This window comes from Musca autumnalis, unplaced genomic scaffold (assembly GCF_047663935.1).
Source record: "Musca autumnalis isolate F117 unplaced genomic scaffold, ASM4766393v1 scaffold_2, whole genome shotgun sequence".
Lineage (NCBI taxonomy): Eukaryota > Metazoa > Arthropoda > Insecta > Diptera > Muscidae > Musca > Musca autumnalis.
In genome coordinates this window covers 80,950,898-81,022,986 of record NW_027411755.1, presented here as the reverse complement: position 1 = coordinate 81,022,986, position 72,089 = coordinate 80,950,898, and the positions used below count along the sequence as shown (strand labels likewise).

At 34.5% G+C, this 72,089-nt stretch overlaps 2 protein-coding genes across 3 annotated transcripts; one reads left to right on the top strand and one right to left on the bottom strand.

Annotated features, from left to right (window-relative positions):
• The first annotated feature begins 38,099 nt into the window (after positions 1 to 38,099).
• On the top strand, positions 38,100 to 42,667 carry prg (piragua). Of its 2 annotated transcripts, none has more exons than XM_073968103.1 (2): positions 38,100 to 38,440; positions 40,697 to 42,667. In XM_073968103.1, the coding sequence occupies exons 1-2, from the start codon at positions 38,207 to 38,209 to the stop codon at positions 42,476 to 42,478; spliced, it is 2,016 nt and encodes a 671-aa protein (XP_073824204.1). In that variant the 5' UTR covers positions 38,100 to 38,206; the 3' UTR covers positions 42,479 to 42,667. The 2 variants fall into 2 exon arrangements, with proteins under 2 accessions (XP_073824204.1, XP_073824205.1); XM_073968104.1 differs by lacking the exon at positions 38,100 to 38,440 and adding an exon at positions 39,207 to 40,177.
• LOC141394160 (gustatory receptor 8a-like) lies at positions 42,606 to 69,195 on the bottom strand. The gene is made up of 5 exons (XM_073968105.1): positions 68,808 to 69,195; positions 55,479 to 55,561; positions 43,125 to 43,193; positions 42,804 to 42,893; positions 42,606 to 42,745 (listed from the first exon to the last, which is right to left on the bottom strand). Exons 1-5 carry the CDS (start codon positions 69,088 to 69,090, stop codon positions 42,677 to 42,679), a joined length of 594 nt encoding a protein of 197 aa, XP_073824206.1. The 5' UTR covers positions 69,091 to 69,195; the 3' UTR covers positions 42,606 to 42,676.
• Positions 69,196 to 72,089: the final 2,894 nt, after the last annotated feature.

The window sequence follows — 72,089 nt, the reverse complement described above, 5'->3', positions numbered from 1 at the left end:
TTTTGGTCTTCTATCACGGAGTGAGAATAGGGTTAATTTTTGTTCGTTTCGCACAGTGTATTTGACCATCAAGTGCAATACAAATAGTACTGATTTGAAGCTCAGACGGTCTTTTTTCATTATAAGGTTCTAATTGTTCCACAAACATCCCAGACGGGATGAGTGCACCCCTATTCGTATTAGCTCAGTGATATGGGACCTTCTGTTTGTCGCCGAGTCCGAACGGCTTGTCTTAAGACCCCACTTGTAGAGAAGTTGTACATGGGTGAAATACTCAGGAAACGTCGCCAACATTGCAGAGGGGTATTTTGCCACCGTGGAAAATTTGATGTTGTTTGGCCGGGTAATCGAACTCACGGCCTTCAGCGTGCAAGGGATCAGAATATTTTCATTAATAAAGTCACTTTTATTGAGGTGCATCCAACGAAAGCTGGGGTGTTCGACATTTCAAACTACAAATCAAATGGAAAAATGACATGTATTACCGATTATGGCGATATCTCCGTTGTTTGATCACCTACACGAGCCTACATTGCATCATTGAAAAGGTGATCTTTCCTTCATCAATAAACGCAGACACTGCTAGAAGTAAAAATATTCGTCTAAGAACAAAACGTTAAAATTTTCTTTTTTGTTTTGCCTTATTAAGGCGAAGTTGAGTCGAGTTGAGCTGTTAAGACCTAAGAGGTACATTGAAAAATTAGGAATCCACCGAAGTCCCACACACCGAAGTCATTACGTAGCATAATTCATGGGTGGTTAAGTTATTTTTTTTATTTTTCTCCACACAAGTAAGCGAAAGCCCATTCCGACCCCCAAACACCCAAAATTTCGTGACGATCCAATTGCAACCTGTAGCGTTTTTAAAAAATGAAAAAATGTGATGCATTCCCGGCTATTGCGATATCTCCTTGACCACCTACGCCAATCTACTTTTCTTTATAAATGTGATATTCTCTTCATTCATTGGCAGGCTTTTGGAATATTCCTACAAAAGACGATTTAGTCTAGACTCTAGAGAAGCTTCATATTATTAACATACCTACTGACAAAAGAATCAATTATAAAACAGATACAGACCAGTGTGCACATATCGCTCATTTACTCAAAGAGTGACATAACTCAAAAAATGCGTTTTCCGAGTTAGCAATTTCTATTTATACGACTTCTACTTTACCTGGTGGCTCTTTTACTACGAGTTTAGCATAATTCAACAAAAATATTTTTTTGAGTTTATGAAGCACTAAAACACTTCTAATCATGCTTGATCTTGCACAGAAAGTTAGAATAATATCTGGCTAGCTGGTTACAAAATATGGTCCAAGAAGTTATTTTAGTTTTTGTGTAATCATCTTTTTTAGTTGGGAAGTCAAATTTCAACCGCCAACTTAAATCGCGTTTTTCTCGAAACTGGATTTTTTGAGATGTGTCACTCTTTGAGTAAATGAGCGATATTTACAGAAACTTAGTTAATAAACGCCGACGAAAGCTTAATGTAAACTAAAATTAAATAGTCGCTCTTCTTCAACAAATACATAAATGTAAATAAACAAGTAAGAAAGTGTCAGTCGGCTTTGTCGACAGAGATATACCCTCAGCCAACGATAAGTGAAACTTTCATCTACGGACAGATCAAATGTATTTAGGGTCTATTCAGAATTTTGTGGCCCTTTCTGAACATTTGAACTTGCCGACAAAAATGTTGATTAGGAATTAACTGCACAATGACACAAATGTCGAACTTTTGGGGGGGGTGTACCCTTAGGGAGGACCGATATGGGCCATTTTAGAAGTTAAACTAAATTTTGACAAAATATTAGTAGATCCAAAGTTTAGACCATATTGGTTTCCCCATTCAAGTGATATCGTTCTAGCATTTTAGTGAAATTTTTTTAAGTATTGGGGAGAAGTACCGGAAGTTGTGGGCCGGTATTGCCCCATGAAACTAAGTTTGGATATAATATGACGAACACTAAATGTTTGACCAAATCGGTTGAACAGTTCGAGAGTTATCGTGGCCGCTACGTATGGTGACATAAGGGTTTTTACACTTTCCGGGCTGTTTTCCCAATAAATATGGACTTGCCCCTGAAACAACTGTTACCATCTTAATGGAGATAGCAAATCGCTTCAACAAAAATCAAAGTGATTCGAGGGCAGGTCTTAAAGTGAACTTATCCGAAATTTTGTGTGGGAGGTGAAGGAGTAGACAAAAATAGACCATATTCGAACCTGATCTATATCTGGTAGATATATTAGGATTTGCAGAGTATGGATTACATCGGTCACTCCCTTCAAGAGTTATCGAGCGCACAATTTTTCCGAACATTTTTGAACTTTTGTGAGGGAGGTACCTGAAGGAGTGGACCGATATGGTTTATCTTCGAATTTATATTATGTTTGGACAAAATATTACGAAGGCCAAATTTTGGACCGAATTGGCAAATCCGTTCGAGATTTATCTTGCGATCCAGCCAGACAGACAGACGGATGGTCATGGCTAAATCAACTACAAATTGTCGGAAAGGACTTTCGTCCAAACATACCATTATTTCGATGAGGCAGATTTTGCCCGCATGAAAGTGTATATACAATCGTTGCATAAATTCTGAGGGTATAAAGAACAAATTTTTTCAGAGTCTTTCTTAATTAAGATGATAACTTTTATACAACCTCGTTTCCATGTATCATATTTTGATACGTTTTTATTTAAGACTAGTTAAAATCTTACATATAAAGTATAACGATAAAAACCTCACGCACAAAATAATTTAAAACAAGTAAAGAAGTATCAGTCGGTTTTGCCGATACAGATATACCATCGGCCTATGTGAATTTAAAATTTCACAATTAAATCAATCAATCAAATTTTTCCCAGAAATTAAGCAAGAAATCAAGTAGTTCTTCTTGGCCTTGTTATTGAAAATAAGTTGGATTACTCTTAAAATAGCACACAAAAGTCCAATAGGTAAGATAAATGTCTTCTTATAGAAGACAATTTGCGAAAACCAGGGGCCTTCTATAAAAAGACCAGTCTTATAACAGATCATCGCCAAGAATATGTGAATCAGAAACCATTAGTCCAAAGTGCATTCAAAACAATCAATTGAACTAAACATGTTACCGATATGCGTTTTTTATCAAAACGAGTAAATAGTTTTCTAACTGAAACAGAGATGATAAAACTGTTCAACATTTTAAAGGTAATCTTGCGCAAACATTTTAACTGAGGATTTTTGAAAGTACACACCTAAACGACAAAAAGTCTAGTTGGGTTTTGTTGTGTCAGACTCAGCGTGTATTTTATGGTCCCATGGTTAAATAATGACTTTTTAAAACAATTCGGGGCTATATCTCCGAAACCAATGCGAATTATTTTCAAGCCAATTTGTAGATAGAGGCAAGAATATAATATTTGGAGAAATAATGACATCGAAAAACTACATTTATTGTCTCAAAATTCAAAAAATCCATATCTTGTACACATTTTGCACCATATCTCCAAACTGTCAATTTTTTCTAAAGGTTTTCTTTTGGAAAAATATTCGTAATACGCAACTCTTTGGAATATTCCATTATTACAAAATGGCTCTATCAATTGCTTTTAGCATATTTTTCAACGACAATTTAGTGAATATGTCAACAATGCAATTGTAAATATTGGTCCATTTTTTGGAGGGAACAACGATGGTGCCCCATATGAGCTCTTTTACCGGAAATATCATCAGTTATGATATTCTGCTTTTACAAGGAATACGACTTACACTTACAAAAACGAAAGAATAGTAATTGCTTCTATTCACTTCAATACAGTTCGTAGTGGAGGGTATAAAAAGTTCGGCCGGCCGAACTTAACGTCATCCTCACTTGTTGTAGAAATGTTTGTTTGATTGAAAACAAAAATTAATGAAATATTTATCAAAAAACAGAAGTTTGGTAGTAGTTCGAACAATATTCAAAAAAAAAATTAATATTCGTATCTCTATGTAGAATTTAGAACAAAATGTTGCCTGAAGTCGGAGTCGAGTTTTTTTTCATGACTCCGACTCCAGCAAAATTTGCTAAACTCCGACTCCGAAACCATGGTATGGACAAAATATTACGAGATAGAAAATTTGAACGAAATCCGTTGTTCCGTTTAAGGAATATCGCGCGTACCATTTTAGCGAATAATTTTTGAACTTTTGTAGGGGAGGAATAAGTAAGGGGAGGATAAACACCATCTACGAACTTCATCTAAGATTCGCAGAAATATTACGATATGCAAAGGTGGACCAATGCAGTATCCGGTTCAAAACTTGTGGTGCGCCTCAACCACTGGAAACATCAATCGACCCAGTTTTTTAACTGCACTTCTCCGAAATTATGTGTGGGAAATACACTAAGGATTGGACCGGTATAGTCCATTTGTCCATTTTTAAACTTTATCTAAGATTAGCAGAAATATTACTATATGTAAACTTAGGGCCAACGCTGTATCTAGTTCGATTTTGTCGTGTACACCAGCCAGTACACATGGTGGCCGTAGGGTTTTTACAGCTTTCGGTCGTTTTCTCAGGAAGTATTCACTTGCCCCCGAAAAAAGTTGGTACCGTCGTAATGGGGGCAGCGAAAACAAATTGCTGCAAAAAAATCAAAGCGGTTCGAGAGAAGGCCATAAAACTGCATTATTTTCGAAAGTTTGTGTTGGAAGTTGTTGACATGCAAAGACCGTATTCGAACCTGATCAATGTCTCGTAAAAATATTACATGAATGGACCAAATCAGTTACTGTTTTCGAGATTAATCGTGCGAACAATTTTAGCGAAAAGTTTTGAACTTTTGTCGGGGATGTTCCCGAAGGAGTGTACCGATATAACCCATCTACGAACTTTAACTAAGTTTAGACAAAATACTACGAAGGCCAACGCGATTGGGTTGATGCGCTCGAGAGTTATAGTGCGTTCCAGCCAGCCAGTAAACGTAGAGCACAAAATAGGCCTTTGCTAGCATAAAATGTGTTTGCCGTATTTTCTATTCCTAAACATTCCCACCCGGTTTAAATGTTTTAAATTTTTCTATGCGCTATAGATTTTTCTAAATAAAAGTTTTTGAAAATTCGTTTTAAATGTACACATTCTGATATTTGTTTGGCTTACAGTATATTGTAGTATGAATAAATTTAAATATCAATGAACGTCACCTATCAAAGAGATTGATGTAACACATTACTTGTGTTCCATCTTCCCAATCTTGTATTATAAAAAAAAAACAAATCGACACTGTTTTCATTGTGTCAGCTATTGTTATGTACAATGTAACATGTCTTATCAAGATATTACAAGGTGAATGTTCAATATTGGCCCTTTTAGATATTTTGTTACATGATTGTTGGTATGCATATGTTCGTGCAGATGTGGCCACTTCCTGTAAATCTACTAGTATATGCATAAACCACGAAATCTGTCAGACTGCTTCGACAATATGATATCCTACTGCACAGCCCTCATGATTACGTTATTATACCCTCAGCCTTATGGTCAAAGAAGATATATAATCGTTGGATGTCAATATGACCATGTTCGGCTTTTTTCTGGTTGGCATACAAGATAACTCTCAAAAGAAACCAGTAAGGAAAGGATTAAAGTCGGGAGGGCCCGACTATGTAATACCCTACACCACCCTTCACATTTATTTGTAGACCAAATCCCGTTACATAGTCCAATTTCGTGCATCAAATACCTCAAATCGGTCGAAAATATATATGGGAGCTATATCCAAATCTGAACCGATTTCGATATGATTTGCCACAGTTATTTCTAGACTAACCACCGTCACACATTCCAAATTTTATTGAAATCGGACAAATATAGCGTGTTTCGTGCATCAAATACCTCAAATATGCCTAAAATATATGTATATGAGAGCTATACCCAAATCTGAACCGATTTCTATATAATTTGGCACACTTATTTCTAGACTAAATTCCGTCGCACATTCCAAATTTCATTGAAATCGGAAATATATAGCTTGTTTCGTGCACCAAATGGCTTAAATCAGGCGAAGATATATATGGGGGCTATATCCAACTCTGAACCGATTTGTACCAAAATAAATAGCGTTCGTACTTTGGCCAAAAAAACTATCTTCCCCAATTTTATGCGAATCGGGCAATAAATGCGACCTGTACTTTGTTTACAAAAATACATGGACAGACGGACAGACATGCGTAAATCGGCTCAGAAAGTGATTCTATGTATATCCCTAAAAGGAACTATGGGTCTATCTCGTTTCCTTTTGCATGTTACAAACTAATGCACCATGACATAATACCCCTTACCACAAGGTGGTGTAGGGTATAAAAATCCATTTGTCCTAACTATGCCGATCTAATACTTCTACATTTAGGTCCATATTGGTTCCGACTTCAACAATACAACTTTTCCTAAAAATTTGTAGTTATTATTTATTAATTCATTAGGGAAGAAGCTTTTTTCGCATCGTCGGTTTTAGATTTGTTCATTGAATCCAAATCTTCTGGAATTCCCGTTTTAAATTATTTTTCAATGTCAATGACATTTTTCAATTAATATCATCTAATGGAAAACAATGTGGCTTCATCTTTTATACACTACATCGGGAGAGTAAATTTTCGGTCCATGTTTATACCCTACACCACTATGTGGGGAGGGTATTATAAGTTGGTTTTGCCCAAAAAGTTTGTAACGCATCGAAATAATGGTCGTAGACCCATACTTATATATACCAAACTGAATGTCTCGACGAGCTGAGTCGATCTGGCTATGTGTGTCCGTCCGTCAGTCCGTCCGTCCGTCCGTCTGTCCGTCTGTCCATCTAAACCTTGTAATCACGCTACAGGTCGCAATTTTGATCGGATCGTCACGAAATTTTGGATGTTGATGGGGGTCCCGGAGGGGAAGAAGCCTATTGATTTTGGTGATGGTCGGATAATATTTAGGGGTCGGAAAGGGCAAAAAACTTAGGTGGATAAAAAGGCAACGTTTTTTTCCAAAGCCAATATCTCAGCTTCTATATGGGGTATACCAAAAGCAAAACCTGACAATGAAAGCACAAAATATCACCTTTTTAATGATGTGAAGTAGGTGCTCGTAGGTGATCAAACAACGAAGATATCGCAATAGTAGCAAATAAAACCCCAATTTTCATTTTTGGGTTTTTAATTATATTGACAAATATCACAGCTTTGGTTGAAAATTTTCCAAAAGCAAAGCCTGACTATGAAAGTAGAAGATCCCGTCTTTACAATGATGCAAACTAGGTCGGCGTAGGTAACCAAATAACGGAGATATTGCAATAGTCGGTAATACATCCCATTTTTCTATTTTTTTGGAAATCACGCTACAGGTCGCAATTTTGATCGGATCGTCACGAAAATTTGAGGGTTAATGGGGGTATCACAGATGAAGAAGCATATTGATTTTGGTGATGGTCGGATAATATTTAGGGGTCGAAATGGGCAAACACTTATTTGGAGAAAAGTCAACATTTTATTTCAAAGCCAATATCTCTGTTTCTTTAAGAGGTATATCAAAAGCAAAACCTGGAAAGGAAAGTAGAAAATATCACCTTTACAACGATGTAAATTAGGTTGTCATAGGTGGTCAAATACCAGAGATATGGAAATAGTCGATAATGCATCCCATTTTCCGATTTTTTTGTAATCACGCTACAGGTCGCAATTTTGATCGGATGGTCACTAAATTTTGGAGGTTAATGGGGGTCCCGAAAAGAAAGAAGCCTATTGATTTTGATGATGGTCGGATAATATTCAGTGGTCGGAATGGGCAAACACTTATTTCGAGAAAGGTCAACGTTTTATTTCGAAGCCAATATCTCTGTTTCTTTAAGAGGTATAATAAAAGCAAAATCTGGCAAGGAAAGTAGAAAAATATCACCTTTACAGCGATGTAAATTAGGTTGTCATAGGTGGTCAAATAGCAGAGATATGGCAATAGTCGATAATGCATCCCATTTTCCGATTTTTTTTTTTTGTAATCACGCCAACGGTCGCAATTTTGATCGGATCGGCACGAAATTTTAGAGGTTAATGGGGGTCTTACAGTGGAAGAAGCCTAGTGATTTCAATGATGGTCGGATAATATTCAAGGGTCGGAATGGGCAAAAACTTATTTGGAGAAAAGGTCTACGTTTTATTTCAAAGCCAATATCTCTGATTTTTTAAGGGGTACATCTAAAGCAAAACCTGGCAAGGAAAGTAGAAAATATCACCTTTACAACGGTGTAAAGTAGGTTGTCGTAGCTGCTCAAAAAACAGAGATATCGCAATAGTCGGTAATGCATCCCATTTTCCGATTTGTTTGTAATCACGCTACAGGTCGCAATTTTAATCGGATCGTCACGAATTTTTTTGGAGTTGATGCGGGTCCCACTTAGGAAGAAGCCTATTGATTTTGGTGATAGCCGGATAATATTTAAGGGTCGGAATGGGGAAAAACTCATTTGGAGACAAATTCAAAGTTTTATTCTTTGTGAATATATTGGCTTCTAGTAAGGGTATTCCAACGACAAAGCCTGTCAATGGAAGAAGAAAATATTACCTTTACATTGGTGTAAAACAGGTTGGCGAAGGTGGTCAAACAAGGGAGATACCACAATAGTCGGTAATGCATCCAATGCTTCCATTTTTTTTTTGCAATCAAGCTACAGGTCGTAATTTTGATCGGATGGTCACGAAATTTTGGTTGCTTATGGGGGTCCCAGAGACAAAGAGGCATATTATTTTTGGTGTAGTCGGTTTATATTCCCCAAAAGAAATGTTTACCAGTGAAAAGCTTATGCACAGGGGTGGTGGTGTAGGGTATCACATGGTCGGCCCCGTCCCGACTATAGCCTTTGCTCACTTGTTTGGTTCATACTTGGTGCAACCTTAAAAATAATTTTGCAGATAAATTTTCTAGCTCTTCGCGTTCCTTGACCGCGATATGTAATACGTTGTTTTAAACTGAATTCTTTACACAAATCTCAATTTGTAAGAATTTGAAGTTAAAGAACAAATAATTCCCAACATACATACATACAAACATAAATACGACGAGGACAATATGTAAGCTCAAAAGGAAAATCGAATAGTATAATCTTAATATTTCCCTTAAATAATTCGTATGCTTCTTAAGATGTAAAGTGAATCTTCTCACGACTAAGCCATTCATAGGAGGATTTTAGCAATTTGGCAATGGCTGTTGTAGTAAGTGATATGACGGCAAACGTTGATGTAATTTTGTAAAATTACAAAAATTACATGATTGCCCATTGATTTTTTTATATCCTTAGGTATTAGTTAAACAAAAGGCAAAGTAAACGAATTGCTCTTTTCGTGGCTGTGGCTATACATACAGTGACACAGGAAAGTATACATACACCCTACAAAAATGCAGTTTAGGCTAAATCGTTGGGTTTTTTACAGCAACAACTGCACTGTGTGTCTCCTTGGTGACGAAATAACCATAATTACACAAATTTATTTTAATCTAATACGTATATTTAATACAATTAAAGAAATTCAATTCTCACAACACAGAAAAGTATACATACACCCCAAGGAAATACGAGTATTATCGCAAAATTTATGGAATTAGTAGCAAAATTTATAAATTTGTTTGTTTTGGCGAATGTCTCTGAGTATCTGAGATGTATTTTATATTAAAAAAAGTAATTTTTGGGGGTTAAATGACCTTATCTAAGGTCAGACTTCTTGTATAGCTCGTTAAAGCGGAGTCTTGCTTATTTCGTTGTGTTTTTTAGGTATTATACTTTATAAAAACCACAAAATTAGTGCCAGGTGGCAGATCTTGAGATCCTAAAATGCTTTGAAGTTATCCTTGTGTATAATATACTTTCCTGGGCCCTGATAAATGCGCGTTCTTCCTGGGATTTCTCAGGAAGTTAATATATTCCGCGGAATTACTGGCGCAAATTACATATAAAAGGCATTGAATTGCCTTGTAATATGGTCTGATATTGTGGTAAGGTATACCTTACCACGTATAATATAATATGATTGATTGTAAACGCTTATCACGGCGCGCCTTGACTAACTTTAAATAAAAGGTGCTTACATATGGGAAGTTTTGGCGAATCCTGAAGCTACAATGTCTATAGATGAGAATAATCGAAAAACAAAAAGATCGCCGGAGGGATTAGAGAAAATGTTGTAGCAGTGATAATTCCCTACCAGATTTACTTTAATGGTATTTTCGTAGGTTTTATCATTTTTGAGGTATAGAAGTTCAAAGTGAGACAATGTACTGACTGTATCGCCTACTTATAAAAGTTCGCATTTTTAGATTTAGCCAACTTTCAATAGCAGACATCCTAGAAGTAAACGAAACTTCTACCATATTAGTATATACCAAATGTTACATACTTATTTTTTTATTAATTTCTCGTTGGAGTTAAGCTTAATGAACGAAGATTTTTTACAAGTGAAAAAGGAAAGCCGAAGATTCGAATCCACTCAACCACCAAATTATGTGACTGATTTTGCTGTTAGTTAGACAGCTCATCAGACATTTCGGCTGAGGAGTATCTTCTCTGGCAATGCTTCGAAACTCACACTTATAGTGAAGTTGTTGTAATTCTGTAACTGCAATATTATAATTAAGACACTAAGCTTTTTGATCGAGCTTTGATTTCTCAAATGCAATGTGTTTTTACAGCTTTGAGCCTTGTTCCCATTCAACCTGCAAGGCCTCCACGACAAACGCTTTTTAGCGCAGCCTACCCGTCGTGATAACCTTTTTCAAATGTTTTCGAGGACGTGGGTTCGAACCCCAGCATGACTAAAGTTGATTTATTTTGTTGAAGATTTTGCCTGTTAGGGCGAAGATGTAGGGGTTTAGGTATCACATTGTCGTCCGTTTTAACCAGATATCTATTTTACAAAATATTTTATTTTAGTATTCAGTTACGATTACAATTTCCAATCAATGTTTTTTTTTTCATAAAATATTCTAGACGATAATGTCAATTGAAAATCAATTGTTGATTGTTCTACCTTCTAGATGTAAAAATATGCTGGCACAAAACAATGACATAGCAAACATCAATTGAAATCTCACTGTATTTTCCCATACATACCTAAAATAATGTGGAAAATCTTCCACACTATTGTTAAAGAAAACTACGTAGAATGCATTTGTCTGTTTGTTTGAAAGTCAACTACAGCAACTACATGCATTCCCAGTAGCACTTACATTTTGGTATACCGATTCTTTCAGACGTTTTAATTAATTACCTGTACCGTAAACAACTATTCTTCGCTTTGTTTTCTGTTCTTTTAGATGGCATAAGATTTCCGGAAATAAAGGATAGGATTATTCGTCACAAGTTGCTGTAATACCATTCATTTAATTTTAAACCGCAACATCTCTGGCCTTCTTCTATAGCTGTTTAACGTCATTTTACATTCAAGTAATGTAAAGCATACTAGTTATCTCAATGTAGATCATATTGATTAATACCAAAATACGTCAACATATATGTCAAATTAATTCAAATACTTTGTTAAAACGTGTTTCAGGTGAAGCCATTGTTGACAAATTGTTTTCTATACGGAAAAGAAACGGAGAAGGTGTACACTCAAAAAATGGATATTTGCTGTAGAGGATATACACGCTATATTAAAAGCCGACTAAATATATTAAAGAAACCTAATATATAAAATTTTATGGGGATCGTTAAACGTCAACCCGTGTCAAACTAGCGATCTTTGTTTCCATAGTAATTTGTATGGAGCCAAATGTGCATTTTCACAAAAATTCTTTAAAGGCAGCAATTATGGTCCAATCTATGAAAAAACTTTACCAGTTCATTGTTGTGGCTAAAAAACGACTTCTAAAGAAAACATAACGATTTGACCGATCTTTATTTCCAAAGTACTTTGTATGGGAACCATATACCATTTTTTTTTTTTATCAGTCTGGTGCGCAATAAGGTGGATTTAAGGGGTTATGGGTTATTATAAAAAAAAAGTTTTTCATGATTTTTTACAAGAAATCTACCAAACTTTTTGGACGATCGGTTCATCCACCCCATTCAAAAATGTCATTTTGAGAAATTCGCGTTTTAAACTTCGATATTACATACAAATCACAATGAATTTTTCCTTTCTAACACTAATTCTTGGCCGATCGACTCGAAATTTTTGACAACATATTTTTTTTTTTTGTACCTGTACTTTAAAATGTGTCAATAAAAAATTTTCTATTTTGTTAAATTTCCAAGTGGCCATAACCCCTTAACTCCAAGTGAAAAATTGATGTCGGACTTTTTTACATGGCTCGGAAGTTAATATTACCTACATATATAGGTCCCACGGAAACTTTGAGGGCCCAGTGGCACGTGTTAACATATTCCGATAGTTCTCAAACTATGGCAATCTTAAAATTTAACAAAACTAAAAACTTCAGGGGGTGCCGCCTAAAAAATTCGACATCGATTTTTTAAAACCACCCTAGTGTACAACCTTCAAAATGCGTACTAAAATCTGGAATATACCAAAATATGAACCTATATTGATCATTTTTTGAGCTTTTCTTCCCATTGGGAATCCTTAATACGTACCAAGTTATAATCAGTACAGTAAACTAATCCGTTAAAGACTTCACATCGAGCGGTATCGTACTACCTTCCAAACTGAGAACCCGCAATACTTTTTCTATGGGGGCTACATTATAGATCCACATGTTTTATACCCATATCGAATACTAAATACGAAATTTTAGTCATGCCTATAGGATAATGTAGCTAAAACTTTGAAAATAGGGCGATACCGTTCTATGGGGGCTACATCTAAATGTGGACCCTATACCGACGAATTTATGGCAGTAAGTTTTGTAGCCTAATTTCAGACATTTCGGTAAGATAATATGGCAAAAACCTTCAAAATACTGGAAATCGGGAGGTACCGTTCTATGGGGACCTATACTGACAAATTTTAGGGAAAAGTTTTGCAGCCGCAACCGAAGACTTAATACCAAATTTCAGCTATTTTGGAAATACGGAAAAATCGGGGATACTGTTATATCAACCCGTGGACCTATACTAACAAATTTCTGGGGGAAAGTTTTGTAAACATGTCTTCGAAACCATCTGCTTATTAGATCAAAGAATTCCACTAATAGGTTTGTTGATTTCAGATATTTAGAGCCAGAAGCTTTAATAAAAACACCCGTGGTTTGTTCTTTCACTGATTCGTTAGAACGAGTTGATTCCCCAGGACATACCTATACATTTCCTCAATTTTCTTCACATGGTTGAGCTTCAGACGAATTACCTCCTTTAGCGAGTGTAACATAACATTTTTGCGCATATGTCTTCATAAATTTGCATCATCTTAGTTGCCTTACGGGGTACTTCCATGGACTAGACTAATGAAAAATATCCTAATTTTTGCAACCTCATTTCATCTGAAACCACCTAATCCTCTATTATTTTACTTTTGTCAAAATCCTATTGAGTTTCGATAGGTACACGCAGTTTTCGACGTACAGTGACTGTCACTGAAAATGATGCAACCTGAAATAAAAAATGTAAACGTCGATAACTTGGAAACGAGTTGAGATTTTTTAACAATTCAAAAAAACAATTTTCTAAACTGAAAAGTGGTTTTTAAGATGGCATACAAAAATATTCCGTTTACAGTACAGTTATACAAATTTTTTACCGGAAAACAAAAAATGGACATTTTTAAATTGAGCATTGAAAATGATGCACCACAATAATCTATTAAAACTTTCCAAATTTGGCACTTTTTATGCCATTTTAGTAAACAGAATGGTGGAATAATTGGTTCCCTATCGTTTCAGTAGTTTTGTTATTGATTCCTATAGAAAAAAGTATGTTCCTGACGTAATTTTGGCATGATTGTAATTAATGTCCCTTTGTAGGCAATTTGTGTAGAAATTTCTAGTTTTTGAAGTTATTTTCCAAAAAATGACAATGAAAAATCATTAAGGGTTATGTCCACAGCTCGTACATGGAAAGTCCTGTATTAGCCAGGCTTGCCCTATACACAGAAAAAAAATCCGGCGTTAAAAAATTGTCATATTGACGAAATTCGATAAAATTATCTGATAACAAAGTAAAAATACAGCTGATAAAATATTTCACATATTGACTAAAATATTTATCGATTTTTTTATATTGAACTGATAAAATATTTCACATATTGACAAAAATATGTATCAAAATATTCCAAATTTTGTATCAGCATCCAGTGGTTGTTAGAATAGGTACCAATAAACATTAGGGTTATAACTTTTTTGCAATTTTTGTTTTTATATCAGGTTGCATAATTTTCAGCGACCATACAGTGACTGTCACTGAAAATGATGCAATTATACGCGTAAGAGTATGCCATATACATACGTCACACTTTCTGACAGGCCGATCATCTGTGATGTCTTTGCTATGCTTCAGTTTACAGAATATATACATATGTATATTTTATATTAATTGAGGATTTATTCCACATGGTATTTCCTCTGGCCGCTAACTTACCGAAAAAGTTATTGTGTAAAAATGATTACTAACATATGTATGTATATGTATGTACTCTTGTCACATACACTATTTAGACCTTTGTACATTTTGATATGATTTAAACCTTATCTCACATACATTTGACATATTATTTATGTACATAGGTATGTATTTCAAACTTATTTTTAAATGCCTTTTAAATTTTTTCATAGGCATATCTATTACTATTAATTAATGCAATTAATATTATTGTAATTAATAATTTTTAGTTACAGGTTATTTTATTCCTTTCACAATTTTAAACTTTATCTTAAAAAAGATAATAAATATTTGGACACTTTATTTACACCTTAATGATTTATAATTTGCGTTGTTTTCTTTTCACTTTCATAAAAAATTGTATGTCCGAAAAAAATTACGCAAGTTTGTACCTTTTATGTATGTAAGTATACTACGATTTTAAGGTACCATCCGTCCATCCGTAACCGTGGAAACAGTTCCCGATACAAAACACATCTGATTTGAAGTTAAAGCTTTGCAACATCATTCACAAACAGGGTTGTTGTGTGAAGAAGATTTGCAACAAGACGTATACAAAACACATGCTGCAATCAGAGAATAGACTGCAGCTAGAAGAGTATTTTTACAACGCAACAGGTTTGAAATTGTAGAATAACCTTCATGCTAGAACCGCGTAAGAACATACATACATACGAGCCCAAGTATTTGTATAAGATCAATATTATATGCAGTGCTGCTAACTTATTAGCAAACATAAGAATCTTTTATGAGTAATAATTGTCAACCGTAGTTATAATTTTCCGACTAGCGGTTGTCAAATCAGCATTGTCTCAAACAATTGTCCGTACCCCATTCAACTGAAAATATATTTAATTATAATTCAAAAAATATTTACCTAAATCAAATGTAGTGATTTGCTTTTTGTTAGGTCCAGCCACTTAATAGTAAAATAAAAAAGATACGCTTTTATTTTTAACGAAAAACTTAAAAATGGTTCAAAATATTGTTACGAAAGTAACTGGTGTATTTATGTTAATTTAGAATTTCTACTAATTTAAGAATTTTAATTGTAATGTAGATTTTCATTAAGCATTTAGTTTATTTATGTCACATTTTCAACAACAATTACAACAATTACAGTATAGAATTCCAATCACTACTTTTATTGTACGCTTTCAGTTCTTAATTTCTCTCTTTCATTTATTTCGTCGATTCAGTTTGGCAACAACAACTGTATGGAGTTTACTGCAGCTATGAAATTGTCGCTCAGTCTTTATTTACACTGTTTACTTAGGTATTGTTGTTGTACTCTTTCTCCCTATTTATTTTGTCTATTCAATTATGCTTATGCATTGTGACATTATAACCCCTCCTCCTTTCCCTTATTTACTACCACAGCCCCATTAGTTGTTAACACTCACCGGTCTGTTTGTATGTGCGTACATCACAGCCCTGCAAACCATTGGAAGATTGTTGGACGATTTTTCGACCAGAGTTTTCTTCAACGCTTCTTTCCGGCGATCTTTTAGCGAATTTTTATATAAAATGCACCCATGCGAGTAATTTGCCATTCGTAGACGATTCTCAAAAATTATTGTTGATAATCAATCGCTACGACAACTTGCCTGTTATGCTTCTCGGCGATCTTTCCGCGAAGTTGTGTTATGTTCCGCTATTGTTAGAGCAGGCGAATAATATATTATTCTTCCGAACCTTGATCACGGGATTGTTACTAAAATTTTTGATTTGGCTGCTTATAATTCTCATATACACATTCTGCATAACTTTGGTATAAATGGCACGTATTATATTATGAGTATTGACAAACATAGTTCATGTCTGGGTTTTGCCAAATGAAATTAAGAAAGTGCCCGAGAACCAGTACAAACCACTACAACATAAGGAATAATTAAAAATTATAAAATAACAGAAAAGAAAACAAAAAGTATAAAAATCAAAGACAACAAATGAAAGAAACAAAAAACAAAGAAGAATGAAAAATAAATTTCTTTTAATTTTTTGTTTATATTTTCTTCTTCTTATGATCTTCCAAATGATTCGTCAGCGAATCTTGGTCGCGATTCGCATTCCATAAACACTTACTTTAGGTTGGTGTAGCGCGGAAGATTTTTAGGCGATATCGCCAGCGAAAAATTATTCGCCTAGGAAAATCGCGTATTATTCTTAGACGATAGAAATGGTTTGCAGGGAGCCGACCAAGAAGAGGGCACACAAAATTCTCAATATTTGCAACTTTTGACCGTGTGTTAGTAACGTTGTATGCACGCATGCTGCAAAACAAAAACAAATCAAAACATTTGTGTGCTCTTTCGTTGCGTTCGGGTCGTGTGTGTGTGAATTTCCTAAAAACTTCGTAACTTAACAATACCAAAGCACGACATTGGCGTACATGTGTGTATTTGTCAATCGCCTCAACACTGTAGAAACTCCTAGATCAAGGGGACTAGAGCAGTCTATGTAGCAGCGGGCACATATAAATACGGAAAAGGAGCGGCTGGGAGTTTAGTTGTGAATTATAACACGATCTTAAACCGTAAGTATAAGTAAAGAAGTAAAGTGAAAACTAACTGAACGGAAGTCTTGTGCGAATAACTGAAGTAAAGTGAATAAAGCATTGTAGAATCGTAATCTAAAACGAACCTTCGTTTTATTTGGTACAAATCGTATCGGGAATAAAACAACGTACACACGGAATTAAGTTCAACCCTAATTCCGTAACAATAAACACTAATATCTCGATTTGCGTTAATAGTTGGTTCCGACGAACTTCAACACAATGCGGAACAACGCAAATCGAAACACATGTTTCCACATGTTTTTGATTGGTTCCAAAAAATGGTTTTTGGGTTTTTATACCCCCTCCCATGGCACAATTACCCAGGTAACCCAGGTAGTGGTGTCACACCAGCTGTTCGAATATGAAATGTCAAACCCATCGTAGTAAAATTATTAATGTCGTAACCAGGGTTTCGGAGTCGAGGTATTTTTGGTTCGACTCCGAGTCGACTAAGAGGGTAAATTCCTATACCACTAAAATTAATAAAATTTGCACAAAAGTTAGACAACTTTTCCAATATTTGACCCATATAGGCTAATTTGTTGGCTTTCCTAACGTATTCTTTAAAAAAGGTTATAAGTACTCAACTACGGAGCATAAATGTAAAGTAACATTCATATCTATTTTATTTCTACTGAATCTTACATTCAAAAAAGGCAACAAAATACAATTTAGAAAGTTTTTGTCGGTTTTGCCTTTTTTCTTCGCACGAGTAAATTTTGGACGGAACTCTTTAAGCTTTCATAATTTCACATATTTTATGAAAGGGCAATACAAACCAAAAAAACTGCATGCGGTAAAAAGTATAAGCAATTCATGAAAAGGTTTTAAAATGGATAAATGAAATAACATAACAAAATCTGCTTTCTGAATTTTAATTTGAAAAATACCACGAAGTTTTGTGGAAAATGGCCGTATACAATACCCTCTTTTTATAAAAGCGTTTTGCGGTGCCAACTCGAAAACGAAACCGGTTGCCATATATTTCTGTGGACTTATCAATAACATCAAAATCTAGTCCTTCACCGATGGATTTTGTAAAAAATATTAAATTTTACAGTAATGGTGGACAGAAATAGTCAAAATATTAATGTTTGCAATTTTGTTTTTTCAAAATAGTCTGGCTTAATCCCATTGTTGTTGTTTTAATATTTTAAAACAACTATTTTATTAGTGGAAAAGATTTGGCATTGTTCGCCAAGGGGTAAGGCAGGGAATACTATAGTTTCGATCCACGCCACTGAATCTCATCAGTTCCCTTGTTTCTTGTTTGTGGACGACGACACATACAAGGGGAAGAGGTTTGAATTGTTTTCGCAGACACTTTCGTCGGAGTTGTATGAGGTTGCCAAGGAAAAACTTCTCATTGAACTTTTTTCTTTGCTTACCTTTATACTTCGAGCTGACGATTGATGTATGGGTATAAAAAGTTTCTTGTTGAAGAAGTTATTGAAAAATAACTTCGGTGGAGAATATCCACAAACAAGAAACAAGGGAACTGATGAGATCCAGTGGCGTGGATCGAAACTATAGTATTCCCTGCCTTACCCCTTGGCGAACAATGCCAAATCTTTTCCACTAATAAAATAGTTGTTTTAAAATATTAAAACAACAACGATGGGATTAAGCTAGACTATTTTGAAAAAACAAAATTGCAAACGCTATCCCAATAAAAAAACGCCACAATGCTTCAAATTGAAGACACTGGCACGACGTGTGTTGTTTTTGCTGTAAAGCAGACCAACCAAATTTTGGTGTGTGCATTTGTCGAAATTCGACATACAAGTGGAAGAGGTTTGAATTGTTTTCGCAGACACTTTCGTCGGAGTTGTATGAGGTTGCCAAGGAAAAACTTCTCATTGAACTTTTTTCTTTGCTTACCTTTATACTTCGAGCTGACGATTGATGTTTGGGTATAAAAAGTTTCTTGTTGAAGAAGTTATTGAAAAATAACTTCGGTGGAGAATATCCACAAACAAGAAACAAGGGAACTGATGAGATCCAGTGGCGTGGATCGAAACTATAGTATTCCCTGCCTTACCCCTTGGCGAACAATGCCAAATCTTTTCCACTAATAAAATAGTTGTTTTAAAATATTAAAACAACAACAATGGGATTAAGCCAGACTATTTTGAAAAAACAAAATTGCAAACGCTATCCCAATAAAAAAACGCCACAATGCTTCAAATTGAAGACACTGGCACGACGTGTGTTGTTTTTGCTGTAAAGCAGACCAACCAAATTTTGGTGTGTGCATTTGTCGAAATTCGACATACAAGTGGAAGAGGTTTGAATTGTTTTCGCAGACACTTTCGTCGGAGTTGTATGAGGTTGCCAAGGAAAAACTTCTCATTGAACTTTTTTCTTTGCTTACCTTTATACTTCGAGCTGACGATTGATGTTTGGGTATAAAAAGTTTCTTGTTGAAGAAGTTATTGAAAAATAACTTCGGTGGAGAATATCACAAACAAGAAACAAGGGAACCGATGAGATCCAGTGGCGTGGATCGAAACTATAGTATTCCCTGCCTTACCCCTTGGCGAACAATGCCAAATCTTTTCCACTAATAAAATAGTTGTTTTAAAATATTAAAACAACAACAATGGGATTAAGCCAGACTATTTTGAAAAAACAAAATTGCAAACGCTATCCCAATAAAAAAAACGCCACAATGCTTCAAATTGAAGACACTGGCACGACGTGTGTTGTTTTTGCTGTAAAGCAGACCAACCAAATTTTGGTGTGTGCATTTGTCGAAATTCGACATACAAGTGGAAGAGGTTTGAATTGTTTTCGCAGACACTTTCGTCGGAGTTGTATGAGGTTGCCAAGGAAAAACTTCTCATTGAACTTTTTTCTTTGCTTACCTTTATACTTCGAGCTGACGATTGATGTTTGGGTATAAAAAGTTTCTTGTTGAAGAAGTTATTGAAAAATAACTTCGGTGGAGAATATCCACAAACAAGAAACAAGGGAACTGATGAGATCCAGTGGCGTGGATCGAAACTATAGTATTCCCTGCCTTACCCCTTGGCGAACAATGCCAAATCTTTTCCACTAATAAAATAGTTGTTTTAAAATATTAAAACAACAACAATGGGATTAAGCCAGACTATTTTGAAAAAAACAAAATTGAAAACGCTATCCCAATAAAAAAACGCCACAATGCTTCAAATATTAATGTTTGGCTTAAAAAATTGACGTTTTGTCATAAAACGGATCAACAAAATATGACAAATAAAATCGATCGATGAATTTCTAGATTCTGTAGTGGAATTCTGTAACTCATTTTTCGAGTTACCGACAAAAATCGGTTGACAACAATCTTGCTATCGGTAGAACTTTACGACTACTTCTTATTCGTCGCTAACTTACCGAAAAACATCGTTATTTACCGAAATTATAAACATTTAAATTTTATCGATTTTTGTCGGTAACTCATAAAATGTGTTAGGGAATCGTACCACTGCAGTGTGGCTTAGCTTGTATGGGAGAGAGCGACAAAAATATTTCTAATGAAGATATCTAATCAAGATATTTTACCGTAAACTCGCAGTGACTAGAAGATAGTTTTCCCCAAAAATTTAGGTATAGACCCCCATAACGTTACTTCCCGTTTTTTATTCCTTTCAAGATTTTGTCAATATTTTTCAAGCGAATTCGGTGTAATTTGACATTTTGTGTTCTTTGCTGGTATTAAACATCTTTAAAAAAATTGGTCGATAGGGGTCTATGTTTTGGTACATCCACCATATAGACGTACTTCCTTTTTTTATAATTTCACAATTTAAGCCATATTTTCCAACTGAATGTACTGCAATTTGATATTTAGAGCTCATGATCTGTATCGAACATTCTTGCAAAAATGTATCTTTCGTTGCTTATGAGAGACTGAAGTCATATCTGATAAAAGACTAAAGACCAAGTTCGACCTAATAAAAAGATTTCAAAATTACATTTGAATTAGGTGGAACTTGGTCTTTAGTCATTTACCAGATATGACTTAAGTCCGTGTTTAGACACACAAATTTCTCGGGAAAGTAAATTCAGTTTTTAGGCAATAAGGGGTAGGAAAGAGTATTGAGGAGCTATTTCCTCTCAGCTCTCTCCCAAAAACCTCAATTTACTTTCCCGAGAAATTTGTGTGTCTAAACACAGACTAAGCAAGAATGCCATGCTTCTTATGTGTCGAGGCCTTTAATATTCTTGTTTACACAAACAAACAATGCATTTTGCTTAATCTGAGAAATTTCGCAATGTCTTGCTTTTTAATGAATTATCATACTGATTAAAATCCAAAGCACTACATTAAAAGTCGTGATTTGGATTCAATGGACTACTCCCTAGCTGCGTGCTGGGAAGCAAAATTGAGTACTTTCTTCCTGCGCGCTCTTATGTGAAATTCATAGAAAAAATTTACTTCCGCGACATTTGTACTGCGCACTTGTGCTGATTCCGTGGAAGCATCCTATAGAAAAATTATGTTCCTGACGTAATTTTGGCATGATCGTAAATAATGTCCCTGTGTAGGCAACATGCTAGAAATTTCTAATTTTTGAAGGTTTTTTTGCAACATATGGCCCGTTCTTACATCTTCTCTTTAAAGTCCATTTTTGTTATACCTTACTTTAAGAAAAGTAAGGAATAAAGTTCGCATTACAAGAGATTTGTTATTACATCTTCCATTTAAACTAAATATTATAATTTGTAAAAATATGGCAATATCAAGCTAAAAAATCTGTATACCTCAAGTTTTCTCAAATCTGATTGGTTGATTTAAATATGCCGACAATTTTGTCTTGCTTTTGGTGCAGCATACTCTCGGGCGCTGTTTAAATTTTAAAAGGAACACAAAGTTCCTTTTAATTTATCTGTCACTTATTCTTAAAGCAAACATGTAAGAATAAAAAATGGGAAGGATGTAATAACGGGTCTATGACTATGAAAAATCATTAATGGTTATGTCTAGAGTACGTACAAACAATTTAATTATACAGTTTGACAAGTAATTGTTTTCAAACTGAGAAAACGAACACTTTTCATGCCTTAATTACTAAAAAATGACAAATAGTTGTGATAAAAATGTCGGGTTTTTTGCAAAAATTAGTTGGTCGACTTATTTAAGACCAAAATGAATGGATAAATAAAAAATTAATCCGCTTAGTTCAATAATAATAACCAAAAGAATAATTAACATGTAATGCAAGGTGCCAAGAAAATGTTTTCAAAATGTAATTGAGGTTCCAAAATACCCCATGTTTTCGGTAAATACTTAACAATCATGACATTTTATGAATTTTATTCTTAACAAGAATTAGTTGCTAACAAGTATCAACAATATTAGGCATGTAATATCCCCACTAAGAGGGTTACCATATGGACCAGTGGGTACCAGATCCTATTACACGTAAACGATGTCCTATAGGTCTCAAACCGGGAATATCTGAAAACTAAGACACTTTATGAGTATTTTTATTTCACCAGGAAGGACTTTCATCAATTACAATAAATATTGTCTACAGAATAGCTCGATCAGGAGGGTTGCCAGATCGACTAAAAAAGTACCAGGTCTTATTAACAGTAAAAGGGACCAACTAGGCCCACAACCACAGCCTACAAGTGGTTCATTCAACTCAAAATTTATTAAGAGATAAGAATATTTCATGAAACAGTCGAAAATAGCACATTTGGAGACTAATATTCCTTAGAAATTTGTGGGGTACAGATTTCTACAATTTTCGCAAGTGCTTACCTTGACCTACTGGAGACAATTCGTGTGCTGTGAAGTAATACTGTGACAAAAAATTCTAAGTGACGGGGAAATAATGCTACAGTGTTACCATGGTATACCATCAAAGCCAAAAAACTTACGGGAATTCCTCAATATGGCTGTTAATAGATAAAATTGGATGTCTATAGCAAGCTCAGTATAATTTAGCAGTATCTTCCATATGCATTTCTAACCGATTTTTGTACTTCTTGGTTATATTTTGGTTTGTTTTAGTGAATATCCTTATCCCTAAATTAAATTTCAGTTAAATAAACCACTTTTAAGATCTAATTGTGGGCCTAGAAGGTCCAGTTTGCTGTTTTTAAGACCTGGTGCATTTTTAGTCGATCTGGCAACCCTCCTGATCGAGTTCTGCTGTAGGTAATATTCATTGTAATTGATGTCATACCATCTTGGTAAACCAAAATACTCATAAAATGTCTTAGATTTCAGATATTCCCGGTTTGAGACCTATAGGACATCGTTTACGTGTAATACGATCTGGTACCCCCTTGGTCCATATGGTAACCCTCTTAGTGGGGATATCACATGCCTTATATTGCTGATACTTGTTAGCAACTAATCCTTGTTAAGAATGAAAGTCATAAAATGTCATGACTTTTAAGAATTTACGAATACATGGGGTATTTTGGAACCTTAATTACATTTTGAAAACATTTTCTTGGCACCTTGCATTACATGTTAATTATTCTTTTGGTTATTATTGTTGAACTAAGCGGGTTAATTTTTTATTTATCCATTCAATTTGGTCTTAAATAAGTCAACCAACTAATTTTTGCAAAAAACCCGACATTTTTATCACAACTATTTGTAATTTTTTAGTAATTAATGCATGAAAAGTGTTCGTTTTCTCAGTTTGAAAACAATTACTTGTCAAACTGTATATGGAAAGTCCTGTTTCAACCAGACTTGCCCCATATTAGACTAGCCTTTAACGGCATTGCCCTGGTAGAGGAAAAAATCAGGACATAGAACAAAAGTTTTTGCACTTTTTTTGAAAATAGTTTTTAGAAACATTGTTAACAATGTCTTGATCATGTTTGCTTTTATAAAAACAAAAAGTTCAACGGCCATTGTTGCCATACAAGCCAAACAATCACCCTTATTACGGTTGGCGTTGTCGTATCCAAAACGTGTCGTAACTTCTAATTGGTATTATGTACATATGTATTTGTACAAAAAAAGCAAAAATTTAAATTTTTAAAGAATTCTTTTGGTAACAAAAATTAATAGAATTATTAGTAGATCATTTTTAAACTATTAATTCAGAAGAACAACTAACCCCACAGTTTTTACAATCAAAATAAGTGTTCGGCGTAGACGTTTTTGTGGTCGTTGGCGTAGTCGTCGTAGGGATATTTTTTGGTACCACGTAACATTTACGACAACGGCAATTTTTTCCTGATATTAAATTAAACAAGTGACCAAAGGCTATAGTCGGGACGGAGCCGACCATGTGATACCCTACACCACTACCCCTGTGCATAAACTTTTCACTGGTAAACATTTCTTTTAGGGAATATAAACCGACTACCACCAAAAATAATATGCCTCTTTGTCTCTGGGACCCCCATAAGCAACCAAAATTTCGTGACCATCCGATCAAAATTACGACCTGTAGCTTGATTGCAAAAACATGGAAGAATTGGATGCATTACCGACTATTGTGGTATCTCCCTTGTTTGACCACCTTCGCCAACCTGCTTTACACTTATGTAAAGGTAATATTTTCTTCTTCCATTAACAGGCTTTGTCGTTGGAATACCCCTACTAGAAGCCAATATATTCACAAAGAATAAAACTTTGAATTTGTCTCCAAATGAGTTTTTCCCCATTCCGACCCCTAAATATTATCCGGCTATCACCAAAATCAATAGGCTTCTTCCTATGTGGGACCCGCATCGTTCGTGACGATCCGATTAAAATTGCGACCTGTAGCGTATTACAAACAAATCGGAAAATGGGATTCATTACCGACTATTGGGATATCTCAGTTGTTTGAGCAGCTACGACAACCTTCTTTACATCGTTGTAAAGGTGATATTTTCCACTTGCCTTGCCAGGTTTTGCTTTTGATATACATACCTCTTAAAGAAATAGAGATATTGGCTTTGAAATAAAACGTAGACCTTTTCTCCAAATAAGTTTTTGCCCATTCCGACCCTTGAATATTATCCGACCATCATTAAAATCAGTAGGCTTCTTCCTCTGTGGGACCCCCATTAACCCCTAAACTTTCGTGACGATCCGATCAAAATTGCGACCTGTGGCGTGATTACAAAAAAATCGGAAATGGGATGCATTATCGACTATTGCCATATCTCTGCTATTTGACTACCTATTACAACCAAATTTACATCGTTGTAAAGGTGATATTTTCTACTTTCCTTGCCAGATTTTGCTTTTGATATACCTCTTAAAGAAACAGAGATATTGGCTTTGAAATAAAACGTTGACCTTTCTACAAATAAGTGTTTGCCCATTCCGACCCCTGAATACTATCCGACCATCATCAAAATCAATAGGCTTCTTTCTTTTTGGGACCCCAATTAACCCCCAAAATTTCGTGAGCATCCGATCAAAACTGCGACCTGTAGCGTGATTACAAAAAAAATCGGAAAATGGGATGCATTATCGGCTATTGCCATATCTTTACTATTTGACCACCTACGACAACCTGCTTTACACCGTTGTAAAGGTGATATTTTCTGCTTTCCTTTCCAGGTTTTGCTTTTGATATACCTCTTAAAGAAACGGAGATATTGGCTTTGAAATAAATTGTTGACTTTTCTCCAAAAAAGTGTTTGCCCATGCCGACCCCTAAATATTATCCGACCATCACTAAAATCAATATGCTTCTTCATCTGTGAGACCCCCATTAACCCTGAAATTTTCGTGACGATCCGATCAATATTGCGACCTGTATCGTGATTTCCAAAAAAATAGAAAAATGGGATGTATTACCGACTATTGCGATATCTCCGTGATTATGTTACCTACGCCGACCTAGTTTGCATCATTGTAAAGACGGGATCTTCTACTTTCATATTCAGGCTTTGCTTTTGGAAAATTTTCAACCAAAGCTGTGATATTTGTCAATATAATTAAAATCGCAAAAATGAAAATTGGGGTTTTATTTGCTACTATTGCGATATCTTCGTTGTTTGATCACCTACGAGCACCAACTTTACATCATTAGAAAGGTGATATTTTCTGCTTTCATTGTCAGGTTTTGCTTTTGGTATACCCCATATAGAAGCTGAGATATTGGCTTTAGCAAAAAACGTTGTCTTTTTATCCACCTAAGTTTTTTGCCCTTTCCGACCCCTAAATATTATCCGACCATGACCAAAATCAATAGGCTTCTTCCCCTCCGGGTCCCCCATCAACATCCAAAATTTCGTGACGATCCGATCAAAATTGCGACCTGTAGCGTGATTACAAGGTTTAGATGGACAGACGGACGGACGGACGGACTGACGGACGGACACACATAGCCAGATCGACTCAGCTCGTCGAGACATTCATTTTGATATATATAAGTATGGGTCTACGACCATTATTTCGATGCGTTACAAACTTTTTGGGCAAAACCAACTTATAATACCCTCCCCACATAGTGGTGTAGGGTATAAAAATATATATTTTTTTAATTGTAAACAATTAGTTTGAAATCATCTCTTGAATAAAAACTAAGAAATTGCATGAATCGTTAAATGAGGACTTTAACAGATTTGCAATAGAAAGTTTTTCATCTGATAAAAAACACGAAATTTATTTTAAGTAAAGTTTGTATTTATTATAGTTATTTTCATAGCAAAAAAATCTTTTGAAATTTATTTGTTTCTATTTTAATATGCTGTCGTTTACAAAATCGGTCACGACTCTTTCTTCGTATTTCAACGCCATACGTAATACCCATTTATCGTATTACGCCACAAGTAATACCGATTTGTCGTACAAAAAAAAAATTATATTTAAAACGAGAAATCCGTTCTGGGAATTACAAATGTATTTCTTTTGATTTTTTAAGGATATGACATGCTATAAAAGTCAAAAATTGTCGTTGCATATAATTTTTCATTACATAAAAAATGTAACTTACGACTACGCCAACCGTAATAAGGGTGAATAAATGGGGCTCTGAACAGCATTCGGTTGGGTGGGTTATTAAGGGGGCCAGTATCTGGATCCCCGATAAAAGGTGGTTATTGACATGGGCGTAGGCAGCTATGAGCAGGGGAGGGCAGAAGCAACCCACCCCCCTAGATCCTTCAAAAATTTTTTGAAAAATTATACTGTTATACAAAAGTTTTATATTTATTTAAATTTATTTCTTATTTTATAATATTTAATTTATCTTTTCATACTTTTAGGCTTTTTTGGTATTTAATTTATTATTAGTAAGTAAGGTTTCGAAAATTGAAAAAAACCAATGAATTCGGTTAAAAAATCTATGAGATATGCAATTTTATACCCTCCACCATAGTATGGAGGGTATATTAAGTTGGTTTTCCCGTTTGTAACGCATTGAAATACTTATTTGCAACCCTATAAAGTATACATATTTTTGATCAGGCTAAAATTCTGAGTCGATGTAGTCATGGCAGTCAGTCTGTCGAAATCAAGATACAGCTTTAAATTTTTATAATTTTGTGTAGAAGTTTTTATTATATCGGTCCAAACTTAGTTTAAGTTCAAAGAGGGCCCTATCGGTCCACCTCTTAATTATTTGTGATGCCAAAATGTGTTGTGCCCGCTTTAAATAGATATTTTGGTTTACTCGGTTTTATTCAAAAACGCATAGATGAAATTCCTTAAAGAACATACATATGTTTGGACGATCTATGCCTCGTAGAAATATTAGGGGACCAGGGTTGTCGTGCGAGCCATTTTAGCGAAAAGTTTTGAATATTTATTGGGGAGGTTACTGAAGGAGTGGACCAATAAGTTTGGACAAAATATTACGAAGGCCAAAGTTTGGAACGGATCGGCTGATCCGTTCGAGAGTTATTGTGCGTCGAGCCAGCCAGAAGGAAGGAGATGGCTAAAACGACTCCAAATTGTCTGAAACAGATTTCTCCCAATCATAATTGGGTCTAAAATAATTATGTCGGTAAAGCACATTTTGATCGTATGGAAGTGTACATGACCTCGTTAGCCTAGAGGCTGAAGGTATAAAAATGCCATACCAAAACGTGGACATATGTTCGCAATTTTGAGGGGGCTATTGTCGTTTTTGTCGATAGATTTTTTGACCACCTTAAACTTAGAATGCAAATTTCAGCCAATTTAGGCCGAATATTCAGTTAATAACTTCCAAATGCCTAAACCCTAAGTTCAAAATTAAAGCAAATATAGATGTAGATAAAATCTTGAAAATAACTAAAATCGGGCGGCTATCAAGGCCTATAGAAGGTCGGCCATTCAGAGTTCTGTTAACAACTTTTGACAACAAACATAATAGATTTTATATTATTGTGATTTTGAGTTTCTTTGTATTTTAAATCACAATAATTTTTTTGACAACAAACATAACAATCAGGTGGGCTTAGTGTCCAACTGTATAAACTGTGGGGGCTATATTTACATATGTCCATAATTTTTGATGCAGATTTGGTCACCCTAAATGCCAAATTGTAGTTAATTCGTTCATTCCAAAACTTCAGTGTCCTTTCTCAATTTTTGTCGATGATCAATTTTACCATAGTATAGAGAGTGAAATCGAAATTTCAAACACTGGCGCGAACACTATATGTGTAGAAGTAAAAAAAAATGATTTATGTGCTTTTATTGATTTATTTTATCATCTTTGAACGAAAAAATGTTTAAAGAGTGGTATCGAGTCTTCTTTGGGCCTACAAAACTTTTCCCCGGAAATGTACCAGTACTGGTCCACGTTTTGGATTACCCCTCATAGAACGGTACCGCCCGATTTTCGGGGTTTTTCAGAGATTTAGCTCCATTATTCCATAGAAATGGTTGTAATTTAATACGTATTTAGTCTTTTTTGGGGCTACTAAACTTCCATTCAGAAATTTGTCAGCACTGGTCCATGTTTTATATAGCCCGAGTAGAACGGTACGGTAAGGGTTTTCAGGATTTTAGCCATCCTATTCTACAGAAATAGCTGAAATTTAGTATTTAGTCTTCTATGGGGCTATAATAATATTTCCTCCTAATTTATCATTACATTTCCACGATTTGATATAGCCACTGACATTTATGATAAGTACCCGTGTTTGAAATTTCGAACAGTCAACTTTGCACACATCAAAAGTCGTGCTTGCGCATCTAAATAATATTCTTTATATTTTGTGAAACGGTTACATATGTATATTGGCAATAATTTACCATGATTACTTTTTAATTTCATTTTTTAAAATTAATTTAAAAAGTATCCTAAATTATAGGAGGAGGAGGAGTTTTCAAGGGAAGATTTTTTTGTCCGACAGATGAGACTTATTATAAATACTAAAACTTGTTTAAAGTTTTAACTTTTTCATCCATACATTTTTTTACTGTTCGACAAATCGAACACCAAGTACGAAATTGGTGAAACAGATAAACAGAGACATAACGCATTCTTAGGGAATTCCGATTCAAATTATCTTTTGGATAACGACATTACCACAGTTTATACAGTTGGACACTAAGCCCACCTGATTGTTATGTTTGTTGTCAAAAAAATTATTGTGATTTAAAATACAAAGAAACTCAAAATCACAATAATATAAAATCTATTATGTTTGTTGTCAAAAGTTGTTAACAGAACTCTGAATGGCCGACCTTCTATAGGCCTTGGACATTACCTTATAAACCATGGTGGAATAATAAGGTGTAACACCAAAAATAGCTGATCTTCATACCAGTTGTCAAAATGCGTTATTGTGAATAAAATCACATACAAAATATAAACAAGTAATTCACAGTAATGCATTATTGTGAGCAAATTTGAAGTTTGACATGATTTGACGTAACACCTTCTTATTCCACCATGTTATATTATAAACCATGGCGTTACACCTTATTATTCCACCATGTTATAAACTATAGCTCTGTTCCAGAACTAAAAACTTTTTACAACTTTTACCACTTTTACACATTTTGCGTTCCCGTACACAACATTTATATGACAATCTTTTACGACTTTTACAACTTTTACCACTTTATAAAGTACGGGAACAGGCCATATGTATGTCGTTATTAGTTATTTCGTGTGTACCTCTTGTGCCAGACACTGAAAATAATACATGAAAATATGTTAGCTTTTAGGAGAGAGCGGAGGTGAAGAAGCTCCCTTTCTCCCTTCTTACCCATAAACTCAAAACATTTTCATGAAAATTTTCATAGTCTGGCCCAAGACTACGTTAAATTTCATAATAGGTCTGTCTGGTTACTTTCCCAGCAAGAACTTTCTCAGGGTATTGCTAAGTTTACATTTACGAAATCCACTCGATTTCAACTGTCAATTCCATAGCTCAAAATCCAGATGAGATTTCATTTGACGTTTAACCTATGGATTTGACAGTTGAAATCGAGTGGATTTCGTAAATGTAAACCAAGCATAAGGGGTTTTTATTCTCTTTTGCTAGAAAATTGTAAAAAGTAAACAGACACTTTCCCAGCAAAAAACCAGCAAGCAATCAGCTGACTTGCCAAAACAGAACAATTTGTCCGCCAATTAAGGAACCAGAGGAAGCAAAAATGTTGTATTTTATTAAAAATAATAAAGAAAATGAACCAAAGAAGGATTTTTCCGACTTTGCAACTTTGTTCTCCAAAAAAAGCAATACAATTAGGCTTGCTATTTCCACAATAAAATAGTTTTTAATTTTCACAAACATAAATCAAGGACAAAATAAAAACAGATGTTTGATAGTTTTTAAGAAGAAGAAGAAGAGTAGCTAGTGCTTGCTAGAAGAAATTTGTCCAGCAAGAATTTGCAAACTCTCAGTGAAAGAACTGTCAAAATGTCTCTCTCGAATCGCTCTCTTTTGCTGACTTTTTGTGTTAACAGACGACTTCTAGCAACAATTGGTACAAATTGTTACAAATTTTAGGGTAACCAGACAGACTTAATATTAACATATTCTAGGTATGCCATATGAATCTATTAAGAAATTACTATGCTCGAACCACAAGAGGATGTGCATCCAATGTCATTAGCTGATGTTTCGCTTGTTTCGGAATATATTCTGTAAAATGGTGTGAACGATAACTTTCGAAGGGAGTAATCGATTTTGTCCAAAATTTGAATATCGTATTATTTCATCCAATCATGTATCAAGTCGGATCCATAGTCCATTCAAAATTTTTATTTTTATTTACATTTTCTCTCTAAATTGGGTGCAATTCAGAATTAAGGAGTCGTAGTGATCAAAAGACTTTTCCGCCAATAGATGTGGACATAGGTCCACGTTTTGGTATAATCCCTAAACAACGATACCGCCCAATTTCAAGTATTGTACAAAATTTTAGCTGACCAGATAAAGTTAGGTGATAGGTAATTGCTATACGCAGTGGTCAAGAAAATTCACCTGAAATTGTGGGCGATGGTACTTTCATAACGGAAAGGGAACTAATTATTTCATATTAGTTCACAATATTTCATGTTGGGCGTTCTTTACTTGTTTTTCATTAGGTAAGTATCTAAATCAAAGTTTTAAAATTTTGTATGTAAAAACTAGCCGGGGCGGGCACAATTTGAAGGGGGAAACATAACACACTCTTCGCAAATGAATGGTTGTTCACCGCTGTGAATTTTCATATGTCGATGGTCAGACTAGCACGATTTCAACATGGCGACGTCAAGTTTATAGGCGAGGGGTATGAAGTAGTGAAACCCATGTACATGGTTTTCTGTGTTTGTTGTGTTGCCTCTTCTTGTTGTTCGTTGCAAGATTTTTTCTTCCATTTTCTTTCATTGTTATTTTCTCAAGCAAACGTTAAGACCAAAGCAAGCATAAAAAGATTTAATAAAAACATTAAATTAATGAAATAGTGAAAATTTAACTATTAATATTAATTTAATTATTAATGTTAATTATTTTATGTTGTTTTTTTGGTTTATTTATGTCTTTTTTTTTTGTTTTTATTGGTATGAGAAACACAACAAACGCGAATGGTAAAATAAAGAGGATTTACTCAAATAATATATGCATTTTATCCCAGCAAAAAGTTTGCATCCGCGAATGCAATTGAATCACTACAAGTGTACAGTACAAGTGCCGTTGGAGTACATTTTTTTCTATGAATTCACTTATGAATTTTACAAGGGAGCGCGCAGCTAGGATGCACTCCATTTTGCTTCCACAGCACACAGCTACACCATTTTCACATGTAATTCGAAGAATTTGAGTTGTAATTTGATTATTTCATTTGAAATTCGAACATTTCACTTGTAATTTGAGAATTCCAATTGAATTTCGAATTATTTAATTTGTAATTTAAGAATTCCAATTGAAATTCGAATTATTTCATTTGTAATTCGAATTTTTCCATTTGTAATTCGAATTATTCCATTTGTAATTTAAATTTTTTCATTTGAAATTCGTATTATTACATTTGAAATTCGAATTATTACATTTGTAATTTGAATTTTTCCATTTGAAAATCGAATTATTTTATTTGTAATAAAAACAAAAATACTCTCATTTCTTCTTTATACTAAGGTGAAGATAATCCAACCATAACGCTTAAATCAATAAAGGATCGTATTCATCTTAACTTAAAATTTTTTATGAAAATTATATTTTTGAGACTTTTTAAGCATTTTGTAATAATTAACTTTTTTCTCTAAAACGTATAGTTTTCCTGCAATCGGGTCTTCTTTTAAAAGTTCCAAAAACTTTGGAGGGTAATATAGGTGTATCCTTACATGCCAATCCCTTGGTTTTTGATTGGGAAAATACTCTTACTATATTCCTAACAAATTATTAAATTTTTATCGCATATTTAAATTATTATTATTTATAATACTTTTCCACATCATTGTGTCGACGTTTTAAGTGTACGCTTCCAACACCCTCTCAACCATCTGGGATGATCCACAACCTTAAAAAAAACTTAAAAATGGATCATCGTTGCCACCACCCTTAATTTAAAAATATTTCAGATGCTTTGATTTTCAAATGTAATAATTCGAATTTCAAATGAAAAACTTCAAATTACAAATGTAATAATTCGAATTTCAAATGTAATAATTCGAATTACAAATGGAAAATTTCGAATTACAAATGAAATAATTCGAATTACAAATGAAATAATTCGAATTTCAATTGGAATTCTCACATTACAAATGAAATAATTCGAATTTCAATTGGAATTCTCAAATTACAAATGAAATAATTCGAAATTCAATTGGAATTCTCAAATTACAAGTGAAATGTTTCGAATTTCAAATGAAATAATCAAATTACAACTGAAATTCTTCGAATTACAACTGAAATTATTCGAATTAAATGCGAAAATGGTGTAGAATGCCTCCATTTTCGATCCAAATCACAGCTTTTGATGTAGTGTTTTGGATTGAAATAAAGGCACTCTTCGGATTGCATTTTTAGTCAGTCTTAAGATGCAATAAAAATGCAAGCCATTGCGAAATATCCCAGAATAAATAAAATGCATTTATTATTTGTGTAAAACAAGAATACAAATAACTTTATTATATAAACACATATTAAAAAAAGTTTCCATTAAATTCAATCACATTAGAGTTTACTTTCTCCGTTCTCCAATTAACCAAAGCGCATCTGATTTTGCTTCCTAAAGGTTTTTTAAGTTGACTTCCCATCCCTACACCGACGTAGACAGGGGGGGGCCCGGGCCCGAAATGATTTTCGTTCCCATAGGATATTAGCTTATGCTACACATTTTTTTAATTTTTGAATAAAATTTTAAATTGTTTTAAATTTTTCAAGAAATATGTAAAGTATTTGGAGAAAGTATGACAGAGATCTTTTGTTTTTGAACATTTTGATAAGAGCAATTCAACAATAAAAGATAAAATCAAGATTATTGAGATTGAGGTCAAAGCTTATATTTTATTTATTGCATATTATTTCCAATATTTCGAAATTACATTTGATTTCATCTTCAGGGATTTTCTATCGATTACTCATTGAATTGTATTTTGGGAAGTACTTTCAATGGGTGCACATTAGGGCTATAACCAAAAAATACCACACCAGTACCGTGTGGGGAATTTTGTCCTGATAACGAAAACGCGTTTCTAAGATCGATTGGGTGAAAAAAGTTTCTACACCGACTGCGACTACTAAAACCCTTTTGATAGTTTTTCTACTTTGAATTTTAAATTTGCTTTGTTTGGATAAATATTTATAGAAAATAAATACAATTCTCACAGGCAAAGTCAAACTTTCGCGAATTTGTTGCAAATTACACCATATTCTCTTGTCCGATAGGTACAATAAATATAAACATAAAATTCGCGAGTTTATAAAAAAAAACAACAAAATTGCAATATTGTCAAAAGTTCCTAATATGCTCTGAAATGCCGTGATTTGATAACAAATGCAATGCATTTAGTGCGGAAACTTTTTTCGCGATAGAGAAAAAATTACACCTTATTTCATAATAGGTTTTTATGCTCTACACGGTGGTATTTTTGATATTTGCAAAAAAGTGCAAAAAGTTATATCCCTAGTGCATATTTCTAGAAAAGTTCCTTTTTCCTTCTTCGACTATGTGTGATCAAAAAAAAAAACTGGACGGAAACAGATTCTTCTTCGTCAAAATCTCAATAAGTATTAGTCGGCTTTGCGGACAGGAATATACCCTGAGCCTGTGTGAACTGAAACTTTTATCTATGGACAGATCGAACAACGGCTACACAACCAAAATCCCTTAACCCAAACAATGTATTAGGAGATTTTCAGAATTGTGTAACAATTTTCGGACGTATGAACTTGCCAACAAAATATGGATTTTATCATTGATCACAAGTGTTGCGGAGAAGGTACCTGAGGAAATGGACCGGACCAACATAGTTTATTTTGGAAGTAGATATTATTTTGGGAGTCATTCCTCTTAAAAGATATTGCGCCCACCCTCAGGAAATATGGACATGCCCACGAAAAACATAATACCGCTCTAAACACAAGAAATGCCTTCAGTAAAAATTTCTAAGGTTCATCGAACAGACTTTAAACTGCATTAAACAACTATTTTGAAGATTTTGTGAGGGATGTACCCAATGTGGTCCATTTTCGAGCTAAAACAAAGTTTGGACAAAATATTATTTTTCAAGAAAAATCGTACATACCGCTTTAGGTAAAATTCTTGAAATTTGGGGGGAAATACCAGAAGGAGTAGACCGAAAATCACCATCCTCTTAAGCCCCCGGCACATACGGTACGTTGTGCGACGCGTTGCGCGTTGAAAACAACAACCACATGAAAAATGTGTAAGTGATGCCAAGTTTGTTCTTGAAGTTTTCATGTGGTTGTTGTAACACAACGCTCAACGCGCCGTATGTGCCGAGGCCTTTACTTTAAATAACGCTCGCAGAAATATTGCGATAAACAAAGTTTGGACCAACGCAGTATCCGGATTCGATGAGGCACATACTGACTAAAGGCTGAGAGTATAAAAAATGTAGATTGGGACAAATTGTGTTTATGGATTTTTGCTAAAAAATGTATACATGTATAGATAGGCTCGGGCGCCAGAATTTCATTTTAAAAGAATTCAAGATTGGTCGCCAGAGTTTTCCTAGTTCCTGATCAATTTATGAGAAGATCCACGATAGGAAACCAAAATTTCTATAAGAGAAGTCCGATGATTGTACGCCAAAATTAGTCTGTTGACAGATGCCCGATTGGGCGACAGAATTTGTCATTCACATACCCGCTATTGGGTGCTAGAATTCCATCATGGATAGTCTCACTATTGTTCAGCATTAGTTCTCAATCAAAAAAAAACACTACCAGCCTTCAGAAATTCTTTGTGATAAGATCTACGATTGGACACCAAAATATATTTAGGGAAATAACTACAATTGGTTTCTTTATGACAATAAAACGATTGAATTTCCGAAATTGACCATATTCTGACACGGCAGCGTCCTTTATTTAAATAACTCCTAATTTTTACCTGTAAATACAAAAAAGTGGATAACTCCATGATATCCAAACGTTCCTTCTGCTTAAATCAATTCTCTACTAATCCCACTTTCCTTCTATAAATTACGCAATAAAATTGGAGTAGAAACTTGAAGCCGTGATTTTGAAATTTTGTGAAGTAGGTAACAAAGAAAAGGTCCTACCTAAACATTCCATGTAAACAAACAAATTAAATGTTAAGATATTTTTAAGCTTTCCAGATTGTATAATTTTTCTTTTGTTCTTACCGAAGTGACATCACTGAATTATATAACATTCACTGTAGTTGTGAGTTATTTGATAAATGATACACCCAAAAATATATGCGATTATTAATATATCCATTATTTTGAACATATATTAACTCTGATATATTGTCAAAAAAGTTCTGAAAACAAGGGGAAATTGGGCAACAAGTCTTACCTCATTTTAATTAAAACATAGTAATGAAAATTATTTCATCAGTAATAAAAGCCTAAAGTAAGGTTTACATCATTGCTAAATAAGAAATTTTCACTAACATGAACTTTCAACATTTTGGTCAGATGGGCCCCCCCCGAAATGAAATCCTGGCTACGTCCCTGCATCCCTAGTTTAGCTTTCAACATGGATTCCAACTGGACTCGACTCCATTAAAAATTTCCGCCTCGTGAATTAACGCAAAAATGTTCGCAACTTAAGTTTTTATTTCTTTATTTTATAACAAATTCACTATTTTATAACAAATGCACTCTCTCTTATTTTTAGAATAAATGATTTCGTCAGCGGTGGGTAGGGATCAACCAACTGTTTTTTTTTTTTTTTTTTTTGTAGGGATCTCTAAATCAACTGCTTTAGATTGATTAAAAACACAATCCGAAGAGTGCCTTTAAATTCAATCCAAAACACTACATCAAAAGCAGTGATTTGGATCGAAAATGGAGTGCATCCTGGCTGTGTGCTGTGGAAGCAAAATGGAGTGCATCTTAGCTAAGCGCTCTCTTGTAAAATTCATAAGTGAATTCATACCCAGCAAAAAATTGGAGTTATGATTTCACAACATCTTTCGATGTAGTCCAACAGAGTTATGAAAAATGCACTCAGTTCGATACATTTTATAAGCAGTTGCTGTAGAGATCCCTACAGAAAAAACAGTTGGTTGATCCCTACATATTTCTTCAAAAGATAAGAGTGTATACATTTCGAAGAATTATTCATAAAATAAAGAAATAACAACCTAAGTTGCGAACATTTATGCGGTAATTCACGAGAGGAAATTTTTAATGGAGTGGTGTTGGAGTCGAAAGCTGAACTAATGATGGGAAGGCAACATAAAAATACATTAGGATGTTGAAAGAAAATCAGATGCGCTTGGATTAAGTCGAGAGCGGAGGAAGTAAGCTCAAACTTGATTGAATTTAATGGGAACTTTTTTTACTTTGTGTTTATATAATAAAGTTCTTTGTGTTCTTGTTTTACACAAATAATAAATGCATTTATTTATTTTGGGATATTTTGCAATGGCTTGCATTCTAAGTGCATCTTTAGACTGATTAAAAATGCAATCCAAAGAGTGCCTTTAAATTCAATCCAAAACACTACATCAAAAGCTGTGATTTGGATCGAAAATGCAGTGCATCCTAGGTGTGTGCTGTGGAAGATATTTGAAGAAAATTCACTAGTGAATGTAAAATTCATTAGTGAATTCATAGGAAAAGATGTACTCCAACGGCAAATGTACTGTACAGTTGCAATGTTGCAACTTTATTTAAAATTTTTTTATTTTTAACTAATACGTAGAATTTTAGACACCCTTTTATGTATTTGGAAAAAAACTGCGACAACTTTTCTAGGGATCCACAAATTGGCTTGCTTATAGGGATCTTTAAGCGAGTGCTTCTATAATATATCGAACAGAGTGTATTTTTTATAAATCCGTGTGGACAGCATTGGAGGATGTAGTGAAATCATAACTCTGCATTGCACTACTTCCAAACTTTTTTGCTGGGATATGTCATAAGTACACATTAATTATAGTTGGCAACGTAGTAGCTACCAACGTATGCAACTCTGCTTCAATGTTTGTATACCTATTTATACAACTGTGGTGCAAAAATTTTCAAGCCAACAAAAACACACACATTTCCTCAATTTATTGTGGTTAAACATAGATTTTGTAATATTGTAAAAATGGTTGATCTGGATTGTATAGAGTCAGCAAAGCCACCACCGGCAAATGACGTGGATAATGAAATACCCGTGGAACAATTGTCATCTAATGAGGAAGAGAAAAAGCAATTATGTCGCCTTTGTATTGATACCTCCGAAAAAGTATTTAATATTTTTGAAGAAGTACAAATCGATGAACAAGGTAACAAAAACAAAGGACTGGAGCATGTTCTCTACGATCTATTTCAGATAAAGGTAATTTCTTGAATATTACATATTCTGTTTTTCAATAATACATACCATTACCATTGCGTCACTCGTTCTGGTTAAACAAGTTAGGGTAGATAACTAATGCCGGAAGCGGCATAAGGGGTTTGTATACATATGAGCATGAAATGGAAACGTCTTTGTAAATTGAAATACTCCTTGTCAATTGTGTTGCTAATAAAACTAAATACTAGTTCCTTCAGGATGTTTGTGGAACAATTATTATAGAGCATACAGGACATAACTTATCTATTTTAAATTTTTTGACCTTACCCTTGTACAATTAGCAGTCTGATGCGCCAAAAACACTATCGGCATAAGATAAGCTGAGGAACTAGGCTCGGGATCGGGATGCCTATTTTCTCTGGTAGGTTTCGTCATCTTGGTCAGAAATATGTATAACATTTGTTGTTGTTTGTTTCACATTGCGAATAGGTAAAGGCCGGCTATTTAGAGAAAAAATTTACAATTTAAAAGATATTTTGTTCTCTTGTCCGAAATAAAATTACCACCTGTCCATAAGATCCCCGGCGGAAATTTTCATGCTCCTCAGATGAAAAAAATGTACTACGTCAGCCATGTGGATGTATAACTTGCGACAGAAAGAAAATTGGCTTCTACAATTCTCCTCTGCTGGCTTCAGTAGCGGGACCATCCTGCTTCTGGAACAATATGTGTAACTTACGCTAAGTTAAAGACAGTTGTTAAATGCTGAAATCCGAATTCATTTAGTTCCTTAAGCATTACCATTCACATACAGTGTGGACCCAAAGTTTTATACGATTTCGCGTTTCGGATGACATCACTTGTTATTTAGCCGTTAACCACAATTTACTGAATCCCGTAGCAAAGTTGCTTTGCTTCAGGTGTGGTCTAGCTACCTTTTCCCATGTGATCACCGACTGGCTTGTTGATTTCAAAAGTATGTTCCCTAACTCTTGAACATTCAGCGGTCGTACGACGAAGCTTTGCTATTGCCGTCACATCTGCTGGGAATTTTGGTAAAATTTGAATTATTCGATCAGCAGGTACGTAGCGAGCGGGTGCAGCTATTATGATATACCTTAAAATTCTTTCAGGTACCCGAGAATCCGATTGGACTGCTCTTTGAAGCGGTGATTGATAAATTCTCGAATACCTTGCAAATAACCTTATCCATTCTACAGAAAACGACGGCTAGAGTTTATAAAGTTCTTCAGTCCGTTTACGGAGACAATGATAAGAAGGTGGTCTGAGAAAGTGAAATGACGGGCTGCAGGGCACGTCATTTATCGTAACGGATGCTACAATGGCGATGTCTGGAGAGCTGTGGGAATATCATCCTCGTAGGAGCGTCATTGTTAACCGTGCAAAATAAAGAGATCAATTTGCTCGGTCGGCGCTGTACCCCTCCAGTCAGTGCTTAGGACAAAATGCCAAAGCTCATGATGAGCAAGACGGTTATGGCCCTCCATATAACCATATTCATCGGCGGTATGTACACTTTACTGCTACCCCCATACACTCCATGTATTGGTCACTAGGGTCAAGCAAAATAGGTCTGTAATACACTGTTGTGTAAGGATGGCAAGTCCTCCTCCCCTTCTTGTACGACCCTTTCGCAAAACGTAACCATCGTTGCAAGCTACAGATGAGGGTGAATTTTGTTTCCTGGACCGCGGCACCATGATGTTCCTCTTTTCTTTCTACTGAACTTTCAAGAAATTTATCTATTATTTTGAGCAGGTGTGTATATAAAATATAATTAGACTTAATGTCGCGCCAATTTAGAAATATTAATTTTAACTTCTTTTGTTTTTGCAAACACTTAATAAAACTTTTATATATAAAGATGGGATCCTTCGTTAGATGACTTAGAAATTTAAAATTCGCTGATATAACAATTTAATACGTGTTTGCACAGTTTTAACGATACAGTGTACACGGTATTACTCGGGAATAGATCCATGAATCCATATATCTCATTCAAGATACGTTTACATGTAGTTTCACAATATAGTGATTTTAATAAGAAAGCGACTGCAATATTTCTGTTGTTCTATTGTCTCCTGTTGCTTAATAGTAAATAAAACTGCATCCAATCTAAACCAAATCAAATATTTGCAATGTTACGTATTTGATTTAATTCTAAACAAGGTGTAATATAAGCATTATGTGCTCTCAAATTTACTCTTCTACTATTCTAAAATTTCCATTAACTTTGCAATTTTTCTTCTAATGTTATGTTCTTATGCTCCATTTCAGTATGATCGTTCCTGTAACATACTACCGCAGGTTATTTGTCAACGTTGTTGGGAAATGGTAAACGCTTTCGACAATTTCCGTAAAATTGTAATAAAAAGTGAAGAGTATTTGCAAAAGAGGTTGGAGCTAATGAAATCAAATGCATTTCTGGAAGATTTTGAAGACAAAAGACCCGGTTTAAATGGTAACCCTGGTGTTTTTGTGCCAGATGATGATTGTGAAATTCAAGAAGTCAATCCAGATGAAGAATTTGAATCATCTGATGATGATTTTTCCATGGAGTCAGATTCGGAGAATGATGAGGTTCAATTGCCAGCAAAAGATGTGGAATCTTTAACCCCGAAGCCACTTCAGATTAGTGTAAATAAAACACCTGTCGTCTCCAAAACCCCCATTGTAAACGAATCTATCCAACACAAAGATGTATCATCAGTACTTAATGAACATAAGGGACTTGAATTTACTATCACGAACACATACTTGTGCCAATATTGTGATATGGCCTTTACAACACATTCAGAATCACTGGAACACGAAGCGTTGCATGATAAAGTAATGCCTTACATCTGTAATTTCTGCCCTAAAGCGTACAACAATCGTCAGGCTATGATAATGCACATTAAAGAATTACATGATCCCGAAAAACCATACATATGTGCCCTATGTCGCAAGGGTTTCTGTAGAAGATCCGATCTTAAAAAACATACGATCGTTCACACTGGTGTGCGACCATTTGCTTGTCCGCTTTGTTCGAAAAGCTTTTCACGCAACACAAATCTACATAAACACATGCGCATCCACAGCAGTATTAAACCGTATGTCTGTCAGCAATGCCCACGTTCTTTTACCACAGGTACTGAGCTGCTAAAACATGCACGTGCCCATTCCGAAATAAAGACATTTAAATGCACAAAATGTCCGGCGACATATGCTCGGAAAGATAAACTACTAATACATGAGCAGTCTCATCAACGAAAAGAGCTAGATGCTTTACAGAATCCAAGTAGATCTCTGGGTTCTCTGCCAATTGTACAAAACCAAGACACGTTTGATGTGGCACCAACTTTAAATCCCTACTTAAATCAAGATTTAAATCAATTGAATTCAATTGATGAACAACAACGTTTGATGATGCAAAATATGAATTTTGCTCAAAGGCCAGTTTTTCCTCAATTACCCGTAACAATACCATCAGTAATTACAACTCCACAACCACCACCTCCTGCTCCAAAACCTCAGAAATCTTCTCATCCCCGTATACATCCCTGTGATATTTGTGGCAAGTCATTTACCCGAGAAAGAGATCTTCACCGACACCAAGCATTACATTTAGATACATTATTTACTTGCAAACAGTGTGGTCTTGGATTTAGTCGTCGTGAAAAGTTAGCCAGACATGAGTTGGAACAACATGGACCCCAGTTTCCATGTGACATATGTCGCATAACATTTCATAAAAAGGAGGAGTTGGATATGCATTTAAAAATGCATGAACTACAACAAAGCGCTGCCATATCAGCCCAACAAGCGATTCTCAATGCAGCTGGTGTGGGACATACACCAGCGATGGATATAGTCCCCCATATACATCAAGTCGTATCACAGCAAACAATATCCAGTTCGGCGACTGCAGTTCCTGCGCCACCTATGCCTCCTGTAGTATCTATACCCCCACCCCAGCGTCCTTCAATGGCTGATATGTCTTTTTATAGTCAAATGGTACCAACTATGAATCTCGGTTTTTATAGTGAAACACGACCAGAAGATCGTAATGGCATTTGAACAGAAGAACATTTCTAATACATACTACATTATTATATACTGTCACATTCAGAGAAAGAAAAATATCCCAAGATTATTGCTAATCTCAAATTTAAGATTTTACTGTCAAAGTATTTAATTATAGATGATCTCTTTGAGTAAAATTTATTATTGAAATGAATAAATATATTGTAATTATTATTTGAACAATATAATGCATTACAAATAATTGAACTTGGGCATAAATTGAATGTAGAACATCATATACGTTGCGATAGAGCCTAATATCTGAAAGATGAAAGAATACAAACATTATGTACAATCATGTAGTCAGTATTTAACTTACTCCACTAGCTATGTGACAATCAATTGTAAAGCATCCAAACGCATTGAAAGTAATTTGTTGATGACTTATTTGCAATGAGAAGTTTTGTATCTGTAAAATGTAAAAAATGAAAAAGTGTTGAAATTATTTCACAATTACATAAACTATGTACATGAAATCAATGATTTAGAATGGCGTCTAGTGCATTTTTGGTTGTTAAATAGACTTTCCTTCAATTGTGGCTAATATAAATAATTTCACATATTTTTACTGCAAATACAGTTGATCGAATTCCGCTTCAATTTCTAAACCATTTTCAGAGACTCATAAATTATAAATTACCTTACGCGATAAACGCAAATTTCCAACCCTATGTCGTATGCTATGTAATGACTTGGGGATTAACTTTGCCTGTAATAATAATAAAATTACAATTAATCATTTATTTTATGAAAATTTTCCCTCCAAAATCTCGCAAAATAAAGTACTTCTAATTGCAAAGGATTGTGTACAAATACCGACAGTTGACCACTTTAAAGAAGCAAATAAGCATGATGAGCTTCGTCGTACGAACCCTGTATACCCATGAGTTAGAGAACTTACTCTTAGAGGTAGTTTACACCATCTATCAATGTCATATGACACGAAATAAAGACATTCCATATATACCCACGCACAAAGTAAATGGCGTAAGGAAAATCCCCAATATTGCACATATTAGAGACTACATAATGATGGAAAATTTCATGTCATATGACATTTACATATAGTGTAAACCAGGTATCGGCACCAATACAAATGCATTGTTTGCGGCCTCACGCATACGACTCTCTCTCGCTCTCTCCACAAACAGCGTGTGCGTTAATGCATTGCTAAAATTAAAAATCATTGAAACAACCGACAGCAGAACCTTCTTCATTGACTTCTTAACGAAGACTGAGTGGTGGTTGTTCTGTTGTTATTCTCATCAAGGGCACGTGTGCCCCTTTTTGCCGGACATTGGTGTAAACTACCCCTTAAAGTCAACAGATTAGAAGGCGAGCATAAGCGGAAAAAGCGGCTTGACACCTGAATCAATGCAACATACAACATTAACCCAAATACATACAGTATCGGCCAAAACTAAAGCACCCCCTCAGTAAATTTTTTTGAAAAGATAATTTTTTTATGAAAACTAAATTATAAATTTATTTTTTATTTTTCTTTTTATTTATTTATATCTTTATAATTGAAAAATACAAAAAGAAGGAGATCAGAATTTAATAAACAAAAGTTAAAATTCAAAAAACATTTTAGGTCGCAAATATAAGCGGACAAAACTAAAGCACCCCCCCCATTTGAGGTACAGCAAAAACTATTGAAATCAATATTTCGTTGCTTATCCTCTATTCTGGATGACACAATCACATCTTTTAGGCATAAAGGATACTAAATTATTAATTATTGCAGGCGAAATATTCGGTTTTCGGAAAATTTAGCTTAAATTCTCAAAATACTGAAAATCGGAAGTTACCGTTATATGGGGGCTACACCCAAACGTGAACCCAGGTCTACGATTTTTGGTGAATATGTTTTGTGACCACTAGGAACCCTAAGTACCAAATTACAGCTAATTTAGTAGGAAAATGTGGCTTAAATATTCGAAATACCGAAGATCGGAAGGTACCGCTATAAGGGGGCTATACCAAAACATTAGCCGATATTGTTCATATTCATCCAAAAATGATGCTACAGCATCCACTAGTCAAATACAATACGCTAACGTTTAAAAATTAGCAAAAGAACGAATTGCAGAAGAACGATAGACGCCGGCTTATTCAGTCGACGACCAGCAAAAAAATAAAACCTTTCATATCGACTAAAAATGAAGGAGCCAGACTGGCATTCGCCAAGACCCATTTGAACTGTTTTCCGATGAATCTATGTTTAATTCAAAGTATTCAGATGGTAAAAGGCTTGGACCAAATGGGCAACCGTTAAATCCTAAATATTGCAAAGACGCTGTAAAACATGGAGGCGGAAGGTTTTTGCTGGTCGTCGACTGAATAAGCCGGCGTCTACCGTTCTTTTGCAATTCGTTCTTTTGCTAATTTTTAAACCTAAGGGATTTAGTATTTGACCAGAGAATGCTTTAGCATCATTTTTGGATGAATATGAACAATATCGGCTAATGTTTTGGTATAGCCCCCTTATAGCGGTACCTTCCGATCTTCGGTATTTCGGATATTTAAGCCACATTTTCCTACTAAATTAGCTGTAATTTGGTACTTAGGGTTCTTAGTGGTCACAAAACATATCCAATAAAAATGGTGGACCTGGGTCCACGTTTGGGTATAGCCTCCATATAACGGTACCTTCCGATTTTCAGTATTTTGAGGATTTAAGCTAAATTTTCTGAAAATCAATTATTTCGCCTGCAGTAATTAATAATTTAGTATCTTCTATACCAAAAAGATGTGATTGTGTCATTCAGAATAGAGGATACGCAACGAAATATTGATTTCAATAGTTTTTGTTGTACCTCAAATTGGGGGGTGCTTTAGTTTTGTCCGCTTATATTTGCGACCTAAAATATTTTTTGAAATTTAACTTTTGTTTATTAAATTCTGAATTCCTTATTTTTGTATTTTCCAATTATAAAGATATAAATAAATAAAAAGAAAAATAAAATATAAATTTATAATTTAGTTTTCATAAAAAAATTATCATTTCAAAAAAAATTACTGAGGGGGTGCTTTAGTTTTGGCCGATACTGTATGTCCAATGTCCTAAATATAGGACACACAAAATTCTTGCTAATTTTATATGTCACGTTTATCAAAGTACCGTTTATTTTATTGATATACCTACTTAGTTTTTTGATATACTGATTATTTTGTGCTACTATTTTTGAGTTTTGAGATGTAGTTCTTCGAAGGTGCCATCTATCGCTTAGTTTTAACAATCGGGCATGTTCTGGAATTCGCCGAATAATTTGCGTTATAACCGATTGATGCAGGATGATAGTACAAGTTAAAACACGTCGTATGATACAAAGAAAATGGTAGTATGTCGCGTTTTTCTATATGTTTTGCCCTTGTCGGAAAAGGTCGTAAGTCCACAAAACGTACAAATTTGAGTACGAAAAGGTCGTAAGTCCACAGGAAAATGTATACTTTGAAAGAATACTACAGCTAATGTAGTTCAGATATAATGTTTAACGTCATCCATGGTTGGGGTACAATGTAAAGAACTAGCCTACACCTTTGGATGATATTTGGCGGAGTCTGTGGACCAAACTTTTGAACCAAAATTTGATATTGCAACGAAAATTTCCATTTGAAATCTATTTTCCCCTATAAGCGAACTGATTATGAAAGAAGGACCTCTGGCCTTTTCATTGATACAAATTGGGATGCTGTATGAGTTCAAAAACCTCATATATTGAAAAATTTGTAAAAAAAAATCAAAATTTTTACTGTTTTTACTGTCGTATATCTTACTTAACTTTATCAACTGGTAATTTGTGGTTTCTCTAGGGACATTTATGGGCCGATTCCGTACAAATAACTTGTTATCGACGATTATTTTCTATCGCTGTACGTAGTGCAATTTTAAATTTTGTCGCAGAGACGATAGACGACGCGACATGACTCGCCTCGCTGTACGGAATCGGCCCATTATTCACATAACGAGATTAGTTTGTGTTTTGAATTTAATAAAGTAATATCTTTTAAATGACGGTTAAGTGCAATGTTTATATTATTAAATGATTCTAAATAATAATTGATTGAAATGGTATTAAACTAAGAAGTCATTATGGTTTTTGCTAACAAAGAGCAGTATGAATTTGGAATGGAATTAGACGATGTTGCCATGGGTCAAGTTCCCTATGATTTTCACGGTGATTCTGAAAGCTCTGATGATAAACTTCCTAAACGCAGGAAGACATTACATGCTGAAGATTCTACATGGTTTGCAGACAAAAACAAAAGATGCGGGGAGTTGGTGCAGAAATACTTGGGAAGACAAAGAAGAACACTATTTGGGATGTAGCTAAGAAACCACGTACATTAACGGAATTAATCATGAAATTTAATTGAAGGAAAAGGTCGTAAGGCAAAAACACAACGGCGTAAGTACAACGTGTCATGTTTTATATTAAATATTAGCCGAACCGGTCCACGTAGCTGGCCCTTGAAACAGTTTATGTTACCTTTCCGTATGTCAACTACATATATATTTTTTTTTTTGCATCGCAAATTAGTTGGGATATGCAAGTGACTATCAATAACAAGTAAGAACGTCGTTAAATTCGGCCAGGCCGAACTTGTTATACCCTCCTCCATGAGTTGTATTAAATTTTACTTCAATTAGTTTCCTTTCTTTTATGAAATTTTAGCAATTTCGGTAAAACAATGTGGCTAACCTTCAAAATGCCAAAATTCGGGAGGCACCGTTCTATGGGGCTATATGAAGGCGCGGACCTATATAGAGAAATTTATGGGAGAAAGTTTTATACCCCAAACGAAGAATAAATACCAAATTTCAGCCATTTCGGAGGAATATTGAGGTCATACCTTTAAAATACAGGAAATCGGGAGGTACCGTTCTATAGGGCTATATAAAGGCGTCAATACTAAACATCCTAGAAGTAATAGAAACTTCTATACCAAATCACGAAGATCTATCTTAAAAATTGCGAGCTGTATCTTAATTTCAAAAGATGGACAGACGGTCATGGTTATATCGACTTAGAATTTTACTCTGATCAAGAATATATGTATATAATTTATAGGGTCTCCGCTGAATATATCGATATGCTACAAACTGAATGACAAATTTAATTATACCCTCCATATTATGGTGGAGGGTATAAAAATCTTCACAAATGTTGGTGTCGATATGCCATTTTAAAGTACAATACACATTGTCAGTTTTGAATGACGATTTTTTGCAATTATCGATAACTGTCCAACCGTAAAGCAACCACAAAATATTTTGTGGTTGCACGATGAATGACAAAAATGAACGGCCACACTAGCAAGCAACAACAAAGCTGTCATTCAAAAATGGCAATGTGTACCTACCTTTATATACCTAATGAAACTATAGCTATCGAAATGTTGCCTTCTAATCTAAAAACTTGCTTTCCAATTAGACCAAAGCATCGTTACGCATAACATCTGGTATTTCCATTGATTTGTAGCTTATTTAAGAAAGTGGGAGTGGTCGGGTCTTATTGCTAAAATATGTACCCAAGATTGTGGAAACGGAATAGTTCGTAAGTTTTATATATAGCGCATTTAAAAAATAGGGCACAGGTGTAACCCACCCCCTCCGAAATTCAAAAAAAAAAAATAAAAAGCCTATTTTCACCTCGGTTGTTCCTTGTAAATTCTCTGAAATTTTCAAAAAAAAAAAATAGATTCAGCCGTTTTTGAGTCTATGCGGAATATACAAACATTCACACATTGTTTTTATATATAAGATTTCCCCCAAAATTATGGTCCATTAAACCCGCTAATAATTATCTTATCACCATGTTAAATTGCAAGCTTACTCTTTGTCTTAAACTCAAATCATTCTTAAAATGTCGTTCCGATCAGAATATCACTGCGATTTACATGATAGCTACAAAGTCGGGAAAAAAATGTGGATTTGATCTATTTCACACCTTTCGATCATAACCAACATCTAATGGGGTCACTTCTGCTCGGAACCCGACCTCTCCACAAAATTTCGTGACGATCGGTCCAAAATTGAGGCCTGGAGTTTTATTACAATTGTTAATGCATGGACGGACGCACTTAGGTAGATCGCTTTATCTCGTCAAGATATGAAAAAATGGCAAGGGGAGGGGGTCTACGACGAATACTTCGCGATGTTACACGAATATTGGACAAAACAAACGTATAATACCCTTTCCACATTGTTTTGTAAAGTATAAATATTTTATTTTAAAAACGTCCGTAAATTGTAGGAAAATGTCGTAAGTCCCTACAAAAATACAAAACTGTACAAGGAAAAGGTCGTAAGTCCAAAGACATCCAATTATCTCCCAAACGCGACGGAATTTTATTAATGGGTACTTTACACGATATGTTTTTTGCATATGAGTTGTCACTTCTCCCATACAAAATGTATATGCAAAGTGACAACTCATATGTAAAAAACATATCGTGTAAAGTACCCATAAACAAAGTACAGGTATTGAAGCGGAATAAATAAACGAAGAATTCTGCCTTTACCACCATAATAAAATCTTTAATACAGAAAGCGCTGGAATGTTTTTTCTTCCTCCTGAAAAATTTATTGAGAGGTACTTACGACCTTTTCCGACGGAGCAGACGATATCTGAGTTTAGTAAATTGTAGGCATCTTTTAAATAACTTTCGAATCCGGGAAGAAGGATGATAAAACGGCTGTTGTCCCCTGTCAGAGGTAACAATCTTCACGCGATACAGGGGCTTAGGTCGCAATCTCTCGGTACTCGACATGGCATCTTAAACGGACTAATAGAGCTCCGTTTTACTTGATTTTTTTGAGCGTGAGAGAGTGCGGCTGACCAAAGGTTATCCAGGTAGCGATCTCCTACCCATCAGAGATCCCCCAACACCGGGGTGTTATGCGTAAAACTCGTGCCTATCGGTGTTTTAAGGTTTGCAGTGGGGTACCTAAAACTGTATTCGAACGGAGCCTCGTTGACACCTGGGCGAATCAACGAGTAACGAACTTGGTCTTCTGTCAATGCCCTTACCGTGGTAAGGAGGCAATGACACGGTTGACCTCCCATCCTTCCTTTAAACCAAATAGCCTATGGATAACAGAACTTTTAAAAAACCCCCCAAAAAACAAAAACCTTCAAAAAAACAAAAAACCCCGACTGATGTTGGTGTGGATGCCTTGGCACCCTCAGTCTTCACTTCCACAAGCGCAAGTACCTCTCTCTCGTTGACGATTAGGAATATGGACACGGACAACTCTCATTTAATCTCCCCCTCCACTTCGCGTGGTACCCCAACCAGGGGTAAGGTCGACAGCCCTACGTTAGACATAATTAACGACAGTCTAAACACACATGGCTGGCAAACAATACTAATTAATCATTGTTTTTTCTCTCTCCTTCACACAGGGGGATAGAAATCGGCTCAACACTGAACAACACCCTCAGCGGCAATACACTCACATCATATTCACTACATCAACAACTTTACCACAATCACAGCAGTCGCGCAACCATATCCATTACTCACCACACCCATCACACCAAGCCACTTTACATCAACAAAGCGACAATAGCCCAACCACCTCATATTACTTCAGAATAAACCAGTCACCACTTTCAACACCCACCTTATAAATCAGCATCCATCATCATCACATCCAACCCATCTAAACTTACATCCACCATCACAACCTCAGCAACAACCCTGTAGGAAGTGTGGGGTCATGTGTTGACATGTCGCCAGTTTGTCTACTAATATGGTGACAAAGTCAACACTTTGTCACCAGGTTGTCAACTATTGATACCTTTACCTTAATAAGAAGAAGCATTGTGTATATTGACAGATTATAGCCCAAAGAAGCATATTTTTTAATTTTCTTAATTGTTTGGCGTAAAATAATTTTTGCGGTTGGTGAAAAAAGTGTTATTGTAAAAATCAATAAAATTTCGTGAAAACTTAAAGCATATAATTTCAATAACAAGTATAAGCAAAAGAAAATATAAAATACATGTGAAAAATAAACAATTCTATAGCAAAGTACGAATTCTGAGGCGACTAACAACATTTGTGGTGAAATTTCGACAATTAGACATTATGTGGAACCTTTAGAGAAGATTGTGGAGCCTGATGTATATATTGTCCCGTCTCGCTGGAAATGCTGAATGCAACTAAACATAATAATGAATTACAATGTTGAAGAATTATTTGGCAAAAATCGATTGTGAGATTTTTCCAATGTTATACAGCTGTAATAGGCAAGCAAATTTAAGGACATATTTTTTATTTATGTTTATTTATACATGTTTATTCTTTTCAATTCCTAGATGTTATATCAACATTCAGCGAATCGCCTGATAAAACGTTAAGTGCAACAGAAGAATAACTATTTTAAGCAGACAAGTCATTGGTGCGACTTGGCCAAGAAAATAAAACGAAAACCTTTTTTATTATTTATATGTTAAAATGTTTAAGCAGCCTTGAAAACATTGTCTTTTTTACTAATTTTTACTTATGTGGAATCTTTGGCTTAGCCATTTAAAAAGATAAAAATACTGTAATACACAATTTGTATATTTTTAGCATTTTCAATATTATTTGTTTTATTCTTTAATGAAATATAGTATTTAAACAAATGTGTAGCTTCATCTTCTTATTAAACGTACTATATAGCTGTTTTATCTAGGAATAGTTCCAAATAAGCTAAAAAATTTAGTATTGAAAATCTGGTACTATTGACTCACTACCTCCATTGTCTATACTGACTCACTACCTCCAATGTCTATACTGACTTACTACCTCCAATGTCTATACTGACTCACTACCTCCAATGTCAACACATGGTTCCTCAGGAACTACTGACTTACTACTGACATACTAGTTCCAATGTCAGTACTGACTTTCGAATGACACGTTCATACAAAATGTCTATAGGATATTACATTAGTTGTCTACAGTTTGTCAGTAGTACTGTTGACAATGTCAGTAGTGAGTCAGTATAGATTCACTATTGACATTTCCTACAGGGAACCTATAAACTCACATCCATCATCACAGCATCACCTACACACTCAACTTCACAACAAATCCGCAATAATCCAGCATCTATCATCATTACATATAGTCCAACCACAACACACAGTTTCTTTAAGGATGATCACAATGGACCTCAAGGTCTCCGAGTGAAGTAGCTGCCAACAACGGTAGCTGCGCGTCCTAAAACCAAACCAAACCAAAACTTTCGTTCGAAACGCGTAATCATCCAAAGCGTCGGGTCCACATGGAATCTCAATGGTAATTCTTAAGCAACTGGATGAAAGTTGGCAAGGTGGTCCCGCTACTGATGCCAGCAGAGGCGAATCATCCCTTTTTTCCCAGTAGCGATAAGAAGCACTTTCCCAATGTACTCAACATTATAATGGATTCCGGAAAATTCACAGCATGACTGGCTTCCGTATCGTCATTTGATTTGTGTTGTTTATCGTCATTTGATTTGTGTTGTTCCTCGAAAATGCACAAAATGTATCAGAAAGTCCCGGGCCACACTACAGTAATTTCATTGAAATTTTGATATGAAATTATGCGTCTCTAGATCGACGTCCATAGTAGAGTAAAATCATAAAATTGCTGTAGTGGGGAATTCGATTTAAGAACACCTAATTTCATGAAATTTTTAATGAAATTCACGCTAGTGTGGACCGGGACAAATAAAAATGATACATGTTTGCTTTTTACCTGAATTGAAAATGTGTACATTTGACGTTTTGAAACACGTATGTAGCTTCGCAGTTGTTAACTACAACGGCGTTAAGAAACATAATACATCGCAGATGACATTTGCTTTATTGTATGCTGTTTATCGGCAAATGTTTATAATAACCTTATTTTATAAGGAACTCGAAATATGTTTTGACGAACAGCATTTATCATTTGAAATGATTCGCTCTTATTACGGTTAGCGTAGTTTACATTTTCTATATTATGAAAAATTATGGCTGACTTCATAAATGCAGTATGATTCATCAATTGACATCGTCGTGACTTCATAAATGTCACGCGAAACGTCACATTGCGCAGTAATTTATAAATTTGTGCAGTGTTTCCACTTCTGCTGCACAACAATTGACATTTCTTTAGTACTGTTATGTCAACTGACATTTGCGAAGAAAATAAGAAAAATACATAAAAAACAATTGGAAATGGCGGATTTGTGGTAATTATTTAATATAATAAATTTATTAAAAAAAAGCGAATTTTACAAAAAGTAAACAAAGTAAAGCAATGTATGCGTTCTTAAATGCAGCAAAATGACTCGGCTCTTTTTTGACAATGTCAGTGTTGCCAATCATATTTACTTCATCCGTTTATGATCCTGCCAATATCTGCAATGTAATTACTGCAAATTTCTTAGTTCTTGCTCAAAAGATGATTTCGAACGAATTATTTTACAATTTAAACATATACATACATATATATTTTTTTTAATTTGGTATGAGAAAAAAATTGTCGTTGCCGTAAATTTTTCGTGATACCATAAAACAGGGTTGCTCAGAATAGTTCGTGTATTAGTAGTGGTAAGACACTCTCCCCATTACTATGTCGATGGTCAGACTAGCAAGGTTTCTTGAAACCAATTTCGGTAAAGTTTCTTTTCAAGTTTCGTTAGTGTCCACACACGTTAACGTGAAATTTAAGATTTTTGCGTGTCCTCTTTATTTTACCATTCGCGTTTGTTGTGTTTCTCATACCAATAAAAACAAAAAAGACATAAATAAACCAAAAAAACAACATAAAATAATTAACATTAATAATTAAATTAATATTAATAGTTAAATTGTCACTATTTCATTAATTAAATGTTTTTATTAAATCTTTTTATGTTTGTTTTGTTGTTAACGTTTGCTTGAGAAAATAAAAATGAAAGAAAATGGAAGAAATAATCTTGCAACGAAAAACAAGAAGAGGCAACATAACAAACACAGAAAACCAGGTACATGGGTTTCACTACTTCATACCCCTCGCCTATAAACTTGACGTCGCCATGTTGAAATCGTGCTAGTCTGACCATCGACTAAGCAATGGCAAATGAGAAATAAAGAGTGAATACGTGTGGTTTGTTTTTATGCTACCGTAAGGAAGTGATCACCAATGCCATAAAATAACCGTACGACAACGACTACACCAATGACTACAAAAACGTCTACGCCAAAAAATTATTTTGATTGTAAAAACTGTAGGGTTGGGTTTTCTTCTGGATTAAAAGTTTAAACATGATTTACTGACAATTCTATTAATTTTTTTACCAAAAGAATTCTTTAAAATTTGATATTAGCTTTTAAGAACGAATATATTCATAATACCAATCAGTCGTTTCGACACGCCAACTTGCAATTTTGGATACGACTACGCTAACCATAATAAGGCTGATTATTATATTGCGACATAATCATATCTCGGTAATTACAGTAATTACATTCATCAAGAAAGTAAATGTATAACAAGGTTATTGAAATCGTTCAATAAAAAGCCGAACTACTCGTAACATGACAAGATTCAAAATTTGCCGAATTTAATTCATTAATATACTAGAGTTGTGCGAAGGAACTATATGGAACTATCTCGTTCACTTCGCAGTTCCAATGGTCCACATTTTTTCTTAGAACAAACTGCGTATACTTAACAGCACACGTTATATTTCATGATGTTACTCATACGTTTTGGAACTAGTACAAGGAACTAGAAATTAGATTACCCAACTCTATAATATCACTTTGCAACATTTTTAAGGTGATCTTGTGCAAACAATTCGAACTGAGGATTTTTTGAAAGTACAGACCCAAACGACAAGAAATCCTAGTTGGGTTTTGTTGTGTCAGATCCAGCTCAGATTTTATGGTCCCATCTAAACCTGGTTAAATATTGAGTTTTGAAAGAAATTCAGGGCTATATCTCTGAAACCAATGCGAATCTTCTTCTGACCTCTGAAGCAAATGTGTAGATAAGAACAAGAATAAAATATCTGGAGAAAAAAATGAACTCGAAAAACTACATTTATTGCCTCAAATTTCAAAATATATGCAAAAATTCCACAATTTTTATACATATCACACCGTATCTCCAAAACCGTTACTTTTTTCTGAATAATTTCTTTTGCAAAAATATTCCCTGGAATGTAATACACAACTCTTCAGAACATGTCATTGTTGTAAAATGCCTCTATGCCTCTATTTTCAGTACATTTTTCAACGACCATTTAATAAAAATGTCAATAATGTAGTGAAATCCGAAATGCGAGAATAAACTGTTGGTGTGAACTGTGTTTGAAATACGTGTTGTAAAAGATATGATACAAAATACCGCTGAAACAACATAAAGTAAGCATTTGAGAGTTTCAGAATGTTCTAAAGAATTGTTGAGAACATTATTTGGAAGATTTTTGCAAAAGGTTACTTGGTTCAACTCCCAATAGTTTAGCCGATACTGACCAGAATATCAGCAATTATGTAAAATTTTCTATATTTTATAGATTTTGATGCCCTAGATGGAGTTTTTCCTATATGGTCTGTTCAAAGGATAAATTCTACTAGTTCAGGGCTACAATATTGCCTAAAACAGCATGGCCAAATTCCTAATCGTTTCTGAGATAAAGGCCCGATAAATGCAAAAAAGTGTAATTTTAGCCCGGTTTAGATGCGGTCATAAAATACGAACTGGATCTGACAGGACAAAACCCTACTAGGGTTTTTTTGTCTAAATATGTACTATCAAAAAATGTACACTAGAAGTTGTTTGCATTTTCAGTGTTGCATAGTGTATACATACAGAGTACGAGTATATTAGCCCATTTAGACTATGCTGGATTTGGCAAATCCAGTCGATTTAAATTGTCATTTTCATACAATATATGTCAAATAAATCGAGATAAGATGCGTTTATGACAGTATCTCCTGAAAGTAATATAGGCTGTATTATTTTTAGAAAATCAACTTACCGTCTGCATGCAATTTTTTGAAACAACTAGAACCAGTAGTATAATCCAGACTGATGGTAAAAGCAGGGAACATTCGAAAATTTCTGCAAATGTTCAATAAAACTTAAAATGATTATTTTGAAACGATTTTCATTATTTAATTATATCTAAGATATCTACCCACTTATGTATGTAACTAAGCCACTCGGTCGATGTCACATAAGGAATTATCCTGATTTAAAGTATTTTACTGTTACCAGAACATTGTTCAGCAGAATTCGATATGATTTATTTCTCAGTTTAAGGAATTTTGCAGATATGAATTAAATTTTCAAACCCTATTAAAGGGAACACAGCGTATAGAACATATCTTTCCAAAGAATTGTAATATGGGTTCATTTTTGGATACAACCTACATACGTATATTTTACCATCCATTTTTCTGTACACTAGCCTACATTTGTATCCGTGGGAAATTGGTGATTTTTACAATCATGGATAAACTTATGGGTTTATTCCGTATTGCGACAAGCGTCAGGTCGCGTTGCCAGTTGCAATTTTTACATTACGGATGGCAACAGTCGCCTGACTCAGTCAAATTCTAAAGTTCATTTTCGAGCGACAACAAATTAGCTATCGCCGTGCATATTTACAAGTGAATAAAAACGATAAATTGAAACATAAGTAATATTTTAATTTATTTTAAGTACATTTGTTTAATATTAAATACGTTTTTAGGTGTTTGGGTACTTATAATGGCAAATATAGCAATTTTAAATGTTGGTTGAAAAAATGGAAGCTCACCCAAACGTAGCTCATGGAGTCAGACTTTTTGGCGAAATTAATCTACTTTCAAAGAGGTATGCAAGGATAGTTGTGGTCCACCAACCCGTACACCAGATGAATGGCAGAGAGTGTGGATTCATTTTAAAGCAGCGTTAGGCTTCTCAGTGAACGCTTCTCTCCGCACACACACACAATTGAACCAATTGAAAAAGCATACACTTACACAATGACACCCCGTAAAGCAGGTATCGGCACCAATACAAACACATTGTTTGCGGCCTCACGCATACGTCGCTCTCTCCACAAACAGCGTGTGCGTAATGCATTGCTAAAATTAAAAATCATTGAAACAAACAACAACAGAATCTCATTGACTTCTGAACGAAGACTGAGAGGTGGTTGTTATGTTGTTATTCTCATCAAGGGCACGTGTGCCCCTTTTTGCCGAATGCTGCCGTAAAGTATGCAAAAGAAAAAGATGTTCAAGTTTGAAGATAAGCCATATCGGTCCACTCCTTCAGGTACCTCCCCCAGTTCAAAAAGTTCAAAAATGTTCGGAAAAATTGTTCGTACGGTAACTCTTGAAGGGAGTGGCCGCAATGGTCTATACTTTACATATCCTAATATACCTACCAGATATAGATCAGGTTCAAATATGGACTATATTTGCCCACTCCATTTGGTACCTCCCACACAAAATTTCGGATAAGTTCACTTTAAGACCTGATATCGAATCACTTTGATTTTTGTTGAAACAACTTGCATTCGCTGTCTCAATTACGATGGTAAAAGTTTTTTTAGGGGCAAGTCCATACTTCTTGAGCAAACAGCCCGAAGAGTTTTAAAACACACTATGACACCATATGTTGTGGCTGGAGATCCGCTTCCATAACGGTCAATGTCGATCAATTCTTTTTAGGAGTTCCTCCGCAAAACGTTTGATCTTTAATCCTAATCAACATTTTTGTTGGTTCAAACGCCCAACATTTTTAAAACCCCCTAAATACATACGTATTTTGGAAAAAAAAATTGTTTCAATATACACGGGCTGAGGGTATATCTCTGCCGGCAAAGCCGACTGATACTTTTTTACTTGTTAAACTAAATATTAATTCAACATTAATGAAAATTTTTAGGAATAAGACAAACTAACACAAAATGAAGCGAAAAATCCAAAGGTGAGAAAACGGAATATATGAAAAGTAAAATAAAAAATAAAATGAATTCAAAACATAATCTAAATTTATCTTAATATACACTTGCATTATATGCTGCGTTTACAATTGCACTTTAACTTTTCTTAGCCTATGCAAAATAGAAGTATGAAAAATAGCAGTTTCTATGATTTTTGGAGAATTTCATAAAGTTTGTTCAAATATCTCGTCCATGTTTAACTCGTAAGGATATCATGTTATGCGAAGTAGATCTTCAGTGTGTACATCCGTAATTTTATTTCTGTACTTGTTTTTTTTTTAATTACCTTTAAAAAAGAAAATGACTATTCACATAAATATGTTGACCCAAACATGGCATATAATTTGAAAATACTGTTTTTTATGTTCGGATATTTTTCGTATGGCACATTTGTCCAGAAATCAATTCCACTGCAAATGGGTAAAGATGCATCCAGTCTCATGTTCATTAATTCTTCACGAATTGGGGGTTTTTGTAATAATATTTCGCATGAGTATGGATTATTGTAAAGATTAATTAAGTCTTCAATTTCCGAAAAATCTTTAAACCTCACATGGTATTCAGATATTAAGAATTTTATTAAATTTGCTTAATATGACAGTTTTTGTTTCATATTGTTTTGGAAGACTTGTTTAGTTCTTACAAAACTACTTACATTTTCATTTTTCAATTGATTTAAGAGGAGTTGTAATTTCCTAAAGAAATTTTTAACTACTGCAACTAAATTAAAAATAAATTTGTTTTTCCCTTGCAGCTGTGGGTTTAATTGGTTCATATATATCGGGATGCCCGTTAAAAATGCCAAATCCATTATAAATATTGGATCTTTTAAGCTATTTACGTCCAAAGATTCGGCGTCAAGTATTGTTGTTTCTAGATATTGTAACACGGGTTGCGTAAGCAGAAAAGTTTTGCAAGGTACCTTCCTTTACTTAACCACCTCATATCAGTGTGCATCAATATATCACCGAATTCAGCATTTATTTCGTCTAGGAATGCTTTGAATTTTCGGTGATTTAGAACATAGTGGCCCCGCGTATTTTATTTATAATCTTCACTGCAACTTCCTTCCATATTTACATTTTTAGTAAATAATGCCTGTTGATGGATGATACAGTGAAAACTATAAAATACAAATTGATTTCTCAATATAGGTATGACCAACGAGTCCCTCGGTCTTTCCGATCATAGCATTTGCCCCATCTGTGCACATCGAAACAAGCTTATTTTTGTCAGCGAATATTAATAACTCTTCATAAAAACATTAATTTCAGAAACTCTTCGTGACATTGCAAATCTTCATCCACAGTTCTAATTTTCAGATAATAAAAAATCATCTTCATACTGTCCAGTCATTTCGATAAGTGTACACTGTACAGCGACACACAAGCTTCTTCAATGACTGCTCAGCTCATGGTGGAATAAGAAGGTGTTACACTAAAAACAGCTGATCTTCATACCAGTTGTCAAAATGCGTTATTGTGAATAAAATCACATACAAAATGTAAACAAGCAATTCACAGTAATGCATTATTGTGAGCAAAACTGTCGTTTGACATGATTTGATGTAACACCTTCTTATTCCACCATGGCTCAGATGAGCTCACTGGCACCGTTTGTATGGTTGGCTGCGACAAGCTACCAACTACATTTTGTTATGTGCATTCGTCGAAATTCGACGACACATAGCAGTGGGAAAAAAGTTTGGTTTGTTTCGAAAACACTTTCGTCGGAGTTGTGTTATGGATATATTACACCATATGTTTTTCACATGTATGACATCAGCTGGTCTGTATATTAGTATACCCAAAGTGACTACATACATGTGAAAAACCATATGGTGTAATATACCCATTAGGTTGCCAAAGAAAAACTTCTCATTGAAGTTTTTTCTTTGTTCACCTTTATATTTCGAGCTGACGATTGATGTTTGGGTATAAAAAGTTTCTTGTTGAAGAAGTTATTGAAAAATAACTTCGGTGGAGAATATCCACAAACAAGAAACAAGGGAACTGATGAGATCCAGTGGCGTGGATCGAAACTAGTCTTCCTTACCTTACCTCTTGGCGAACAATGCCAACCTTTTTTCACTAATAAATTAGTTGTTTTAAAACAATAAAACAACAACAATGGGATTAAGCCAGACTATTTTGAAAAACAAGATTTAAGCTGTATATTAAAATTTGTCACAATTTTCACACAAAAGTTGTGGTCCATTTAACCCACTAAATATTATCTCATCATCATCTCAGTTTGCAAGCTTCCTCTTTGTCATATACTCTTACCTTACTAGGCGTTTACACCAGACAGTTTGTCTTCAAATACAACTCTGATTTACTAACACATACATACATTTGTCGTTTGTCTCTCAGCTGTCCATCATTTTTTCACAGACGATAAGGAAGACAAATTTTTGGCATTTTTGTAAAAATAAGTGAGATAATAATTGAAATGTGTTGAAAACAAAAGAACATGAACAAAAACATGAGATCGGAAAACAAAAATAAATCGATGATTTTCATTCAAAATTTTACAACTGTTGTTGCAGTTGTCCGGACGCCTACGTCACACAGGCAAGTTGTGGGATTTTGACAATCAATACATGAAGTCAACTGTCCTGTCATTTGTAAACGCAGGGTTAGTTAAAATTTCGAGGCGATCGGACTATTAATATGACCTACAGAGACGCTACAAAATTGGATAAAAATTATGTCTTTTGGTCCATTTCACCCGCTAAATATTTCATCACCAATAACAATAGGTGTCTATTCTGACCTGAACCCGACCTCCATGTAAAATTTCGTGGCGACCGGTCCATAATTGCGGCCTGGAGTTTGATTACAATTTATAATGGACAGACGGACGGACACACATCTCAAAATCGCTTTATCTCGTCGAGATATGAAGATTGGTATACCACATTGGGGGCCTCCGACGAATATTTCGCGGTGTTCCATGAATTTTTGCCAAAACAAACTTATAATAATACCCTTTCCACATGGTGGTGTAGGGTATAAAAACCTCGTAAAAGAATCTAACAGCAGAGCCCTCGGCAAATATTAGCTTTGTTCCTTTACGTGCAAGAATCTTCAAGTTTTACCACTTTTTACTCGAAAAGCGTCCCTTTACTTCAGACACCATACAATTCATATGGGAGCATTTTACAACTTTCACTACTCTTGCCGGTTTTACCACTTTCAAAAGTAAAGGAACAGACCAATTTATTTAGAGGGAATCATGGTACAATAATACAGGTAGCATTATCATGCCAGCTGATGGTAACATAATGCGTCAATTGCATTGAATTAATGTCAAATTTTGACATCTTATGTTACCAACAATTGCCGATGCGGCTACCTGTGTATTTGTACCATGGAGGGAATTGTTTTTTCTCCACATATATTGTGCGCAGGGCTGCCAGATTATTTTTAGGAAAAGTCGGCAAAATGACGATTTTTAAAATAAAAATTGTCAAATCTATTTTATAAAATACGCACACTTAGATATACATATTTTTTTATTGAAAGAGACATAAAATGGATATTCAAGTTATTAAACATGTTAATAATTTTCAAATCAGTAAATTCAACGAGAATGTGATTCATTTTGTAAATAAATATTTGAGTATGTAAATAAATATTTGAGTTTACCATCTTTAACAAGTCGGGTTTAATCATTTTTTTGTTTTTTACAGTGTTTTATTTAACTTGCTTTGGTGTCCGTTTAGTTCAAATCAGTTGCAGTTGACAAATCGAACTAAAACTTTGCACACTTTTCAGATTTGGATGAAAATACATGCATATGAAATCAAAACCAATATTGGTCCATTTTTACACGGTTTTACAGTGTTTTATTTAATTTGATTTTCAAATCTGGTAACTCATTTTTCATACAGTTGCAGTTGGCCAATCGAACTAAAACTTTGCACACTTTTCAGATTTGGATGACAATAGCTCTGTTCCTTTACGTGCAAGAATCTTCTAGCTTTACTACTTTTTATCCGAAAAGCGTTCCTTTACTTCAGCCACATTACAATTCATATGAGAGAAGTTTACAACATCTACAACTTTTGCCGGTTTTACCATTTTTAAAAGTAAAGGAACAGACCAAATACATTAATATGAAATCAAAAGCAATATTGGTCCATTTTTACACTGTTTTACAGCGTTTTATCTAATTTGCTTTTCAAATTTAGTAACTCATTTCTCACACAGTTGCAGTTCAAACTTTTTAGATTTCGATGACAATACATGAATATGAAACTAAAGTATAGTACACATTGACAAGCAAAACTGACAGTCATCGAAGTCTATTTCGTGAATATCAAAGCCTAACTGAAAAATTTCTTTTGTAATCTCTAAATAATACCATATACATTGTATTTCAAAAGTTTTTAGCTAAATAAAAGTTGTTATTTTTCCGGAAAATTGTCCTAAAAGTACGCTGACTGTCAGTTTTGAATGATAATGTGTACTCCCCTTAATATGGGCCCATTTTTTCCTGTAGCCCCCATATAACGATATCACCCGATTGGAAGTATTTTGAGAATTTTTTTCTTCATTTTTAGCTGTAATTTGGCATTTGAAGTTCCCAATGGTCCAGGAACTTCCACCTAAAAATTGTGGACATAGGTCAAGGGTTGATATAGCCCCCATACAATGGTACCACCCGATATCAAGCATTTTTATGTTTTTATCTACATTTTCTCCTCAAATGGACTGTAATTTGGCAATTTCTCAGTGGTCAAAAAATCTATTTACTAAACAGTTAAAAATAAAAAATAATTAAAAAATTAAGTTATAGTGTTTTATTTATAATTGCACTAAAATCTAGAAAATAATTATTCTTTATGATGGAATCTCCATTTGAAATGTAAATGCAAGAGTTTTGTTTGAGCGATTCCATCATGAAGAATAAGAATAAACACTGTAACTTAATTTTGTTAATTATTTTTTATTCAAAATCCAAAACCTTAGTTCACGAAATTCTGTACCCGATTTTTACTTTTGCTCATTCTTCACAAAAAATTTTTAAGGATGGCTTAAAATGAATAAAATTGCTTTAAACATGAAATCTATTTTCAGCGGCCAAATATCCGCGTAAATATATGAAACACATTTGCATTTGAAAAACGAAAAGTTCTAGGACAGAGAAGCTATTACATAGTCGATACGCCTGAAGATCTGCTTTACCACCAGTGAAAGCAGGTAGCGTAATTTGGTGACTATGCGGGTTACAGTCCTTGGCTTTCCTTTTTCACTTGCAAATAATTTCCGTTCATCAAGCTTAACTCTAAACGACAAAATTAATAAAAAATCATTAAAAATGATCTTCGCCCTAAACGGCAAAATTTCAAAAAATAAAAAACAGGCTGAGCCCGGCTGGGATTTGAACCCACGTCCTTGAAAACATATCAAAAAAATGTTGTCACGGCGTGTTAGCGTTCAAAGCCAAAATTCATAACTTCAAAGTAGACAGCGGAATTTTATGCAACCCCTATTTTTGGTCCGATTCATGTCAAATTTTGGGACTGGGCATATTTTTGGTTTCTGATTACATTGCAATCGAAACATATGACATATGCAAATTTATGCAAAATGCATAATTTTTTGCATATGCAAAATTTATGCATTTGACATATTTTCTTATGCAACAAATATTTCAATAATAGGTACAAAAATGTTTGTGTGTACAATTTTTCTGTTTAAAATTCTCTTCAGACAAGTCAATAAAATAGAGAAATTTATAACCACAGCCACAACTTTCAAAGTACCGAAAATCGGGAGGTATCGCTCTATTGGGGCTATATGAAAGCCTGAACCTTAACCGATAAATTTCAAGTGGAAAGTTTTATACCCCCAACGAAGACTTAATACCAAATTTCAGCCATTTCGGAGAGATATTGACGACACAACCTTCAAAATACCTGAAATCTGGAGGTACCGTTCTATGGGGGCTATATGAAGACGTGGACCTATACCGACAAATTTCAGGTGGAAAGTTGTAACGAAGGCAAAATGCCAAATTTCAGTCATTTCGGTGGGATATTCAGGCCACAACCTTCAAATACCGAAAATCGGGAGGTACCATTCTATGGGGGCTATATGAAGACGTGGACGTATACCGATAAATTTCAGATGGAAAGTTTTATACCCCCAATGAAGACTTAATACCAAATTTAAGCCATTTCGGAGGAATATTGAGGGCACAACCTTCAAAATACCAGAAATCTGGAGGTACCGTTCTATGGGGGCTATATGAAGACGTGAACCTATACCGACAAATTTCAGGTGGAAAGTTTTATACCCACAACGAATGCAAAATGCCAAATTTCAGTCATTTCGGTGGGATATTGAGGCCACAACCTTCAAAATACCGAAAATCGGTAGGTACCATTCTATGGGGGCTATATGAAGTCGTGGACCTATACCGACAAATTTCAGGTAGAAAGTGTTATACCCAGAACGAAGACAAAGGGCCAACATTCAGTCATTTCGGTGGGATATTGAGGCTACAACTTTCAAAATACCGAATATCGGTAGGTACCGTTCTATGGGGACTATATGAAGACGTGGACGTATGCGGACAGATTTCAGTTGTAAAGTTGCATACCCCTAATGAAGACTTTATACCAAATTTCAGCCATTGCAGTTAGATATTTAGACCACAAATCCTTGAATATATTTTTGCATATGCTCATTTTATGCAGATATGTAAAAATATGTCAAAATATGAACGATATGCAAAATATGCAAAAAATGCAAAAATTTCTGGGTCTAATTCGTTTAATTTTGTAATAAAACTAGTTTCTGTCTAATCGGATTTTCTCTACGACCATCCTAACCATATATGCATTTGCATAGGATTCCGCTGTCTACTTCAAAGGCAGCGCAAAAAAGCGTTTGTCGTGAAGAAAATATATTTCAGCGGCCAAATATCCGCGTAAATGTATGAAACACATTTGCATTTGAAAAACGAAAAGTTCTAGGACAGAGAAGCCATTACATAGTCGATACCTCTGAAGATCTGCTTTACCACCAGTGAAAGCAGGTAGCGTAATTTGGTGACTATGTGGGTTAGAGTCCTTGGCTTTCCTTTTTCACTTGCAAATAATTTCCGATCATTAATAAAAAATCTATTTAAATTTTCGTACAGAGGCTCAATATTAAAGTTTGCTCTTTAACAGAAATTAAAAAAGTCTACTATTTTTAAAAGTTTCCTGCAAGCAGGTCTTTATTTATTCTAACATGTCAATCCCTTGCTTTTTTAATGGGAAAATTATCTTACTATATTCCTAACAAATGCCTGAATTTATATGAATGTATTTTTGATTAAATTTAAATTTTTCATCAAATGACGAAAATAGCCGAATTTTAATTCAATTTTTGCAACAAAATTTTATGGCGTTTAAGCGACCCGTGGCTTTAAGTGAGTTTATCATTAAAATTACCTACAAATATATGATAATAGCTATAGAAGCTATATACCAAAAATCGTATTTTTTCGGTAAAAGTCATCCTTTATCAATCGTCATTTTATCCGGCAGCCGTGATTGTGAGCGTGAATAAATTTACGCTCACTGAGAGAACAAGGTCTCTCTCTTGTGAGTCACAATGCCTTACTCTGGCTGCGATAGGCACCATATTTTTCTATTGCATACTTTACGGGGTGTCATTGTGTGAGTGCATGTATTTTCGATTAATATAATTTTGTGTGTGGATAGAGAAACGTTCACAGAGAGCACGTGTGCGCTCTCTTGTCCAGGGGTGCCAAGTTGGTGGTTTTCCCGCTACATGTGGTGATTTTTGACGTACAAAAACCACTGTTTATGCAGTAATGTCAACTGTTTTAAGGTAAAAATCGCTACAGACCTATGGTGTGTATGTGGCTGTAGCGATATTTACCTCAGAACAGTTGGCATCCCTGAATATCAGTAGTGCGATTGTCTAAAGCTGAAAACAGATACAACGTTTGATTAAAGTTTTGAGTTGTGCGTCGAGAAAAAAAACAGCTTAAAACTGAAAACACATACAACGTTTGGGTAAAGTTTTGTGTCGTTTTGGCCGTTTTTACACTGTTGGGCATGATGCCAAAAAATTCAAATTCATTTGAAATATATGCCGGCAAACACATTAACGCCGGACTTTGGTGTCAACATCGCCCTGTTGTTGTTGTTTTTTGTCAACGCCCAATGCAAAACTTTACTCGAACGTTGTGTGTGTTTTCAGCTTAACTCATTTTTCTGAGTTACCGACAAAAATCATTAATGGGTCGATCTTGCATTGTCACTAAACTTGAGTTGCGTTGTCAGTTGTCTGCGCGACTGAGATGAAATGTTGTACCATTAATGTCAACTCAACTGGGTGGTCGATAAACATGTTATCGATCAGTGTTTTTTCAAACTTGCGACCTATATTCGCCAAAAAAAAAACTATTTTAAAAATAATTTCCGCTTTGGATAACTCTTTTGTGTATTCTGCACAATATTTTGGCTGAGTTTTCGAGCAAATTTGGAAAACAACCCAAGATTGGAATATAATCTGGCCATTGAATCTTCGGATCGTCAAGTTTTACTTGCTGTCCCAACCTACTGGATTTGTCACCAAATTCATTTGCAAAAGATTTGCTGCTGTCTGCTCCAAAGGCGATAAATTCACTTCTTGTGATGGACCACTATTTATTTTGAGCCATTTTCTTTTTCAACTTTGCTTTAAAGTGAATCCAGACTCTCTGCCACTCTTCAGGTGTTCGTGTTGGAGGTCCATGGCTGTTTAAACTGTCCGAAATGGACCTCCACGCTTCATCCGCTGTGGATTTGGTTTCACCAAAAACCCGAACTCCTCGGGCTAAGTTTGGATTTTCACTCAGTATACCAATTAATATTTCGAACTGTTGCTTTGTCGTTATTTTCACCTTATTGATACACAAAATTAATTAATGATGCAAAGAATCAATAATTGTTAACAAAATGTTTATTTTTCTCTCTATTTTACTTCTTATTTCTTCGAAAATGTTCACTGCAACTGAAAATTGGTGGTTGCTGAAAAACAACCGCTTCGTTAACTGAGATTCGCAACTTCAGTTGAGTGTTGCCATGCGTGGATCAATTTTGACAACTGACAACGCCACTCAACGATAATTGTTATCGATGATCGACCCCTCAAATTAAATGCTTCGCTAATTAACGGCATTTTTCGGTAAGTTAGCGATCAAAAATGTAATCAAAATGTAATTAGGCCCCAGGTATGTGATGAAAATCGATTTCGATTTCAAAACGAGTCGAAAACGACTGTAGGTGTGATGCATGTACATTTTTCGATCTCGAATTGTTTTCGATATCGGTTTCATATTCCATTGTGTTCTATGGAAAATTGATCAAAAAAGGGTGTGATGCAATCCGATAATCGTTTATTTTTCTCGTTTTGAAAACGGTCATATTTTTGTGGTCGATTTATAAACGATGTAATGAATTTTGAGAGACTATTACGAGAAAAGGATTGAAATGTAAGCTCGGATAGAGAATAGATAAATTTAGATTTATTTTCTCTACTTTTGGCATATTTTGTAGAGAAAATTTTTATTTATTTATTTATTTCAGTCTATGGAATTACAATCCTTACAGACTAGCTTATATTATTAGAAAAAAAAATATAAATCCAATATTTCTTTAAATTTATCAATAGGGTATGTAAAATCAATATTAACTTGCATATTTACAGTATTAAATTCTCTTAATGCTCTGACAATTGGTTCATTAAATCCATAATTGGTTCTATGGCTTGAAATATTAAAATATTCAATATATCTAAGAGATCTTGTCGGTGCTTTGAATCCAATTAAACTAAGTAAATCGGGGAAATCCATAATCCCACAAACTAGTTTATATAGAAAGATAATAGATGTTTTGGATCTACGAACACTTAATGAATCTAAGTGAATTAAATTACACCTTGCTTCATATGAAGGCAGAGGATTAGAAAAATTTATGGAAAACAACGCAAAATTTATAAATTTCTTTTGAAGGCGCTCAATTCGATTAACTTTATCAGTATAATAAGGATTCCATATAATAGATGCGTAATCCAGTTTTAATCTAAAAATTTTGTATACAATAGTTTGCGAGTATAGGGACCCGTGAATTCCTTACAATTACGTTTAATAAAAGCTAGAGCTGTGTACGCACTAGGTAAAATGTAATCAATGTGATATTTAAAAGAAAGCTCAGCGTCAAAGACGATACCTAAATCAACTTTGGTGCTTACTTTTAAAAGCATTTGGGTACCAAAAAAATAATGACTATCAATAAATCTTGTTATTCTTCCGAAGGGAAGATGAACACATTTGGAAAAATTGAAATTCAGTTTGTTTAATTCACACCAGGAAATTAAATTATTTATATCAGCCTGCAATAGTTTAACATCTCGCAGATTAGATATCTTTGAGAATAACTTAATATTATCTGCAAAAAGAAGAACCTTACCAAAACTTATAAAGGAATCAATATCATTTATAAAAAGTATTCTGTAACTCATTTTTGCTGTTATCGATAATTGTCGGTAAAATTAAAATGCTTATAATTTCGATAATTAACGAAATTTTTCGGTAAGTTAACGATGAATGAAAAGTAGTCGCTAGCCTCTACCGACACAAACAGTGATGCCAACTTTTCTTTATGTTTTTAGTCATCATTTTGCGTTTTAATTTTACCGATTTTTGTCGGTAACAGCAAAAATGAGTTACAGAATCCCACTACTGGCCACTAGTCTGTTTTTTGTTTGGAGGAATTTAATGAAATTGAAACAACGTGAATTGAAATTCGATGCGGTTCCCATCACATATAAGAGGTAGTTTACACTATCTATCAATGTCATATGACGCGAATTAAAAACATTCCATATCTACCCACGCAGGCAATGTGAAGACATTATCTTATTACATTTCTGCTAGTGAAGACGCACAAAGTAAATGGCGTAAGGATAATCCCCAATATTGCACATATTAGCGATTATATAACGATGGAAAATTTCATGTCATATGACATTTACATATAGTGTAAACTACCCCTAAATACGATTCACTCGTTTTGGGCAAATTGTTTTCATACCAAATCGATTCGGAATTCATCACATACCTGAATATTCTCCCGATAGAAAGAGTGTTGTCAACTTTTATTTGAACAGATCGGAAAACTTATGCAATATATTTGAAAAATGTCGAAGTAAAATGGAAAAGGAAATAATAAATTGGTATGCGTTATTATGGTGAAGCATAGTGTATGATACGGTAGTTATAGTCTTAATGTACATATGTATGTAACCTGTTTTGGTACACGTTGTATTTTATAAACGTAAATATTTATATGTATCTTACCATGTAATTCAAATTTCGAATATATAATCCAATATGACCAATAGCAATCAGATAGCATCTTTACATAAGTTGTAACGAATATTGTCAAGAGGGACACATGCATTAACTTAGCCACTAAATTGGACATTTCATAAATGTTTTCATACCGTTTCATCCACATCGTTAAATCAATAAAAATGAATTTCTCTATAAATTCCATTTGAACTTTTTCTGTAGCCTTAGCAGACTCAAGTAGCTCCTGATTCAATTGCAGCAATTCGACTCTAATAAGCTCCAAATACATAACAAATTGTAGAAGGCGACAACGGCAGACGAACAAACATGGAGTATAACAAGAAAAAAACACAAGCCAATCGTGTTGTTTTCGAATTTCGATAAAAAAGTTGAGGTCAATCGATACAATAAAGGCGATTGAAAATCCCAAAATAGAAAATAATTTCCAATAGGTTTTGAATTCTTTCTTCCATTGATAGCATGCAGACCAGCGAATATGAAGTTTTTGGTAGATATGGAAAAATGTGTAAACATGTTTTCCAGTTATTAAAGCCTCAATCAATGTCATCAGATGAGCAGTAATCATAAAAATGAACTTAAGCTGATCGTTAAATCGGCCAAAATTATCATCATACAAAGAATTATCTTTATATCGAATAATTGATGTTACTATAAGTGTTATAATTATAAAATGAATTAAATACAATTTTATTAGTTTAAACTTTAGATATTTGCATGAAATTTTAGAGGTGATAAATGTTGAAATTCCCATAAAATAGAAAAATTGCAGAAGTATCCATAGAGGAATTTTTATTTCTTTTGAATTTCGGTAATTTTTACTGTTCATTGCAAAAAAACTTGGCTGTAGTAAATGTGTACTCCACAATGATTGAAATTTAACTAAAGTGTAAGTGCAGAATGAACCGCAACACGTTGTACTTCTTACACAAGTGCATGCATTTTTGCATTTGCTCAATAAAGAAACTATTAATCAAAAATTCATCAAAGCTAAAATATCAAAAATAAAAAATACAAATAATGTTCTACTATACGAAGTATGTACATACATATGGGCAAAAATAGGCAAAACTGAGTTTTTCATTAAAAAAAAAAATAAAAAAAATGTTTATGCTACATGAATGATTTTTGGTACATAGATAAAGAAAAAAATTGTCATTCCAAATATGTTTTTGTAAATAACCTTGACCGTTGCGCCCAAAAGATATTACAGTTTTAATTTTAATACATATTTAGAAAAAAATATAAAAAAATCGCGGCTTGATATAACAAGCTGTTATATCTTATTACTGTTAATTGAATTTGTAACCGATGATGTCAAAAATACTCCTGAAATGTCTCAATATATATGAGGAAAAAATAAAAATTATATGATTCTAATTTTGTTGTTTTATGTTAGAGTTCTTTCTCTATTTGACAAAATTCCATGCAATAATGAAAATATTCGTTTGCATCCACTTTTTGCCTTATAATTTTCCTATTTGCGAACATTTTTAGATCGTTATATTAAATCACATGGAATTCCAATCGTGTCATTAAATTAAAATAAAGTTATATTGAATATGACAAAGCTTGAAACGCATATAAACCGCTTAATAGTGGAATTGACAACCTGCGCATCGAATTTTCCAACACAGCGAATTAATTCCTTCCTATAGGTATATAAAGGGTGTTTTTTTAAGCCCGATAGAACTTGAAATTGTAAAAAATAACACAAAAAATTAAATTGTAATCAAAATTTTTTTTATTCGAAAGATCAATACGTGACATTAACATCTGAAAATGATTTCGGGCATATGGGCACCGCGGCTGTTCTTGACGAAGTGCATTCTGGACGTCCAATTTTTGGCCACTTTTTCGAGCACTGCTGGCCGTATGTCACTAATAACACGAACAATGCTGGCATCCAAGGCATCATTTGTTGCTGGTTTATCAGCATAAAGCAGTGACTTTACGTAGCCCCACAGGAAATAATCGAGAGGTGTCAAATCGCACGACCTTGGAGGCCAATTGACAGGTCCACTTTTCGAAATCAACTTATCGCCAAATTTTAATTTCAATAAGTCGATGGTTGCGTTCGCCGTATGGCACGTTGCGCCATCCTGTGCCTGTTGAAACCACATCTCCTCCGGATCAATGTCATCCATATTTTCAAACAAAAAATCATTGATCATGGTGCGGTAACGATCTCCATTGACCTACCGCGAGCTCCGGCCTCATTTTTGAAGAGATAAGGTCCGATGATGCCACCAGCGTGAAAACCGCACCATACGGTGCATTTTTCTGGATGTAATGGAGTCTGTAGTGTCTCTTGTGGATTGGTCTCACTCCATATGCGGCAATTTTGCTTATTAACAAACCCGTTAAGCCAAAAATGCGCTTGTTCAGATGGACGATTATGTACGCCATACAAATGACGAAGTCGTCTATAAGTTGCGCGAATCGACGACAGATTTTCAAAGTAAATTTGGATAATTTCGTAGCGTTGTTCAAGCGTGAGTCTATTCATGATGATTTGTCAGAGTATACTGAAACAAATAAAAGAAAAAGTTTCATAAAAATTTAATTTTTTGTGTTACTTTTTACAATTTAAAGTTCTATCTAGATTAAAAAAAACACCCTTTACTTTTTAAAATTCTATCTTGCGAACACGATGCACAGTGTCACGACCGTGGCCAAAGATTGTCAAAGCCGAGTACTTCGGAATACAAATTTATTGATGAGAATTGATAGTAAACTTTTCAATGTAAAGGAATTTAAATTATCCCAATAGAAAGTGTCTTTAAGACAACATTGATGAATCGTACACGACATTTCCAATTCGTTCACGACTCCTTGCAGACAACCCTTTGGGATTGTTGACGACTTTTTCACACAAGTGTCCCAGTATTCATGCACGACAATTTGGGCGACAAAGTAAGCGAAGCTGTCGTCGACGACGACTTCGAAGACAAAAAACCCGTTATTTCGTTGATGACAGCTTTACATACACTGTCTTGCTATTTGTCGTTAACTAAAGACAATTTTATTTTGTTGTCGTGTGTCAAATTTTTATTTTTATTACATTAAAAATACATCATTTTGTAAATTTTATCTTACATTAATGATTCGTTCCTGAATATTCTCGGATCCAACTATTTTTGAATTTATCCGCGCCTCAATTTTTCATCACAACCTATGGAGGGGCGACCACCTTTATATATGGATTCTGTAAAAAGAAAACATTATGAATAAATGGCTGCGTCTGGTTACCCTAAAATTTGTAACAAT

Coding starts and splice junctions, on each gene's coding strand:
- prg (XM_073968103.1), top strand. CDS start 38,207: ATGGTTGATCTGGATTGTATAGAGTCAGCAAAGCCACCACCGGCAAAT. Junction 38,441..40,696: donor ACGATCTATTTCAGATAAAG/GTAATTTCTTGA, acceptor GCTCCATTTCAG/TATGATCGTTCCTGTAACAT.
- LOC141394160 (XM_073968105.1), bottom strand. CDS start 69,090: ATGTATTTGGAGCTTATTAGAGTCGAATTGCTGCAATTGAATCAGGAG. Junction 55,562..68,807: donor TTCGAAATTTGAATTACATG/GTAAGATACATA, acceptor GAACATTTGCAG/AAATTTTCGAATGTTCCCTG. Junction 42,746..42,803: donor ATTGTCACATAGCTAGTGGA/GTAAGTTAAATA, acceptor TTCATCTTTCAG/ATATTAGGCTCTATCGCAAC.